Below are 57418 nucleotides of genomic sequence, written 5' to 3' on the forward strand. Positions count from 1 at the left end.
CTCCTTTGCCAAGATAGTCCATGCACCTGACAGGTGTGGCATATCAAGAAGCTGATTAAACAGCATGATCATTACTCAGGTGCACCTTGTGCTGGGGTTAATAAAAGGCCACTCTAAAATGTGCAGTTTTGTCACACAACACAATACCACAGATGCCTCAAGTTTTGAGGGAGCTTGCAATTGGCATGCTTACTGCAGGGATGTCTACCAGAGCTGTTGCCAGATAATTTAATGTTCATTTCTCTAGAATGAGCCTCCTCCAATGTAGTTTTAGAGAATTTGGCAGTAGGTCCAACCGGCCTCACAACCACAGACCACGTGTAACCACGCCAGCCCAGGACCTCCACATCCGGCTTCTTCACCTGAGGGATCGTCTGAGACCAGCCACCTGGACAGCTGGTGAATTTCTGCACAAACTGTTAGAAACCATCTCAGGGAAGCCCTGCATGCTCATTGTCCTCACCAGGGTCTCTACCTGATTGCAGTTCAGCTTCGTAACTGACTTCAGTGAGCAAATGCTCACCTTCGATGGCCACTGGCACGCTGGAGAAGTATGCTCTTCACGGATGAATCCCGGTTTCAACTGTACCAAGCAGACGGCGTTGTGTGGGCGAGCGGTTTGCTAATGTCAATGTTGTAAACAGAGTGCCCCATGGTGGCGGTGGGGTTATGGTATGGGAAGGCATAAGCTATGGACAACAAACACAATTGCATTTTTTCAATGGCAATTTGAATGCACAGGGAAACTGTGAAGAGATCCTGAGGCCCATTGTTGTGCCATTCATCTGCCTCCATCACCTCATGCTTCAGCATGATAATGCACAGGCCCATGTTGCAAGGATCTGAACACAATTCCTGGAAGCTGAAAATGACCCAGTTCTTCCATGGCCTGCATACTCACCAGACATGTCACCCATTGAGCATGTTTGGGATGCTCTGGATCGACGTGTACGACAGTGTGTTCCAGTTCCCGCCAATATCCAGCAACTTCACACAGCCATTGAAGAGAAGTGGGACAATATTCCACGGGCCACAATCAACAGCCTGATCAACTCTATGCGGAGATATGTCGCGCTGCATGAGGCAAATGGTGGTCACACCAGATACTGACTGGTTTTCTGATCCACGCCCCTATCTTTTTTTTAAGGTATCTGTGACCAACCGATGCATATATGTATTCCCAGTCATGTGAAATTCCTAGATTACGGCATAATGCATTTATTTCAATTGAACGATTTCCTTATATGAAATGTAACAGGAAAATTTTGTGTTTTATATTTTTGTTCAGTGTAATAACCCACTATGGTTACAAGGGCAGGGTGGGCACCTCGGGTCCAAGAGGGGCTGCAGTGTGTGCACAGTTTTGTTCCAGCCCAGCACTAACACTCAGACAATGTCAAGTAATCAACTGATAATGTTCTTCAATTCAGACCACGTCTCGTTGAATCGTGTGTTACAGCTGAGCTGGAACTAAATCCAGGAGCCCAAGACATTGCCCATCCTTGCCCCAGTACTACCTGTGGTACCACAGCAGCCTACTGTACTAAGGGAAATCCTGGCTGACCATACGAAGAAGTGTGATCTCATCCCAGCCTCCCTTCCTTCCTTCCTTCCTCCTGATGATTTATGCCCCCTGAGCAGATGGCTTGTCAATATCAATATATTAATCTTACAGGCAGCATGGCGATGCAGACAGCTCAATGGAAGAGCGGAGGGGTTACGAGCCAGAGGGGTGGAGGTATGGAGGGGGGAGAAGGAGGAGGCACAAGACAAGGACAGAGAAAGGGAAGAAGGCTGAAAGAGAAATGAGAGGAGGACGAGAGATGAAAGGAAATGGAGGGAACAAAATGAGAGAGAGAGAGAGAGAGAGAGAGAGAGAGAGAGAGAGAGAGAGAGAGAGAGAGAGCAGAGCAGAATTAGGCCGATACCCGCTAATGATCAAAATCCAGAAAAGAGCCATTAAATTCTGCAACCACCTAAAAGGAAGCGATTCCCAAACCTTCCATAACAAAGCCATCACCTACAGAGAGATTATTCTGTAGAAGAGTCCCCTAAGCAAGCTGGTCCTGGGGCTCTGTTCCCAAACACAAACAGACCCCACAGAGCCCCAGGACAGCAACACAATTAGACCCAACCAAATCATGAGAAAACAACAAGATAATTACTTGACACATTGGAAATAATTAACAAAAAAACAGAGCAAACTAGAATGCTATTATGCACTAAACAGAGAGTACACAGTGGCAGAATACCTGACCACTGTGACTGACCCAAACTTAAGGAAAGCTTTGACTATGTACAGACTCAGTGAGCATAGCCTTGCTATTGAGAAAGGCCACCGTAGGCAGACCTGGCTCTCAAGAGAAGACAGGCTAAGTGCACACTGCCCACAAAATGAGGTGGAAACTGAGCTGCACTTCCTAACCTCCTGCTAAATGTATGACCATATTAGAGACACATAAACTCAACAAAAAAAGAAATGTCCCTTTTTCAGGACCCCGTCTTTCAAAGATAATTCGTAGAAATCCAAATATCTTCACAGATCTTCATTGTAAAGGGTTTAAACACTGTTTCCCATGCTTGTTCAATGAACCATAAACAATTAATGAACATGCACCTGTGGAACGGTCGTTAAGACACTAACAGCTTACAGACGGTAGGCAATTAAGGTCACAGTTATGAAAACTTAGGACACTAAAGAGGCCTTTCTACTGACTCTGAAAAACACCAAAAGAAAGATGCCCAGGGTCCCTGCTCATCTGTGTGCACGTGCCTTAGGCATGCTGCTAGGAGGCATGAGGACTGCAGATGTGGCCAGGGCAATATATTGCAATATCCGTACTGTGAGACGCTTAAGACAGCGCTACAGGGAGACAGGACGGACAGCTGATCGTCCTCGCAGTGGCAGACCACGTGTAACAACACCTTCACAGGATCGGTACATCCGAACATCACACCTGCGGGACAGGTACAGGATGGCAACAACAACTACCCAAGTTACACCAGGAATGCACAATCCCTCCATCAGTGCTCAGAGTGTCCGCAATAGGCTGAGAGAGGCTGGACTGAGGGCGTGTAGGCCTGTTGTAAGGCAGGTCCTCACCAGACATCACTGGCAACAACGCCGCCTATGGGCACAAACCCACCGTCGCTTGACCATACAGGACTGGCAAAAAGTGCTCTTCACTGAAGAGTCGCGGTTTTGTCTCACCAGGGGTGATGGTCGGATTCGCGTTTATCGTCGAAGGAATGAGCGTTACACTGAGGCCTGAACTCTGGAGCGGGATCGATTTGGAGGTGGAGAGTCCGTCATGGTCTGGGGCGGTGTGTCACAGCATCATCGGACTGAGCTTGTTGTCATTGCAGGCAACCTCAACGCTGTGCGTTACAGGGAAGACATCCTCCTCCCTCATGTGGTACCCTTCCTGCAGGCTCATCCTAATATGACCCTCCAGCATGACAATGCCATCAGCCATACTGCTCGTTCTGTGTGTGATTTCCTGCAAGACAGGAATGTCAGTGTTCTGCCATGGCCAGCGAAGAGCCCGGATCTCAATCCCATTGAGCACGTCTGGGACCTGTTGGATCGGAGGGTGAGGGCTAGGGCCATTCCCCCCAGAAATGTCTGGGAACTTGCAGGTGCCTTGGTGGAAGAGAGGGGTAACATCTCACAGCAAGAACAGGCAAATATGGTGCAGTCCATGAGGAGGAGATGCACTGCAGTACTTAATGCAGCTGGTGGCCACACCAGATACTGACTGTTACTTTTGATTTTGACCCCCCCTTTGTTCAGGGACACATTATTCAATTTCTGTTAGTCACATGTCTGTGGAACTTGTTCGGTTTATGTCTCAGTTGTTGAATCTTGTTATGTTCGTACAAATATTTACACACGTTAAGTTTACTGAAAATAAACGCAGTTGACAGTGAGAGTTTGTTTACCTCAGATTACACAGATCCACAAAGAATTCGAAAACAACTCAATTTTGATAAACTCCCATATCTATTGGGTGAAATACCACAGTGTGCCATCACAGCAGCAAGATTTGTGACCTGTTGCCACAAGAAAAGGGCAATCAGTGAAGAACAAACACCATTGTAAATACAACCAATACAGTTGAAGTCGGAAGTTTACATACACTTTAGCCAAATACATTTAAACTCAGTTTTTCACAATTCCTGACATTTAATCCTAGTAAAGATTCCCTGCCTTAGGTCAGTTAGGATCACCACTTTATTTTAAGAATGTGAAATGTCAGAATAATAGTAGAGAGAATTATTTATTTCAGCTTTCATTTCTTTCATCACATTCCCAGTGGGTCAGAAGTTTACATACACTCAATTAGTATTTGGTAGCATTGCCTTTAAATTGTTTAACTTGGGTCAAACGTTTCAGGTAGCCTTCCACAAGCTTCCCACAATAAGTTGGGTGAATTTTGGCCCATTCCTCCTGACAGAGCTGGTTAACTGAGTCAGGTTTGTAGGCCTCCTTGCTCGCACACACTTTTTCAGTTCTGCCCACACATTTTCTATAGGATTGAGGTCAGGGCTTTGTGATGGCCACTCCAATACCTTGACTTTGTTGTCCTTAAGCCATTTTGCCACAACTTTGGAAGTATGCTTGGGGTCATTGTACATTTGGAAGACCCATTTGCGACCAAGCTGTAACTTCCTGACTGATGTCTTGAGATGTTGCTTCAATATATACACATAATTTTCCTTCCTCATGATGCCATCTATTTTGTGAAGTGCACCAGTCCCTCCTGCAGCAAAGCACCCCCACAGCATGATGCTGCCACCCCTGTGCTTCACGGTTGGGATGGTGTTCTTCGGCTTGCAAGCCACCACCTTTTTCCTCCAAACATAACGATGGTCATTATGGCCAAACAGTTCTATTTTCGTTTCATCAGACCAGAGGACATTTCTCCAAAAAGTATGATCTTTGTCCCCATGTGCAGTTGTAAACTGTACTCTGGCTTTTTTATGGCGGTTTTGGAGCAGTGGCTTCTTCCTTGCTGAGCGGCCTTTCAGGTTATGTCGATATAGGACTCGTTTTACTGTGGATATAGATACTTTTGTACCTGTTTCCCCCAGCATCTTCACAAGGTCCTTTGCTGTTGTTCTGGGATTGATTTGCACTTTTCGCACCAAAGTACGTTCATCTCTAGGAGACAGAACGCATCTCCTTCCTAAGCGGTATGACGGCTGCGTGGTCCCATGGTTTTTATACTTGCGTACTATTGTTTGTACAGATGAACGTGGTACCTTCAGGTATTTGGAAATTGCTCCCAAGGATGAACCAGACTTGTGGAGGTCTACATTTTCTTTTCTGAGGTCTTGGCTGATTTCTTTAGATTTTCCCATGATGTCAAGCAAAGAGGCACTGAGTTTGAAAGTAGGCCTTGAAATACATCCACAGGTACACCTCCAATTGACTCAAATGATGTCAATTAGCCTATCAGAAGCTTCTAAAGCCATGACATCATTTTCTGGAATTTTCCAAGCTGTTTAAAGGCACACTCAACTTAGTGTATGTAAACTTCCGACCCACTGGAATTGTGATACAGTGAATTATAAGTGAAATAATCTGTCTGTAAACAATTGTTGGAAAAATGACTTGTGTCATGCACAAAGTAGATGGCCTAACGGACTTGCCAAAACTATAGTTTGTTAACAAGACATTTGTGGAGTGGTTGAAAAACGAGTTTTAATGACTCCAACCTAAGTATATGTAAACCTCCGACTTCAACTATATTTATGTTTATTTATTTTCCCTTTTGTACTGTAACTATTTGCACATAATATGACATTTGAAATGTCTTTATTCTTTTGGAACTTTTGTGAGTGTAATGTTCACTGTAAATGTGTATTGTTTATTTCACTTTTGTTTATTATCTACTTCACTTGCTTTGGCAATGTTAACATATGTTTCCCATGCCAATAAATGAAATTGAAATTGAGAGAGAGAGAGAGAGAGAGATTACAACACTGGATTCTGGATAGAGGAAACACTGCAGGCTATATCATCTTCATTAACAGTGAAGATGAAGAGGACTTTCCTCTATTCTCTCTTCAATCCCATTCGTTAAGTATCAAATGGATGGTCTGTGAAACACGCTCTCATTGTGTGAGAAGGGCCTGAACACAACAGAATCCCCAACGATAATGGCTGGCCAAGTGAACACTGGGCTAAAATGCATGTAGAATCCATCATTCTCAGCCATCAAATATCTAGGCTTCTTCAGGGACAGCATGTCGGAGAACAGTGATTTATTGGGGAGAAGTGCCATCTTATTTTAGTACAGGAATACAACCCTGTCCTCCACTGAACCCTCTTTGGGCACCAGGCTAGTAAAAACACTTCCGGTCCGGAGGGCCTGACAATAAACATGATGGGCTACTCAATAACCATCCCCTCCCCTACCCATAACCTCAACATTAATCTATAGGGCTCTGAAGTATTTTTACAAGACCCGCTGACCCCCTGACCCCTGACCCCTCAACTCTGACCCCAACCGCATGGTCCAGATTACACTTGGGAGCGACAAACCTTTGACCCCCACGTCCTCTCTCTCTCTCCGCCCCTCTGGCGTGGTGTCATCTTTGCTTCTCTGGGTTGATTGCTCATTTCATTAGCTCTCCTATTGGGTGGTTATTAATAGTTTTGCCTGATCTCCCTATATATCTGTTTAGAATACTAAGAGACCTACTCTGGGCTGTCAGGGGAGGGGCTGAGGGAGGGGGATAGGACCATTGGCTTCAGGGGCGGGGCTTTGGTTTCCTATATCTTTCATTCTGATATTCAATCAATCTTTCAATACCTCAGGTGATGTACTCTAAAATACAGGGGTACTTGACCAGGTATTTGACCAGGTTTGGTCAAGTGAACATTGGGGTCTACAGGATTTGCTGTTGTGCTGTTAAGGACCTGCACTGCATATAATTCAATAGCTTCCCTCTTTCCCTCTTCACGACAGGAATTATTTCAGTTGCCGGATCTGCAAAGAGGCCAAAACACATGAGGCACCAACTAACCATATTTTCCTCTTCAACAAAAAAAGGTCTCTCCTCTCTCTCTCTCTCTCTCTCTCTCTCCCTCCCAGTCTAAAATTATTTTATTCATAATAATCTGGAAATCACATGATGTGTGTGTGTGAGCACCTGCTGTGTCCATGCATGTGTGTGTGCCTTTATACGTGATTCCAGACAGAGCAGCAATATCAGCGTTTCCCCTTTCCCTTTCAATTCAGAGTGTTATTTGTAATCGCAGAGTAAAGGATTTTTAAAAGTCAACCCAGGGCCCACTCCCTATCCCCCTCTCTCGCCCTCCCTATCCCCCTCTCTCTCCCTACCCCCCCCCTTTATCTCCCTCCCAATCTCCCTCTCTCTCCCACTATCCCCCTCTCTCGCCCTCCCTATCCCCCTCTCTCGCCCTCTCTATCCCCTCTCTCTCCCTACCCCCCTTTATCTCCCTCCCAATCTCCCTCTCTCCCACTATCCCCCTCTCTCGCCCTCCCTATCCCCCTCTCTCGCCCTCCCTATCCCCCTCTCTCACCCTCTCTATCCCCCTCTCTCTCCCTACCCCCCCTTTATCTCCCTCCCAATCGCCCTCTCTCTCCCACTATCCCCCTCTCTCTCCCACTATCCCCCTCTCTCTCCCTCTATCTCCCTATCCCACTCTCTCCCTCTCTATCCCCCTCTCTCTTCCTCCCTATCCCCCTCTCTCTCCCTATCCCCTCTCTCTCCATCCCTATCCCTCTCTCTTTATCTCCCTATCCTCCCATCTCTCCCTCCCTATCCCCCTCTCTCTCCCTCCCTATCCCCCATCCCCCTCTCTCCCTCTCTATCCCCCTCTCTCTCCCAATATCCCCTATCCCCCTCTCTCTCTCCCTCCCTATCGCATCTCTCTCCCTCCCTATCCCCCTCTCTCTCTCTCTCTCTCCCTCCCTATCCCTCTCTCTCTCCCTCCCTATCCTCTCTCTCTCTCTCTCTCCCCCTCCCTATCCCTCCCTCTCTCTCTCCCTCTCTATCCCTCTCTCTCTCCCTACCTATCCCCCTCTCTCCCTCCCTATCCCCCTCTCTCTCCCTCCCTATCCCCCTCTCTCTCCCTCTTTCCCCCACTCTCTCCCTCCCTATCCCACTCTCTCTCCCTCCCTCACTATCCCCCTCGCTCTCCCTCTCTATCCCCCTCTCTCTCCTCCCTATCCCCCTCTCTCTCTCCCTCACTATCCCCCTCTCTCTCCCTCTCTATCCCTCTCTCTCTCCCAATATCCCCTATCTCCCTCTCCAACTCTCTCTCCCTCCCTATCCCTCTCTCTTTCTCCCTCACTATCCCTCTCTCTCTCCCTCCCTATCCCCCTCTCTCCATCCCTATCCCCCTCTCTCTCCCTCCCTATCCCCTATCTCTCTCTCCCTCACTATCCCCCTCTCTCTCTCTCACTCCCTATCCCACTCTCTCTCCCTCCCTCACTATCCCCCTCTTTCTCCCTCTCTATCCCCCTCTCTCTCCCTCCCTATCCCCCTCTCTCTCCCTCTTTCCCCCACTCTCTCCCTCCCTATCCCACTCTCTCTCCCTCCCTCACTATCCCCCTCTCTCTCCCTCTCTATCCCCCTCTCTCTCCCTCCCTATCCCCCTCTCTCTCTCTCCCTCACTATCCCCCTCTCTCTCCCTCTCTATCCCTCTCTCTCCCTCCATATCCCCCTCTCTCTCCCTCCCTATCCCCCTATCTCTCTCTCCCTCTCTATCCCCCTCTCTCTCCCAATATCCCCTATCTCCCTCTCCCTCTCTCTCTCCCTCCCTATCCCTCTCTCTTTCTCCCTCACTATCCCTCTCTCTCTCCCTCCCTAACCCCCTCTCTCCATCCCTATCCCCCTCTCTCTCCCTCCCTATCCCCTATCTCTCTCTCCCTCACTATCCCCCTCTCTCTCTCTCACTCCCTATCCCACTCTCTCTCCCTCCCTCACTATCCCCCTCTTTCTCCCTCTCTATCCCCCTCTCTCTCTCTCCCCTATCCCCCTCTCTCTCCCTCCCTATCTCCCACTCTCTCCTGCTCTATCCCCTCTCTCTCCCACTATCACCTTCTCTCTCCCTCTGTATCCCTCTCTCTCTCTCTCCCTCTCTCTCCACCTCTCTCTCCCTCTCTATCCACCTCTCTCTCCCTCCCTATCCCCATTTCTCTCCCTCTCCCTATCCCTCTCTCTCCCTCCCTATCCCTCTCTCTCTCCCTCCCTATCCCCCCCCTCTCTCTCTCTCTCTCTCTCCCTCCCTATCCCTCTCTCTCTCCCTCCCTATCCCCCCTCTCTCTCTCTCTCTCTCTCTCTCTCTCTCTCTCTCCCTCCCTATCCCTCTCCTCCTCCCTCCCTATCCCTTCTCTCTCCCTCCCTATCCCCCTCTCTACCCCCCTCTCTCTCTCTCTCTCTCTCTCTCTCTCTCTATCCCTCTCTCCTCCTCCCTCCCTATCCCCCTCTCTCTCCCTCCCTATCCCCCTCTCTCTCCCTCTCTATCTCCCTCTCTCTCCCTCCCGATCCCTCTCTCTCTCCCTCCCTATCCCTCTCCCTCCTTATACCCCTCTCTCTCCCTCTCTGTCATTCTCTCTCTCCCTCCCTATCCCCCTCTCTCTCCCTCTTAAGCCCCCTCTCCATCTCCCACTATCCCCCTCTCTCTCCTTCCCTATCTCCCTCTCTCTCCCTCCCTATCCCTCTCTCTATCCCTCCCTATCCCCCTCTCTCTCCCTCTTTAGCCCCCTCTCCATCTCCCACTATCCCCCTCTCTCTCCTTCCCTATCTCCCTCTCTCTCCCACCCTATCCCTCTCTCTATCCCTCCCTATCCCCCTCTCTCTCCCTCCCTCTCCCCTCTCTCTCCCTCCCTATCCCCCTCTCTCTCACTCACTCCCTCCCTATCCCCCTCTCTCTCCCTTCCTATCCCCCTCTCTCTCCCTCTCTATCCCCTTCTCTCTCCCTCTCTCTCCCCCCTCTCTCCCTCTCTATCCCCTTCTATCTACCCCTCTATCCCCCTCTCTCTCCCTCTCTATCCCCCTCTCGCTCCCACTATCCCCCTGACACTCGCCAGCAGAGATCGATAGGTTATTGATCAACCCTCTCTATCTCCAGCCCACCAGACTAATCACCTTAACACCAGCCCAACTCTCTCTCTTTCTCCATCTCTCTTTCTCCATCTATCTCTCCCTCTCTCCCCATCTCTCTGTCTATGTCCATCGCTCTCTTTCGCTCTACCTCCCTCTCCTTCTCCATCTCTCTCTCTCTATCACACACAGTCAGAAATATTAACAAAACCCTGTCAATTGTTTTATGCTCACAGAGCAAATGCTGAGTGATTTTTGTGCATTGATATATGCTAAACTTCAACACCAACCTCATACTGAAAGTAAGGCAGTATCTATATAATATACTGTATATCCCTTTATAAGACTTACAGGACAGGTATTGCATATGCCCAACAAACATCTGTGGCCAACTGGCCATGCATTATCTAAAAAAAAGGCAATGGCAAGCATTCCTCATCTCTCGCCCTCTCACCCCCTCCTTCGTCCCTCCCTCCGTCCCTCCCTCCCTTCCAACCTCCCTCCCTCCCTTTCTCTCAGTCTGTCTTTGTTGGCCAAATCGATAGGTGTATGAAGCAGGCATATTTCTCTGCCTCTCGCTGTAGCCGACCAGAGGGGAAATGGGTGGTGGAGGAGCAGACATGTTGGATTAGGGTGAGGAATTGGGTGAAAAAGCAAAAAACTAAAGACATTTTGTTTGTTTACATAATGTTATCAATTTACCCTCTTTATAAAGGTTCTAAAGGTTGTATAGGTTTCTGCACATGCATGTTTTTTTAAATATTCAACACTTCATGGTAATCCTTCTACTGTTTTTTTATGACCTACATGTATTTGTAGTCATTTCGAAAATATGCAGCCCCTGATATTAGCACGGGGTAGTTCATATAGTCATCCTGTTCCATCTTACTAGCTGGAAGCGTCCTCTAAAGTCTAAGCTCTCAGTAGCCAAAATGGCTTCCTCTCTTCTCCTTCACCTGCACTAATGTGACAGAATGGTTCAAGCAAATTCCTGCCACAGAAAGCATCCACAACATTGTTTTCACCTTCCCTGTGACTATTGGGATGCACTCAATTTGACTCAACATATGTTCTCATTGTGTCAACACTCCCCTCTCCTATTGGCCAGGGACGTTTCAATTATCTAATGATAGGACTTTCTATTGGTCCGTGAGGCTCAAGGGTATGAGGGGTGTTGTATTTTCAGGTGGTGTTAGAGAATCGATGTATCCCCGTTGGGCGTTGCGGTGCTGTGAGTGTATAGGTAGATCTGCCTGTTTAGGCCATGCCTCTGTATGGAGAAGATAAGATATTCCCATATTCCCTTAACTAGACACAGCCAATCAAACCGATAAGCCTCTGGAGAGATGGAGGTGACCTGTGACCTATAGAAATACAAGGTCTAGAGTGTATTTCTCCTTCAAGATAAAGGAATTGAATTGGTTGGGCATTTGAATGGGAATTTTGTGATCTACACAGTACATATATCTATCTGTCTTGGAACAATATGGATGAAAGAATGTAAGCTCCTCCTTTTCTCACACCGTACACCCGCGCCACTCTTTACTGTATATTCATATACACATGCACATGTGAAAGAATGTGCGTATAAGCACATTCACACCAGCACACACACACACATGCATGCGCACACAAGCATGCACACATAATCATGCACACACAAGCATAATCCCTGCAGAATTGATTGACTATTCTGTCTCAATCCATCTCTCCTTCTGTTACTTAGCAACCAGTGCCCCTAAAGGTTGTGGGAGTTTTATTCCAGTGTATTTTCAGTAAATAAAGTAGATATTATTCATATTTACGCAAGACCCACATAATATATGCAGTGGGCCATATTTTAAGTGGGTTTATATCTTCATTGATGCATTGTTTGTGTGGAGTGTTACAGAAAGTGATCTGGAAGCCATTATCTAAGCTATAACAAAGGAGCAACATATTGGATCAGCAACCGATGACATAAAATGGAAACAGTTCCTCTCTTTTTCTTATTGATCATACTACAGCAGAATAAATTTATATATATATATATATATATATATATATATATATATATATATATATATATATATATATATATATATATATATATATAGAATATACAATCTATATTTTATATTTAAATCTAATTCTAGCAAGGAATTATAATTGTGCCCAGAAAAATCTACCCTAATGGTTGGGTTTCTGTCGTAGCACAACCAATCGATCAGTCAATAAATCAATCAGCCAATCATCCGTTCAACAGATCAATAAATCAGTTAATACAAAGATGGATGAATGAAGGACAAAAAACATTATTTTGTTCAATTTATTGGAGACAACAAAAAATTATGATCATGATATACAAGCAATACTGAAGTGCTGGTTCAAAGATATGAAGCCTCTCTTCTCATATACATGATGATGATGGTGATGATGGCGATGGTGATGATTAGATGATGATGATGATGGTGATGGTGATGGTTATGGTGATGCTGATGGTGATGGTGATGATGGTGATGGTGATGATGGTGTTGGTGATGGTGATGATGGTAATAGTGATGATGTAATAATAATGGTGATGATGATGACGATGACGATGACGATGACGATGATGATGATGATGATGATGATGATGATGATTACTTTATTCTTGACAATGGATTAAGGTCTTTTTTTGTTATAAATAATACCAAATCTTTATTTATTATTATTTGTTAAAATTGTTTTACATGATATTGATATATTTTACTGATATATTTATTAAACATTTTATATAATGTATATGTTACTAATTTCAACAACTTTAAGAAAGCTCTAATGAACTAAGTATTATTATTGTTGTTATTATTTTAAACCCATCTGATTTAGTTCTGCAGTGCATAGATTCAAAGGCCTATGGCCTACAAAACCCACGGATCCCATAAAGAACAAATATAGAAAACTATATCGACTCTGCAATATAGAAATAGGACTACACTATTTTTGAAAAACTTCCATGTTTAGGCTACTTCATTTCATCTACTTATTACAACACGAAAAGCCATTTTGATACTCCTGAAATATCAAATTCAAAGCCGTTTGAACAAATTATTCGATAAAAAACGTTAAACTTTGTCGAGTTGGTTTATTGGGATAAGTAGCCTATAAAATAACGTTTTTTGGTTCATTATGTGAACGGTACAGGCTTCTTCTCACATTCACATACATATATCAACGAATACTGAGACCTTTTGTGTTTTTAATAGCTGTAGACCCATTTAACCGGAAGTGGGTTAAATATTTCAGTTAAAGTTAGATAAACAATTAGCCTGTGGGTTACATAAAAAGCATCAATTACATCAAACAAATGAAACACAATTCATGTAATCAGTATTTTGAATAATTAACCAAAAATGATGTTGTCAATTAAATTGTCACACAGCCTATCTTAGCCTATAGTAAAGAACATTGCATTGTTTTAAAGGTAGACAACATATCTTTCAACGAATCTAGCAACTTCAAATGAATCATTAGTTGTTTACCTAAAACAGATACATTGAACAACCTTTGGATATTGATTACCAATCGTATCGATAGGACCAAGATTTTCATTAATCTGTCAGTCGTTGCACTCCAAGAGCAATCCTCTGTTTTGATGAAAAGCATGAACGTTAGCCTTACCATGTGAAAGTCCGTTTATTATACTTCAAACACCAGACCCAGGGAGCATTTATTGTTTATTTATTGTGTTATAAATATAATGTGTTAGAGTCAATATCTCCATGTCATATGGATGTAGGCCTATTTTTATTTATCAAAGGAAATCGAGCAACCAACATACACAGCTATAGACACGTATTTTTTTTCCCGTTTCTGCAAAATAGGACTAAACTATGAACAGAAAATTGATTTCATTAGATGAGGGATTACTTGCTGTTTTTAGGAAATAACCATGACGAAGATTGAGAAGTGTGTAGAGTGGTCAATAAATCGAATGAGTAAATCAATTCTAAAACTTGGTAAAATAATTAAGTACCAGTACTACCCATAAGAAGGAGGATTTGTGTGCTCCAAAAAACAACGGTTATTCAGTCTTCTTTATTAACAACTTGACTCTCTTATTACAAAACTTAGAAAAGAGCAACCTCAAATTATGCTTGAAAATTAATATGATTCATATAATTTTTTTAACAATGTAACTTTTTTACCTTTCAAAATAACAGGTTGATTCTTGTTGTTTTTTAAAGCAATGTTGTATTCTAAAAGCAGTGTGTTATTCGCTGCAAGACTAAAAATATACAGTAACACAATCTATACTAAATATATTCTACTAAAGCTGAAAAAACTTTAATCTGAAGATCTTTATCTTTCATCAAAAGGATATTCATCAAAAGGAATTCAAATGTCTTCCAAACATGTATTATAACTTATATCAACAGTTATAGCCTAACTCAGAAGCTCAACATATTTTTCCCGGCTATTTTACACACACAAAGGTGAAGTGTTATTTGCCTGACACAAAATATTGTTGAGTTCCATCTTACCAGTCCAGACAACAATGATAACAGGTGCGCGTAAAACTCACAGTTAGGGAATCTGATGTCGTGATCTCTGGAAATATTCGGTCACCGGCTACCAGTTGTTGATATCCAAATGGGTGCGCTGTTCAATTGTATAACGGAAGAAAAGTATATACATACGAATTAGTCATTACTTTGTCCAAATATTTCGTTACACTTTTGGCCATAAACTTGGAGTGTTTCTAACCAATTTATTTGATCATATGGACACGAGGCCTGTTGATTTACTGTTCAATTTAAACTTTATTTTATCCCATTAAATCAAAGACTGAATATATTTTCAAAAGAAGGGCCATGGTCACTAGAGAGACTGAAGTGTGCAGCCATCATGCAATCAAACTGATATAATTCATGAACAGGATTATTAAAGAAAAGTCCTTATTGTTGTCAAAGAGACTGCACGTAGTTGCATTCTATGGGCGTATCATTCCTCAAAAGTCTGCACAGTTAAGAAACGTTTTTGTGCCGTAGCCATATGCATTTTGAGATAGTCATTTGTAGGCTTACTAAGGCCTACGTAGTTCGTGCCACAATCATAAAATCAAATCCATACAAAATAGCCGAAGTAAAATCAATTGGATCTGATAGGCCAATGTGTTACCTGTATTTGGTTCAGTGTCTACAGGTCAAATCACCCATCACATTTTACCATACTTATTCAACATATAAGAATTTAATGACAGGTAGGTGTTTGTTGCAATACTGCGAATATCAAAATAAACACATGATTGGAAAGGCCTCCCAGAGTAACAAAGGCTTATCTTGGTGGACATGCAAGAAACATCCCCTCAGAACATCACTGAACCGCTGCAGAAAACCGGGCCAGAAAACAACTACTCCAAAAGTGCAAACGAGCATGGTCATAGCTAATGGTCTATGGTTTAAAGCTGACTTACAACTTCCACAAAGGACACACACACAGAGTGGTGAATGTGTGTGACTTGGGTCAGACGGGCAGTAGCTAACATCCATCACTATAGCGCCTCAGAGCCAATACCCAGGGTGAAGAGACGCTGTGGATGCGGAACTAACCGATTCTCTGGCGCTCCAACAGTCATTTATTTCCGATAGCGGCGGGTGGGTCATCGATAGAGGGAGAGTCGGCTAAGCGAAAGGTTACACGCGGCATGCTTTTCAGAGGTTACAACAGTGTGACCAGTGAAACCTCTAGTAGGCTACCCATTTTTATTCAATAGTGGTGAAGGGGATACCTAGTCAATTGCACAACTGAATTCATTCAACCGAAATGTGTCTTCCGCATTTAACCCAACCCCTCTGAATCAGAGAAGTGCGTGGGGCTGCTTTGATCTACGTCCACGTCACCATGCCTTGCGCAAAGGCAGAACCGCAGATTTTTCCACTTTGCCAGCTCCGGGATTCAAACCAGCGACCTTTCGGTTACTGACCCAACGCTTTCAACTTCTACCTGCCGGCTAAGTTGTGCTTTTAAGTACTTTGGAAATGGAAATGATATAATATTTACATAATAACTATGTTGTTTATTTCAGATTCAAGAAACAACGACTGCACTGAATTATCTAAGCGTTGTTATCACACAATTTCTTTGTTTATCATTAAAATACCATCTGTGAAATAAAGTTAATAAATACAAGCAATTGTAAAGCAATTGTTATATTATAGCAAATTATGATTCTTATTAGGCCTAGTAGTAGTAGTAGCCTATTTATATTATTATTAGGCCAAGTATTATTATTGTCATTATTATAATAATAATAATAATTATTATTATTATTAATAATATTATATACATTAGGTTATTGTCCAATCTGTCCTGAAAAAAAAGGTAATAAGATGGAATCTTATGGTCATATCTGAAGACAATATAAACATGGCTGTTGTGCGAGATCAGAACTATAAAATAGCATTCAGCGCAAGTGGCAAATTACATTTTATTTTATTTTATTTTGATTTAGAAGAAAGAACGTGGTTAATAAGTCTACAAGTTCACATGTCCATGCTGTCTTTTGGGCCAAACAAATTGCTCTACATACCAGCCGAGTGAACTTCAGCACGCTGGACCTCAGAACTTCAGCACGCTGGACCTCAGAACTTCAGAACGCTGGCTGGAGTTTAGAATGAAACGCTTCAGAAGAGGAGAGGATTTGCCCTTTTCCCTCACCATCATCATGCACGGCGTTAGGATTCTATCTGTGTGACCTCTCCACCCCCTAACAGGGTCAGGCCACATCATTAATCTCTGTCAATCAATACATTGATCAGGTTTATCACTAAGCGCATAAATGCCAAACCATTCACTCCGTGGGAAAACAACGTTTATCTGTAGAAGGGGCACTTGTGTGCAGAGTGAATAAAATCAAATTGTGCGCATACTGTGATGAAGTATCCTCGGAGAGATAGATTGGAGTTTGTTACTTTTAAAACATTTGACTTTTGCATTTAAATCTCTAACGCAGGCACGCGCGCGCGCACACACATACAAGTGCATGACTTGAAGCCAGACCCACTGGGCACAGACGTCAGTTCAACGTCTATTCCACGTTGGTTCAACGTATATTCATTGAAATTACATGGAAGCAACGTTTATTCAACCAGTGTGTGCCCAGTGCATACTCTTCACACATATACAGTGCATGCTCTACACACATATACAGTGCATACTCTACACACATATACAGTGTGTTCTGTCTGTGAATCCCACACGACTATAATGCGCGTAACCGCCCACGTTTTAAATACACAGGGGCGCGCCCACATACATCTTGACACGCGGCTCAGCCAATTTTCAGTGGAAGCGCTGTTGGACAAGGGATGAGATATAGCCAACGAGCGCCTATAACACAGGACAACAACACAGCCAAACGTGGACGAGGACTTTACGCGATATTTACCTACCTTGGATCAAGATAGATTATTTACAAAAAAAATGTTGGATTGACTGGAGAAAAAATCTAATCAATGGATTGGTTTTAAGATCGTTTGGTAATATTATCGCTCCAGGAGTCTGAGAGAGAGGGAGAGTGAGCGCGCCTCTGTCTGTGTGTGTGAGTGTGAGTGAAAGGACCGAGAAGGAGCGGGAGAGAGAGGGAGGGGAGGGAGGTGGGATCAAGAAAGATATATTCTTTCAGTGATGGAACTCACAATGGAAAACCTTGGAAACCTCCACGGCGTCTCGCACTCACAGGCTGAGGAACTGATGAGCTCCTCGCACGCCCGGCAGTCCTCCCTCCCTTCACACCGGAACCTGGTTTCTCACGCACACGGCCGATCGGCCATGGTGTCCAGTATGGCCTCGATCCTGGATGGTACCGGGGACTACCGGACAGACCCCTCTGCGCTCTCTGGCCACCTCCACCCGGCAATGAGCATGTGCGAGTCCGGGATGAGCCTGAGCAACACCTACACCACCCTGACCCCTCTCCAGCACCTACCTTCCATATCCACGGTCTCCGACAAGTTCCACCACCCACACCCACACTCACACCACCACGCAGCCGCCCACCAGCGACTCTCCGCGGGGAACGTCAGCGGGAGCTTTACGTTGATGAGGGATGACCACCGGGGGCTGGCGTCTATGGGAAACTTGTACGGCCACTACCCTAAAGATATGTCCGGCATGGTCCATGGGTCACTCTCCCCGCTGTCCAACGGCCTCGGCTCTTTGCACAACTCCCAGCAGACGCTCTCAGCCTACGGTCCAAGTGCTCACCTTTCAAACGATGCCAAGATGCTCTCCCCTGTGACAGGCTTCGAGTCCCACGCTGCAATGCTGTCCCGGAGCGAGGAGCACCTTGCCAGGAGTTTAGGCGGCCATGGGCATGGCATGATGTCCAACCTCAACGGGATGCACCATCCGCACAGCCACCTCCACTCCCAGGCCAATGGGGCAGCGATGCTGGCCGAGCGAGAGAGGCACGGGGCTGGGTCCGGCCAGGGAGGAGGGTCGGGAGGGCAGACGGAGGAGATCAACACGAAAGAGGTGGCTCAGCGGATAACAGCGGAGCTGAAGCGCTACTCCATTCCCCAGGCGATTTTCGCCCAGAGGATCCTATGTCGGTCCCAAGGAACCCTCTCGGATCTTCTGCGGAACCCCAAGCCGTGGAGTAAACTCAAGTCCGGCCGGGAGACGTTTAGGAGAATGTGGAAGTGGCTCCAGGAGCCAGAGTTTCAGCGGATGTCTGCCCTTCGGTTGGCGGGTAAGATGCTTCTGGTCTCACGGCCTTTCTCGTGTGGGCTGTGTATTGAACAGTCGATCGTAACTATTGACGTTTTGCGCATAAAAGCGTAGTATGTTCACTCTTTTGTCAAACCCTCTCAATTTAATGCTACGATAAATAACTCGCTGTATAGGCTACTATAATGAATCTGATATGCTATATATCACTTATTTTTGGCTAAAGATGTCCAGCGTTGTAGGAAAAATCACAGTAAAACGAACGTTATACACATCAGACAAACCACAACTTCCAAACGATTCAGCACGATAGTCAGTGCAAAACGCCTTAAACTTCACAGCAGACTTTGTGAGAGAATCTTTCTCTCTTTTTATATCACCGTTTTTAGAGAGATACAGTATCTGCGGTACAGTGAAAGTGATTGCATGATATCCCTGTCACCATTTGTTGGTGTGACACATTGCAAGAGAAACTGCATGCACACTGTTACACCTCAGCCCAACGTTAACAGGGTTTCTGTTGGCTACCCATTTAGCCTGATATAACCACTGAGAGGACCTGTACATTTCATAGTCATATAAGGTTAATATGAGACTCTGGGTGTATTATGGGGATGGGGAGATGTGTGCTCTGTAAAGCGCCAGGCCGGATGTGTGTATGTGTAATAATATATTGCATTTGTATAGCACTTTTTATTTACATTGTATGCAACCATTAAAATAAAAAACCTTTAATAATAGGGGAAAAACATTAGGCGAGAATTAAAAGATAGCTAGAGCTATAAGATACGCATAATAATAAGGGAGGCGACAGAGACTAAAAACACAAAACTTGGTGTCTAAAACATGTCGCCCTGTCCATCGTGGGTCTCTCTAGTGAATCCCATATGTTCCAAACATGTCACTCACACAGTCACTCTCTCTCATGGGTCCCACTTGCCCCGCCAGCTTGAGCATGGAGGCTTAAACCAGTCGCAGGTTGGCATTTATTGTCATGAGTATTGTTCTGGAGGTAGCTCTGCAGAGTGGTCCCTAGCTGGCACATCCACAAAGTCAAACAAACTGATTTTAAACCTAACTCTAACCTTAACCCTAACCTTAACCACACTGCTAACCCTAATGTTTAACCCTAACATTCAATTAATTTTTGTTTTCATGAATTTTTACGATACAGCCAATTTTGACTTTGCAGCTGGCCCATCTAACGGATATCGCTCAGTTTTGCCTCCAGGGCAAGATTCATGACAATAAACGTCAACCTACAAACTAGAGGCGAGGGTGGAGAGCGCGTCAGAGGGGCGCGTGACCTCTGGCTGCACGATCAATACGCGAGCTCCCACTCTCCCCTTTTAAATGTGGCACATGGATCAATATTCGAATCCAGACCTGAAAGACAGCTAACCACATGGCCGCGCCGGCTTTTCATTTCGGCAGCTTTTGTAGTTTAAGGTCTAAAATTAGACTAGATAGGCCTATGGGTTGTCCTGTCTATCTACCACTGGCTTCCTTCTGTTTTGGTGACGCAGGATTTTAGTTGCCTGGTCGAATACCTGTTCAGTTTATGTCGATATCCCTTGGCCATAGAAAAACATCTACTACTCAAATAAAATATAAACTTTTATCGTGCAAAGGACATTTCTTGCCTTGGACCCATTTTCACCACAGTAGGCCCTAAGTAACCAAATAAAGGCCACAAACACCTTCGTCATGCTTTAATTAGATTTTTTCTCTCTGCATTTGATTTGTTTGATTAATTTTATCACGTTTATGTTTTACATTTAAATCGTTGTCCAATCAATAATTTCAAAACAAGAGACATTCGAAATGATTGCAATAGAAAAAATACAATAAACGCCAATGAACAAGTTATAGTGAGAGTTGTTTTTCCAATTGGTTATGAAATTTCTGAGAAAATGTATAGTTTTAGTGTAAAACAGGAGGGAATGGTTTGAGACAATTTCAGACAAAACCTTCATGTTAGGTCCACACCAACGAATAACCTATGGGCCTAAAAAAGATTTCTTACATTTGGTAAAAACGTTCTCACCCTCTATAATAGCTGAATATTCTTTATACATATAATTTCCGTTCATATGCTTTAATATTTTAATTTACCCATAAAAAATTTACTCATAAACAAACTGTAGAAACAACTAGGCTAAATCACACAAAGCGTATATGTGATCCCATTACATGCATGGCTTTTCTCCGTTCTAATCTGTCAAACGAAAGATCATTCTGAACACCGTATAATCGTGCAACTCTGAACACGGTGTAGTGGTGTGCTTTCCCTTGTGATTAGTGCCCAGAGGGGTGGATTTTAGTACCCCTCCCCACAAGTTTCAATTAAATCACGTACATCTGAATGGCTGATGAGTTATTGACTCATTATAAGTGTGTGTGTGTGTGTGTTTGTGTGTCAGCAAGCACGTGTTGAGTTGAAATGCTGATCTCACCAAATCACAACCAAGTTTCCTGTGTGTATGTGTTCAAGAGTAGCATGATCCCAATCCTTCTATCTCGTTGTCATACCATACATATTTGGCAAGGCATTGAACCAACACAAAAAGGAGTTGTTTAAATCACAAACAGACTGGATCAGCAGGCTAGTTCAGGGGTCCATAAGGACGCAGACTGTTGGAGCTGCTAGCAGTTTGTTGGAGATGGTGTTCTTGTAGTACATCATTTTCACAGGTGTTACAGTCAATACCACTGATTCCTCTGCACTGTCACACAGTCTACAGGGGGTTACAGTCAATACCACGGATTCCTCTGCACTGTCACGGTCTACAGGGTGTTGTGATCACAAGCTGCAGGTCAGACAGTGCAAGAGTTGTTTGAAGTTGTATAGCTACAGGCCGGATACTGGTGCAACCTTTTCCTTGTAGGAAGCGTATCTAATAAATACAGTGAAAAAGCAAGATAGATAGCAAGATAGAACCATATAGCTGTGGTAGTGTGGATTGTCATTAATAGTGTAGCTCTGTCCTTTCCCTATTTGCCTGGCTTTGCACATAGGAGATCAATAAAGCTGCTTCCCATTCCCAACCCCCACTCTCGCTCTTTTCTCTCTCTCTCTCTCTCTCTCTCTCTCTCTCTCTCTCTCTCTCTCTCTCTCTCTCTCTCTCTCTCTCGCTCTCTGTCTCTCTCTCTCTCTCTCTCTCTCTCTCTCTCTCTCTCTCTCTCTCTCTCTCTCTCTCTCTCTCTCTCTCTCTCTCTCTCTCTCTCTCTCTCTCTCTCTCTCTCTCTCTCTCTCTCTCTCTCTCTCTCTCTCTCTCTCTCTCTCTCTCTCGCTCTCTGTCTGTCTGTCTTTCTCTCTCTCTCTCTGTCTGTCTTTCTCTCTCTCTCTCTCTCTCTATCTTTCTCTCTCTGTCTCTCTCTCATTTTGTCTCTACCATCTTCTCTGCAGTACATCACAAAAACATAACCTATCATCCATTATGATTGCCACTACCACCGACTAGCTGCTTCAGTGGATTGGAAACCCACACACTCCAGGAAAAATAGTTGAGGGATAAAGCTGGAGGATAGAAGGAAATCCATCTGATATAATGTGACAAAATGGGCAAATAATTGCGAGGAGGAAAGCTGCAAATCTATCTTGCAATATTCTGTCTGTGCCAGTGTTATCAAAATAAGAGTATTTGCATGAAAAGTGGAGCACTGATGTTGAAGGCCCAGTGCAGTCAAAAACATGATTTTCCTGTGTTTTATATATATTTACACACTATGAGGTTGGAATAATATTGTGAAATTGTGAAAATGATGATAATGCCATTTTAGTGTAAGAGCTGTTTGAAAAGACTACCTGAAATTTCAGTCAGTTTAGCTGGGATGGAATTTTGCAATGCCTGGTGACATCGGCAGTGGCTAGTAAGCCGGTGACGACGAACGCCGAAGCCTGCCCGAACAAGGAGGGGAGGCAGCCTCGGCGGAAGTAGTGACAGTATCCCCCCCCTTGACGTGCAGCTCCAGCAGCGCGCTGACCCCGGCCTTGGGGACGGCCAGGAGGACGCGGAGCAGGGCGAGCCGGATGGCGACGGTGGAAATCCCGCAACAGGGAGGGATCGAGGATATCCCTCACCGGGACCCAGCACCGTTCCTCCGGACCGTACCCCTCCCACTCCACTAGGGACTGAAGGCCCCCCACACGACGCCTCGAAACCAGGATGGAACGGACAGAGTACGCCGGGGCCCACTCAATGTCCAGAGTAGGTGGAGGAACCTCCCGCACCTCAGACTCCTGGAGCGGACCAACCACCACTGGCCTGAGGAGAGACACATGAAACGAGGGGTTACAGTTTTTCTCGATTGCTAAGACACATTTCTTGAAAGCTGCTCTCCTTTTCTCTTAACTGTGAACACAAAACCCAATTTTCAAGCTACATTCACAAAACCTCAGACTCTTCTTGCAAAACCAAACTTTCACCTCAAAACAGTTCAATCTGTGCTCAAAACTGAACTATGTTGTCAAATCGTGCCCCGAGTCAATCAAAATAAAAAACACTACTGAACAGTCACTAAACACTACGTAGAAAAATAGAAAACACAATGCTCAGGACATGAAGCTGGAGAAATAAATGTTTGTTTGTTCACTGTAGGCTAAATGCATGTTGCAAAACAAAAAAAACCTGTGCATTTAGCACTTGTACAAAAACACAAAACAGAAATCTTGTGCATTTACATGTAGCACTTGTAAAAACAAACAGAAATCTTATGCGTTTGCCACTTGTGTACAGTAAGCCCATGTAAAAATAAAGTACAGAAATATACAAATAAGTGCATTACTCAGCCACAGCATCATGTCTCCGTACTGGGTCAGGCCACAGGACTTCATCCACATCACAGGCCACATTTTGTCTGGCCAGGCAACGGGGAAAAAAAACCTGGCATGCCGTATCCAGGCTTGGCATGCCTCCACACCTATGTCACCACAGGCAAGTCCCATGGCTTGCAGGAGATTTACCCTGGTGTAAGGTTGGCGTTCATATACCTTCCACCGCCATGAGGAGAAGAATTCCTCAATGGGGTTTAGGAAAGGGGAGTACGGTGGAAGGCAAAGATTGATAAAACCTTGGTTCATATTGTACCACTCTCTAACCTGGAGGGCTCTGTGAAAACTCACATTGTCCCAAACAACAACATAGATGGGATGCTCATCCTGCTGCCCTAACAAAGCATCTCGCATGTGATTGAGGAAAATGAGGAGCTGGTGAGTGTTGTAGGGCCCCAGGTTGGCATGATGGTGGACAACCCCATGATTGCTGATGGCAGCACATAATGTGACATTGCCACCACGCTGCCCAGGAACACCAACAATGGCCCGATGGCCAATCACATTACGGCCTCTCCTTCTCCTTTTGGTGAGATTAAACCCAGCTTCATCCATGTAGATGTATTGATGGGGGTCTTTCCATTGCATCCAGTTGAAAAACCCTCTGTAGAAATAGATATAGTTTTGTAAGTGATACGGAAAAAGTGATTTAGGCCACTACAGTAAATCACTACTTAGAGTAATCAACATTGAATGTGGGAATCTTTGCTCTTTGACTCTGTCTGAGTTGCGATCAAAGGGCACTCTGTATAGCTGTTTCATGCGCAGTCTGTTGCGCTTGAGGACACGATCAACAGTAGAGAGGCTGACACTGTTGATACCCTCAAAATGTAAATGGTCCTCAATGATCTTCTGCTGAATTTCGCTCAGTTTAATGGCATTTTTCTTACGGACCATATCAACAATTAGGGTCTCTTGGTGTGGGGAGAACATACCTGTCCTCCCACCCCCATGTGGCAGTCTTTCAATTCTACAAAAAGAGAACATGGAGTTACAAAAAATATACATGGAATACTAGGCCTACAAACAGTTAGACCAACCCTCCATTACAATACTACAGTACATTGGTACAGTGATGTACTGAAACATATATTCACTTACAGTATACTGTGGTACAGTATATAGTATGTCATACAGTAATTGCTGTCAACATTTACATACTGTACTATAATGTCAAAAAAAAGGTAATTACCTGTTCTCTTCTCTAAATCTTCGGATTATGGTGGACACAGTGAATCTACTGATGTTTGGTTGTACCCTTTGTCCAGCCTCCCTCATGCTCATACCATGGACAAGAACATGGTCAATCACAGTAGCTCTGATTTCATCAGATATTACTGTTCTTTGTCTTCGCTGACCACCTCGACCACCTCTCACACGAACTCTTCCTCTCAGATTTCTATCAATTGTAGGGCCTCACAAACCAGTGCTCTCTAAACTGGCTTACTGTATATGTTCCCTCACATCATTAGCCACAAGTGTGATCAATTTTGAGTTGTTGTGTTCAAGTGGTGATACCTGTGCTCTAATTGTGTTTGACTTTTGTCACATGTGCTCACCATTATGCAGCACGGGTGCATCACAATGAAAATGTGTTGGCAAGTTGTGTCTAAACAGGTGAAAAGTGCTTATGGTTTTGCCAAAAGAGTGATTGATTCAATCAGTGGGTTCAGGCAACTGAGCATTTGGTTCAGACAATAGGGTTTAGTGTTTTAGCAATTGAGAAAAACTGTAATACAGTAATCAGGGGGAAGTAATAACCTATAAGTGACCTCGTTGATTCTCCTCAGGACTTTGAACGGCCCCACAAACCGCGGGCTCAGCTTCCGGCAGGGCAGGCGGAGGGGCAGATTCCGGGTCGAGAGCCAGACCCGATCCCCCGGTACGAAGACCGGGGCCTCACTGCGGTGGCGGTCAGCGTTGGCCTTCTGACGACGCACGGCGCGCTGGAGGTGAACGTAGGCAGCCTCCCACGTCTCCTCCGCGCGCCGAAACCAGTCATCCACCGCAGGAGCCTCGGACTGCCTCTGGTGCCACAGTGCCAGAACCGGTTGGTAACCTAAAACACATTGGAATGGCGTTAGGTTAGTAGTAGAGAGTTCTGGGCATATTCTGCCCATGGTAAGAACACAGACCACTCCACCAGCCGGTCCTGGCAGTAGGACTGCAGGAACCTACCCATATCCTGATTTACCCATTCCACCTGCCCATTTGACTCGGGGTGGAACCCAGAGGTCAGGCTGACCGAGACCCCAGACGTTCCATGAACGCCTTCCAGACCTTGGACGTCAACTGGGGACACTATATCCTCTGGTACCCCGACGTGAGTAAACAGGGCCTCCGCAGTTTGCAGGGCCGTGGGGAGACCGGGCAGAGGAAGGAGGCGGCAGGACTTGGAAAAGTGGTCCACAACGACCAGGATGGTGGTGTTACCTTGGGAGAGGGGAAGATCAGTCAAAAAATCAACACTTAGGTGAGACCATGGTCGTGGTGGAACTGGTAAAGTTTGTAACTTACCCACTGGGAGATGCCTAGGTGCCTTACTCTGGGCGCACACCGAGCAGGAGGAGACGTACACCCTCACGTCCTTAGCCAAGGTAGGCCACCACTACTTTCCGGTCAGGCACTGCACTGTACGACCGATACCTGGGTGACCAGCGGAGGGTGACGTGTGTGCCCAGTAGATCAGACGATCACTGAAAAGAGCAGGCACGTACCGCAGCCCAGCTGGACACTGAGGTGGCGATGGATCTGTGCGTAATGCCTGCTCTATATCCACGTTCATCGCCCATACTACCAGCGCCACAATGCAGTAGGCCGGGATTATGGGGGTGTTGTCTCTGGGCCTCTCCTCTGTGTCATACAGCCGGGACAGTGCGTCTGCTTTCACGTTCTTCGTACCCGGAATGTATGACAGTGTAAAATCAAACCGGGTGAAAAATAGGGCCCACCTGGCCTGGCGAGGATTCAGCCTCCTCGCTGCCTGGATGTACTCCAGGTTACGGTGGTCCGTCCAGCCCCTTCGAGCCAATGCCTCCACACGGTCAAAGCTCGGACAACAGCCAACAGCTCCAGATCACAAACGTTGTAGGTCTGCTTCGCCGGGCTGAGCTTCTTAGAGAAGAAGGCACAGGGGCGGAGCTTGGGTGGTGTGCCCAAGCGTTGAGATAGGACAGCACCTATCCTTACCTCGGATGCATCCACCTCCACTACGAACGGTAGTGATGGATTTTGGGTGGGCTAGTACCAGGGCTGAGGTGAACAGACCCCATAGTCTACTGAAGGCCAGGTCAGCCTCAGCAGACCAGCGGAGCCGTGACGGGCCACCCTTCAACAGAGATATAATGGGAGCTGCGACCTTGCCAAAGCCCCAGATAAACCTTCGATAGTAGTTGGCGAAGCCAAGGAAGCGCTGCACCTCCTTAACCGTGGTTGGAGTCGGCCAATTACGCACGGCTGATATGCGATCTCCCTCCATCTCCACTCCTGAGGTTGTAATGCGGTATCCGAGGAAGGAGACGGACTGCTGGAAAAACACACACTTCTCTGCCTTGGCATAAAGGTCATTTTCCAACAGTTGGGCCAGCACTTTGTGAACCAGGGACACATGCTCGGCGCGCGTGACGGAATACACCAGGATATCATCGATGTAGACCACCATACCGTGACCAAGCATGTCCCGAAACACCTCGTTCACAAAGGACTGGACGACGGATGGAGCATTCATCAAACCGTAGGGCATCACCAGGTATTCATAATGCCCCATGGTTGTGCTGAATGCTGTCTTCCACTCATCCCCCTCCCGAACACTCACCAAGTTGTATGCCCTCCTGAGATCTAATTTGGTGAAGAAGTGCGCCCCATGCATTGACTCAATCACTGAAGGAATGAGGGGGAGAGGACAACTAAATCTTATCATCTCCTTGTTCAGTGATCAATAATCAATGCACGGGCGCATACCGCCGTCTTTCTTCTTCACAAAGAAGAAACTTGAGGAGGCGGGTGAAGTGGAGGGACGTATATATACCCCTGGCCCAGGGACTCGGTGACGTGTGTTTCCCTAGCCACCATTTCAGCCTACGACAGGGGGTACACATGACTCCTGGGAGGTACAGCGTCTACCCGAAGGTTTATCGTGCAATCCTCCACCCGATGAGGTGGTAATTTTGTCGACTGCGTCTTAGAAAATGTGTGTGCCAGATTTAGGTATTCGGGGGGAATGCCCACGGTGGAGGTACCGTCTGGACTTTCCACCGTGGTTGCACCAACGGAAACACCTAGACACCTACCCTGACACTCTCGCGACCACCCCGTGAGAACCCTCTGCGGCCATGAGAAGGTGGGGTTGTGGAGTGCTAGCCAAGGGGAATACCACAGGGAAAGCAGGAGACTCAATAATAGAAAAAGTAACCTGCTCACAATGAGTCTCCTGGGTGATCATGGTGACTGGTACAGTAACTTCCTTAACAAACCCGGACCCTAATGGTCGACTATCAAGTGCTCTGATGGGGAGTGGAATGGATAGGGGAACCAATGAAATGCCTTGACGGCGTGAGAATGCCCTGCCCATAAAGCTCCCAGCTGCGCCTGAATCGACTAGCGCCTTACACTGGGGAACTACCATGTGATCGGGAAAGTAGATAGGTAGGGTACAGTGCGCAGCAGAGGGCTCTGAACGAGTGTGGGTGTTCGATACCTGGGGTAATGCGAGAGTGCCCTGCCTGCCACCTCCAGACCCAAAAGAGCGTTGACGACTACGTGTGGTGTACTGTCCCTTCGTGCCACCAGAGTGGCACTGTCGCTGTCGTCCTCCGGTCTCTCGGACGGCGGCTCCACCCAGCTCCATCAGCTCTGGATCCGAGTCAAACGGGCAGACTCCAACCAGGACATCCTCTGGCTGCCAGCAGGTTGTCCAAATGGATGGCCATGACCACCAGTTGTGTGAAAGATAACATCCCGGCAGGCTAGCTTCCGTCGGACGTCCTCCCGCAGATGGCACCGGAAATGGTCAAACAGGGCCCGCTCGTTCCACCCGGACCCCGCTGCAAGCGTCCGAAACTCCAACGCGAAGTCCTGCACGGTCCTCGTCCCCTGCCTTAGGTGGACCAGCCGCTCACCCGCCTCTCGACCCTTGGGCGGGTGATCGAAGACCGCCCGAAAGAGCAGAGCGAACTCCCCGTAGTTCTCCAACGCGGCTCCTCCTTCATTCCAAACCGTGTTGGCCCACTCCAGGGCTTTCCCCGAGAGGCAGGAAACGAGGACGGACACCTTCTCCCGCTCCGATGGGGCCGGCCTGATGCTGGAAATGTAGAGCTCCAGTTGGAGGAGGAGTCCTTGGCAGAGCGCCGCCGTCCCGTCGAATGCCAGTGGTGGGGATATCTGGATCCCTCCGGGTGCTGGGGTGTAGGTGGCTGGATCCAGTTGGCCAGCTGGTCTCGACAGATCGGGTCCTCTCCTCTCCAGGAGTTGGATGACCTGAAGAACCCGATCCATCGCTTCCCCCAAGCTGGCCAGCATCGTGGAATGCTCCTGGACCCGTGGCACGACTCCATGCATGCGCTCCTCTCCCGCTGACTCCATAGCGGGTGGGTGATTCTGTGCTGAGTGTGATAGAAGGAGTCAGGTGCAGGAGGGTAAATCACTGAATACAGAGTTTATTCCATCGTACACAATTGCGCTAGATAGCGACACACGAAAACAGACACAGGGGAAACTACAGTGAGGGAAAAAAGTATTTGATCCCCTGCTGATTTTGTACGTTTGCCAACTGACAAAGACATGATCAGTCTATAGTTTTAATGGTAGGTTTATTTGAACAGTGAGAGACAGAATAACAACAAAAAAATCCAGAAAAAACGCATGTCAAAGATGTTATAAATTGATTTGCATTTTAATGAGGGAAATAAGTATTTGACCCCTCTGCAAAACATGACTTAGTACTTGGTGGCAAAACCCTTGTTGGCAATCACAGAGGTCAGACGTTTCTTGTAGTTGGCCACCAAGTTTTCACACATCTCAGGAGGGATTTTGTCCCACTCCTCTTTGCAGATCTTCTCCAAGTCATTAAGGTTTTGAGGCTGACGTTTGGCAACTCGAACCTTCAGCTCCGTCCACAGATTTTGGGATTAAGGTCTGGAGACTGGCTAGGCCACTCCAGGACCTTAATGTGCTTCTTCTTGAGCCACTCCTTTGTTTCCTTGGCCGTGTGTTTTGGGTCATTGTCATGCTGGAATACCCAACCACAACCCATTTTCAATGCCCTGGCTGAGGGAAGGAGGTTCTCACCCAAGATTTGACGGCCCCGTCCATCGTCCCTTTGATGCAGTGAAGTTGTCCTGTCCCCTTAGCAGAAAAACACCCCCAAAGCATAATGTTTCCACCTCCATGTTTGACGGTGGGGATGGTGTTCTTGGGGTCATAGGCAGCATTCCTCCTCCTCCAAACACGGTGAGTTGAGTTGATGCCAAATAGCTCGATTTTGGTCTCATCTGACCACAACACTTTCACCCAGTTCTCCTCTGAATCATTCAGATGTTAATTGGCAAACTTCAGACGGGCCTGTATATGTGCTTTCTTGAGCAGGGGGACCTTGCGGGCACTGCAGGATTTCAGTCCTTCACGGCGTAGTGTGTTACCAATTGTTTTCTTGGTGACTATGGTCCCAGCTGCCTTGAGATCATTGACAAGATCCTCCCGTGTAGTTCTGGGCTGATTCCTCACTGTTCTCATGATCATTGCAACTCCACGAGGTGAGATCTATTATATATTATTATAGATCTTGCATGGAGCCCCAGGCCGAGGGAGATTGACAGGTCTTTTGTGTTTCTTCCATTTGCGAATAATCGCACCAACTGTTGTCACCTTCTCACCAAGCTGCTTGGCGATGGTCTTGTAGCTCATTCCAGCCTTGGGTAGGTCTACAATCTTGTCCCTGACATCCTTGGAGAGCTCTTTGGTCTTGGCCATGGTGGAGAGTTTGGAATCAGATTGATTGATTGCATCTGTGGACAGGTGTCTTTTATACAGGTAACAAGCTGAGATGTTAGAGTGTGCTCCTAATATCAGCTCGTTACCTGTATAAAAGACACCTGGGAGCCAGAAATCTTTCTGATTGAGAGGGGGTTAAATACTTATTTCCCTCATTAATATGCAAATCAATTTATAACATTTTTGACATGCATTTTTCTGGATTTTGTTGTTGTTATTCTGTCTCTCACTTTTCAAATAAACCTACCATTAAAATTATAGACTGATAATTTCTTCGTCAGTGGGCAAACGTACAAAATCAGCAGGGGATCAAATACTTTTTTCCCTCACTGTATCTACCCTGGCAATACACGGTATGGGATACTCCAACAATATACAGGCACAGGGGATATATCTACCCTGGCAATACAACGTGCGAGTAGCTCCACCGAGTTACACTACTCTCACAATAAACAATCATCCACAATGACAAGGGGGGCAGAGGGAACACTTATACACTGACTAATGAGGGGATAAGAACCAGGTGTGTGTAATTGACAAGACAAGACAAATGGAATGATGATATATGGAGGGGCAGTGGCTAGAAGGCAGGTGACGACGAACGCCGAAGCATGCCCGAACAAGGAGGGGAGGCAGCATTGGCGGAAGTCGTGACAAGGCAGTAAATTAGTTAACAGACCAATAAGAAAGAGAGTTCCAAACCTCTCTGCGAATAACAGCTAGTTTTCAGTTTTCCTCCTCACTAAGACCACTCCCAGATATTCCAAGCAAAATTCTTGCTTGAGAAATTGCTCTTTGCTAATAAGCAATTTTTTCTTATTTTTGACAATTTTAATTGAAAACCCAGAAATGAGTTGATATTGATATAAAAACGGCTGCATTGGACCATTAAACTGTCCTTTGTAGCTCAGTTGGTAGAGCATGGCGCTTGTAACGCCAAGGTAGTGGGTTTGTTTCTCAAGACCACTCATATGTTAAATATATGCTTACATGACTGTAAATCGCTTCGGATTAAAGTGCCTGCTAAACACATATTAGTAAATTAGGATTTGGCCTATGGTGTACAGCAGTTGTTTTTGTGGTTCATTCTTTCTCTACGACTGTGTCAGTTGGTGGTCACCAACCATGGTCTTAGAGAGCTACAAGGTAGGCATGCTTTCGCTCCAGCCCAGCACTAACATATGTGATTCAGCTACAGTTGAAGTCGGAAGTTTACACACACCTTAGCCAAATACATTTAAACTCAGTTTTTCACAATTCCTGACATTTAATCTTTAAAAAAATTCCCTGTCTTAGGTCAGTTAGGATCACCACTTTATTTTAAGAATGTGAAATGTCAGAATAATAGTAGAGAGAATGATTTATTTCAGCTTTTATTTATTTCATCACATTCCCAGTGGGTCAGAAGTTTACATACACTCAATTAGTATTTGGTAGCATTGCCTTTAAATTGTTTAACTTGGGTCAAACGTTTCGGGTAGCCTTCCACAAGCTTCCCACAATAAGTTGGGTGAATTTTGGCCCATTCCTCCTGACAGAGATGGTATAACTGAGTCAGGTTTGTAGGACTCCTTGCTTGCACATGTTTTTTCAGTTCTGCCCACAGATTTTCTATAGGATTGAGGTCAGAGCTTTGTGATGGCCACTCCAATACCTTGACTTTGTTGTCCTTAAGCCATTTTGCCACAACTTTGGAAGTATGCTTGGGGTCATTGTCCATTTGGAAGACCCACTTGCGACCAAGCTTTAACTTCCTGACTTTTGTCTTGAGATGTTGCTTCAATATATACACATAATTTTCCTTCCTCATGATGCCATCTATTTTGTGAAGTGCACCAGTCCCTCCTGCAGCAAAGCACCCCCACAGAATGATGCTGCCACCCCCGTGCTTCACGGTTGGGATTATGTTCTTCGGCTTGCAAGCCACACCCTTTTTCCTCCAAACATAACGATGGTCATTATGGCCAAACAGTTCTATTTTTGTTTCTTCAGACCAGAGGACATTTCTCCAGAAAGTACGATCTTTGTCCCCATGTGCAGTTGCAAACCGTAGTCTGGCTTTTTTATGGCGGTTTTGGAGCAGTGGCTTCTTCCTTGCTGAGCGGCCTTTCAGGTTATGTCCATATAGGACTCGTTTTACTGTGGATATATATACTTTTGTACCTGTTTCCTCCAGCATCTTCACAAGGTCCTTTGCTGTTGTTCTGGGATTGATTTGCACTTTTCGCACCAAAGTACATTCATCTCTAGGAGACAGAACGCGTCTCCTTCCTGAGCGATATGACGGCTGCGTGGTCCCATGGTGTTTATACTTGCGTACTATTGTTTGTACAGATGAACGTGGTACCTTCAGGCTTTTGGAAATTGCTCCCAAGGATGAATCAAACTTGTGAATTTTTTTTCTGAGGTCTTGGCTGATTTCTTTTGATTTTCCCATGATGTCAAGCAAAGAGGCACTGAGTTTGAAGGTAGGCCTTGAAATACATCCACAGGGACACCTCCAATTGACTCAAATGATGTCAATTAGCCTATCAGAAGCTTCTAAAGCCATGACATCATTTTCTGGAATTTTCCAAGCTGTTTAAAGGCACAGTCAATTTGGTGTATGTAAACTTCTGACCCACTGGAATTGTGATACAGTGAATTATAAGTGAAATAATCTGTCTGTAAACAATTGTTGGAAAAATTACTTGTGTCATGCACAAAGTAGATGTCCTAACCGACTTGCCAAAACTATAGTTTGTTAACAAGACATTTGTGGAGTGGTTGAAAAACGAGTTTTAATGACTCCAACCTAAGTGTATGTAAACTTCCGACTTCAACTGTAAACAAGCTGAGCTGTGTGAGGTATATGGCGCCAGGTGGGGAGACTGCATTGTGGTTCTGAATGGACAGCTGGTCCCAGGTGTGTTATTCATGATAGTGGAGGTAGAACTGGGACAGAGCGAACAATCTGATCATAAGTCAGATGTTGCTTGATCATCTTCATTGGGGTTCAATGCTCAGAATATTGTTGTTATTATTATATGTTATTATTAGAAATGTGATCTATAGAATGGAGTAACACTTTTTATAAACTGGGTGGTTCGATCGGCTGACAGTTGTGGTATATCAGACCGTACACCACAGGTATGACAAAACATTTATTTTTACTGCTCTAATTACATTGGTAACCAGTTTATAATAGTATTAAGGCACCCCAGGGGTTTGTGATGTATGGCCAATATACCATGGCTAAGGGCTGTGTCCAGGCACTCTGTGTTGCGTCGTGCATAAGAACAGCACTTAGCCGTGGTATATTGGCCATATACAACACCCCCTCGTGCCTTATTGCTTAAGTATACCCTTATCTCTCTGTTGCCCTTTCCCCAACACTGCCAGTGCCATTCATATATACTGTAGACCAATGTCTTTAATGCCGTCTATGAAAGATTAATGCCAATCTGTAGTATAGCCCCATGTTCTTGGTTCATGCAATTAAATGCAAACGTTCAGATCGGTGCAAGTAAACAAACTCAATCAAAACGTAAACAAACAAACAGAGTGTTATGTGAAAAAATCGAGCTGAGAGCTGGGGATTGATTCAGGGTTGGGGAGTTTGGGCTTTGTGTGAACAGGCTGATAGAGGTAGGGTTGTGAAAGGATCGATAGAGACTTTAATAATTGATAAGCATGAGGGAGAGGGAGATGGAGCAGAGTGGAAGGAAGAGAGAAGTGGTGTAGCCCTTGTAAGAGACTCGCTTCTGGGTAAGCCAAATGTGTGGTTAACACACAGCGTCAACCACAACCCCAACATACGTGTGGTAGCTACAAACAGAATTGTGTATAACATGCTATTTAAACCTGTAGGAAAACACCAACATCACACCTCAGACACTCAAGTAACTGGGTTACTAAGAATGCACAGGTTGAATCTGTGGATAACACCAACTGCATATCCTAACACTTTTGAATGTAACCTTTATTGAAACCTGAAAGTAATTTTATGATAAAGAATCTGTTGTAGAAAGGAGAAAGATTTACATAGAATAGCCCTCGCAAGACAAAGGCAGTGTTCTTTAACAGGAGAATTCTACTGTATGTAGTAATGATCAGTTTCTGCTTATGTCAGCAAAACCACCTTAATGCAATCCAGGATTGTGATGTCATTTCATTTTTAAAGGTTGCAATGGTTTATGGGGTATGTAATGCATCTTCATGGAGGCCTGCAAGCACATTCTACTGTGCGTGTGCGTGTGTGTTTGTGTTTGCATGTGGTGTGTACATGTGTGATTGGGTTATAGAGTGTGTCTGCACTATACATTGTTCAGGCTTATCTGACTCGCTCTGAATCGGTATCGATTTCCTCTCCTCTCCTCTGCTCTCTCTCTCTCTCTCTCTCTCTCTCTCTCTCTCTCTCAGTCTCCCTCCATCTCTGGCACTGCACCAGCAGAAGCTAGCTGAGCAGATCCATCCTCCCCTGTCCTCCCCCACCTCCCCCCTCTGCATGACCATCAATGGTCCTCCCTGCTACTACAGAACAAACATCCATGTTTACAGCTACCAGCTCTCACAGTCTCAGAATTAGACCTTCATCCATGTTTACTGCTACCAGCTCTCACAGTCTCAGAATTAGACCTTCATCCATGTTTACTGCTACCAGCTCTCACAGTCTCAGAATTAGACCTTCATCCATGTTTACAGCTACCAGCTCTCACAGTCTCAGAATTAGACCTTCATCCATGTTTACTGCTACCAGCTCTCACAGTCTCAGAATTAGACCTTCATCCATGTTTACTGCTACCAGCTCTCACAGTCTCAGAATTAGACCTTCATCCATGTTTACTGCTACCAGCTCTCACAGTCTCAGAATTAGACCTTCATCCATGTTTACTGCTACCAGCTCTCACAGTCTCAGAATTAGACCTTCATCCATGTTTACTGCTACCAGCTCTCACAGTCTCAGAATTAGACTTTCATCCATGTTTACTGCTACCAGCTCTCACAGTCTCAGAATTAGACCTTCATCCATGTTTACTGCTACCAGCTCTCACAGTCTCAGAATTAGACCTTCATCCATGTTTACTGCTACCAGCTCTCACAGTCTCAGAATTAGACCTTCATCCATGTTTACTGCTACCAGCTCTCACAGTCTCAGAATTAGACCTTCATCCATGTTTACTGCTACCAGCTCTCACAGTCTCAGAATTAGACCTTCATCCATGTTTACTGCTACCAGCTCTCACAGTCTCAGAATTAGACCTTCATCCATGTTTACTGCTACCAGCTCTCACAGTCTCAGAATTAGACCTTCATCCATGTTTACTGCTACCAGCTCTCACAGTCTCAGAATTAGACCTTCATCCATGTTTACTGCTACCAGCTCTCACAGTCTCAGAATTAGACCTTCATCCATGTTTACTGCTACCAGCTCTCACAGTCTCAGAATTAGACCTTCATCCATGTTTACTGCTACCAGCTCTCACAGTCTCAGAATTAGACTTTCATCCATGTTTACTGCTACCAGCTCTCACAGTCTCAGAATTAGACCTTCATCCATGTTTACTGCTACCAGCTCTCACAGTCTCAGAATTAGACCTTCATCCATGTTTACTGCTACCAGCTCTCACAGTCTCAGAATTAGACCTTCATCCATGTTTACTGCTACCAGCTCTCACAGTCTCAGAATTAGACCTTCATCCATGTTTACTGCTACCAGCTCTCACAGTCTCAGAATTAGACCTTCATCCATGTTTACTGCTACCAGCTCTCACAGTCTCAGAATTAGACCTTCATCCATGTTTACTGCTACCAGCTCTCACAGTCTCAGAATTAGACCTTCATCCATGTTTCTCAAATGTCCAATTTCGAAGTTGCAATCCAAGTTCAGGCATTAACTCCAAATTCTTAAGGTTAGACATTAACTCCGAATGGTTAAGGTAAGGGTTTAGGTTTGGGATAGGCATAAAACAAAAATAACTTTCTATCACTGGATTCGACCTTGCAACATTTGGAATCAGAGGCAATTGCTTACAAAAATCCGCCATCCCCTGTCCACAACGCCCAAACAAAACCAAAACCTACTTGAAGGTAACAGTGCTTACTGTTGTCACTAGTGGCCGGTTTCAACGTCATCTCCCAACGTCCTCAGACATGGATGGACATCGGGTAGCGCTATATAAAATCCATTATTATTATCTTTATTATTATTGTTATGAAGCCTATCAAATGACAATCGGTCAATATTTACATGACATATACAATCTTCATTCTCTCATCTGGGCTGTAATGGAGGAATGAATTTTAAAACATAAAAAAAATTCAAGATTGTCCAATTATGTATAGCCTTATGAAAGGTCATGAAAGACTGGGGATCAGATCTCTGCAAGAAAATTCATGGGCAAACACTGAATATAAAGAGCTTGAGAAGTAAAGTAAACACAAGCAGATTAGGTCAATGTTTTGATGGAGCCCGGCGGACACGCTCAGCTGTGAGGGTTCGGCTGGAGATGTGCTATTTGTGGTTCTGAACATAGTTCTCTCGGTATAGGCGCTGTCCGTGGCTCTGACCATTCATTCTCTCGGTATAGGCGCTGTCCGTGGCTCTGACCATTCATTCTCTCGGTATAGGCGCTGTCCGTGGCTCTGACCATTCATTCTCTCGGTATAGGCGCTGTCCGTGGCTCTGACCATTCATTCTCTCGGTATAGGCGCTGTCCGTGGCTCTGACCATTCATTCTCTCGGTATAGGCGCTGTCCGTGGCTCTGACCATTCATTCTCTCGGTATAGGCGCTGTCCGTGGCTCTGACCATTCATTCTCTCAGCATAGGCGCTGTCCGTGGACTAAACAAAATTGGCAAATTACAACAGCATTCGTATTTGCATTCTGACTGGAATATATAACGTTTTGTGGCAACATTGTGCCCCTTAAAAAGATGGCAAGCTGACTTAGCCAGTCCCTATTCCCAAAACGTCCAATTTCTACTTGAAACCTGTGTGTGTGTGTGTGTGTGTTGATATTTTCTGTAGAATTGACACCTATTCTCAGGTTTAGAATGTACAATAATAACACTACATTTACACAACTTCAATTCAATTAAATGGAAAACGGAAACATGCGCATAACATAAAGAACGGTTACCGTTTTTATTTTATTTATATTTTGTAATAATAAGACACATTTAGTTTACTTCTATGCATATGTCACCTGATGAAATTATTTGACTAAAATTAACCAAAAGAAATAGAGCAACTAATGATCTAAATAGGCCTACTTTAAAGATAAATATATTTTTCTCTTTTCTCACAGCCAAATAGCGGAAAAGTAAAAAAAAATGGCTTGCAGAAATAGTCAAGTCGTGCATGATCTAAATGTACACGAATCATACGGACATCAGTTACTTTGACCTATTTTCATAAACAATTGTAAATATGCAAAAATAAATACGATAAATACGCATAACTTATTTCTCTGTTTCCTTAGTTTTATTTATTAATTAAATGTTCTCCTATAAATTATTATTTTAATGTTATCCATAATTTGGAGGAAAAACGAAATCATGTTTTGAGCTCTAAAACCCCTTATTTTAACCATGTAGCCAAATGAATTTAGCCTTAAGAGCCTGTGACATTTAAGCTATACATTTAGGCATAGCCTTTTCAACCGCATACCAGTGCTTGACTTGGCAGCAGCTAACCGGCACCTGAAATGTTCTACTGCTTGAACTCCTGTTTCTCTTATAGAATATTATCTCAAAAGTATTGTGGAGCTCCTACGCTTCAATATGAACAGTACAGGCACCGAAATGAGTACCGGAAACTATTTCAGTCCAGGTCAAGCACTGCCCCATACTATAAACACCATACGAATAAACTGTTTTGAACAAATCTCGTGTGCACAATAGGATAGCTTTTAAGAATACATTGCATAACAAACTTTTCTGAAACCTTATTGTCCTATCGAATAAACAGCAGAGTTGTCTCCTTTCACTTTAAAGGCTATGCCACGAATAATAATAGGTATATACCAAATGGCCAGGAAGAATCTCTACATGTCGGTAACATTTAGGTTCACAATATTGTGAATTATTTTCCTAAACATTAATTGTTACAGTTTGCTAAAATAATAGCTGCAGTGAATATATATTGTTAATGCATGTTGAAAGGTGTAGTAGCAACGGCAATATAATTCAACTGAATTGCTTGCTTGGCTTAGGCTACATTAGAAAGCAAAGGATTTCATCAAAAAATGAACGAAATGTTTCAGCAAAATCAATCAATTTTCAATGAATTACAGCAGCTTCTGATGTAGTGACGGCTGTTGCTTGGTATGTCTTTGTGGGAACCCAACCGTTTACTTTATTGAATGCATTGGCTCTAATCAATACAATCAATGAGCGTAGATCTCGAAGGTGTGACCGACAGTGATTGATTGACATAAACTGTTTCTCGCCTGCAGTAGTCCGGCCGGTAAGGGAGATGGCTCGTCTCACCGCACGCAAAACGCGATCACGTCATTCCGCCCCAGCCTCGGTCCCAGGCACACCGCTATAGCAGCAACGTGCGGTCAGTTATGAAACACACATGCACACACACACACACACACACACACACACACACACACACACACACACACACACACACACACACACACACACACACACACACACACACACACACACACACACACACACACACACACACACACACACACACACTTAAAGCTGGGAGGGCAAAATAAGGCACCTATAAGGATTCATTGAAAAGTGGACAAACAGTCATTTTAATCAAATACAATTTTCATCATCAAACGTAAGATAATACATATACATTGGCGTGTTTATACATAATCCCCTGCTTGCCAATGTTTGGGTCAGGATTTTTGCAGTGTTTGATGTTTGCACATGCCTTTTTGCATATTCTTTCAGGCCTATTATGCAAATGTTTCAGATAAGCTTTTGCTATTGCATAAACCTATAATAATCTAGTTACTCTCACCTAAACTGTGCTCGGAACATTTGATTTATTTATTAACAAACACACCGATATTTACGTCAGTTGGAAGTCATCAGCAGCTTTATGTAGGCTACCCTGGCGCCTTCTCCAGCCTAAATCAAATCAAATCAACTTTTATTTGTCAAATGCGCCGAGTACAGGTGTAGACCTTACAGTGAAATGCTTACTTACAAGCCCTTAACCAACAATGCAGTTTTAAGAAAGAATACCCAAAAAAAATCACACAAAAAATACAATATAAAATAATACGAAATAAAAGTAACAAATAATTAAAGAGCAGCAGTAAAATAACAGTAGCAAGGATATACACAGTACAGAGTCAATGTGCTGGGGCACCGGTTAGTCAAGGTAATTGATGTAATATGTACATGTAGGTAGAGTTATTAAAGTGACTATGCACAGATAATAAACAGAGTAGCAGAAGCATAAACGAGGGGGTGCAGAGGGGGGGCAATGCAAAAATTCTGGGTAGCCATTTGATTAGATGTTCAGGAGTCTTATGGCTTGGGGGTAGAAGCTGTTTAGAAGCCTCTTGGACCTAGACATGACGCTCCGGTACTGCTTGCCGTGCGGTAGCAGAGAGAACAGTCTATGACTAGGGTGGCTGGAGTCTTGGTGTGCTTGGACCATGTTAGTTTGTTGGGGATGTGGATACTATGGAACTTGAAGCTCTCAACCTGCTCCACTACAGCCCCGTCGATGAGAATGGGGGCGTGCTCGGTCCTCTTCTTTTTCCTGTAGTCCACAATCATCTCCTTTGTCTTGATCACCTTGAGGGAGAGGTTGTTGTCCTGGCACCACACGGCCAGGTCTCTGACGTCCTCCCTATAGGCTGTCTCGTCGTTTTCGGTGATCAGGCCTACCACTGTTGTGTCATCGGCAAACTTAATTACATTTACATTTTACATTTTAGTCATTTAGCAGACGCTCTTATCCAGAGCGACTTACAGTTAGTGCTTCCTTTTTTTCTTTTTCTTTCATACTGGCCCCCCATGGGAATCGAACCCACAACCCTGGCGTTGCAAACGCCATGCTCTACCAACTGAGCTACATCCCTGCCGGCCATTCCCTCCCCTACCGTGGACGACGCTGGGCCAATTGTGCGCCGCCCCATGGGTCTCCCGGTCGCGGCCGGCTACGACAGAGCCTGGATTCGAACCAGGATCTCTAGTGGCACAGCTAGCACTGCGATGCAGTGCCTTAGACCACTGCGCCACTCGGGAGACGAATGATGGTGTTGGAGTCATGAGTGAATAGGGAGTACAGGAGGGGACTGAGCACGCACCCCTGAGGGGCCCCCGTGTTGAGTATCAGCGTGGCGGATGTGTTGTTACCTACCCTTACCACCTGGGGGCGGCCCATCAGGAAGTCCAGAATCCAGTTGCAGAGGGAGGTTTTTAGTCCCAGGGTCCTTAACTTAGTGATGAGCTTTGAGGGCACTATGGTGTTGAACGCTGAGCTGTAGTCAATGATTAGCATTCTCACATAGGTGTTCCTTTTGTCCAGGTGTGAAAGGGCAGTATGGAGTGCAATAGCGATTGCATCATCTGTGGATCTGTTGGGGCGGTATGCAAGTTGGAGTGGGTCTAGGGTTTCTGGGATAATGGTGTTGATGTGAGCCATGACCAGCCTTTCAAAGCACTTCATGGCTATAGACGTGAGTGCTACGGGTCGGTAGTCATTTACACAGGTTACCTTAGTGTTCTTAGGCACAGGGACAATGGTGGTCTGCTTGAAACATGTTGGTATTACAGACTCAGACAGGGAGAGGTTGAAAATGTCAGTGAAGACACTTGCCAGTTGGTCAGCGCATGCTCGGAGAACAAGTCCTGGTAATCCGTCTGGCCCTGCGGCCTTGTAAATGTTGACCTGTTTAAAGGTCTTACTCACATCGGCTACGGAGAGCGTGATCACACAGTCGTCCGGAACAGCTGATGCTCTCATGCATGTTTCAGTGTTACTTGCCTCGAAGCGAGCATAGAAGTAATTTAGCTCGTTTGGTAGGCTCGTGTCACTGAGCAGCTCGCGGCTGTGCTTCCATTTGTAGTCTGTAATAGTTTGCAAGCCCTGCCACATCTGACGAGCATCGGAGCTGGGGTAGTACGATTCGATCTTAGTCCTGTATTGACGCTTTGCCTGTTTGATGGTTCATCAGAGGGCATAGCGAGATTTCTTATAAGCTTCTGGGTTAGAGTCCCGCTCCTTGAAAGCAGCAGCTCTACCCTTTAGCTCAGTGCGGATGTTGCCTGTAATCCAAGGTTTCTGGTTGGGGTATGTACGTACAGTCACTGTGGGGACGATGTCATCTATGCACTTATTGATGAAGCCAGTGACTGATGTGGTGTACTCCTCAATGCCATCGGAAGAATCCCGGAATATATTCCAGTCTGTGCTAGCAAAACAGTCCTTTAACTTAGCATCTGCTTCATCTGACCACTTTTTTATTGACCGAGTCACTGGTGCTTTCTGCTTTAGTTTTTGCTTGTAAGCAGGAATCAGGAGGATAGAATTATGGTCAGATTTGCCAAATGGAAGGCGAGGGAGAGCTTTGTACGGGTCTCTGTGTGTAAGGTAAAGGTGTCCATCCTGTGATCCTGACCTGAGTCCAAGGTATCTCCTAATACCCTAATCCCTAGATTAGGCCTACTATATCCTTACACTCTAAATCCATGGGTAACTAGGCCCTATCTAGGCTATCTCTCATGTCTGCTCCATGTCCTCCACGCTGTCAAGTGGCAGAGCTCACAGTAAGGAAGTATAGTTCTACCAACCACCTGCTACCCTTCTCATCTTTAAGTGTGACGTCACGCGTACATGAAGTTGTAACGGTGGGAGTGGATCATTATGATGAGGAGGGAAGGGAGGCTAAACTTTCATTCTTTTGCTATTTAACCTTTCAAAAAGGAAAGAGACTGCATGGGAAGGAGAGAGTAGGTCTACAGTGTAGGGTCCTTCTTGGTAAATAACTGTAAATACATTATTTGAATGCTGTGGTAACTGCGCAAAACAAACCTGGAGTTGAGTTTTGGGGTTGGTTACTACAGATCCTAACAACTCAGTGGCAGTCACGTCATGTACCAAAACGTTAAGTATAAACTGGGTCCTGAATGCTGATTGGCTGAAAGCCGTGGTTCACAGGTATACCCGGGGTCTGACAAAACATTTATTTGTACTGTTCTAATTACGTTGGTAACCAGTTTATAATAGCGATTGTGCGTAAGAACAGCCCTTAGCCGTGGTATATTGGCCATATACCACACCCTCTTGTGCATTATTGTTTAAGTATAGAGGAAGCTTCTTTGACCTTTCACCTTTTAAATTGAAAGTTACTTGAATGGTGCTTGATGCAGCTGGTTTGATTAGAATTAGACAATATTATGTAAAAAATATATAGCAAAAATACACTGCCGGTCAAAAGTTTTAGAACACCTACTCATTCAAGGGTTTTTCTTATTTTTTTGTACTATTTTCTACATTGTAGAAAAATAGTGAAGACATCAAAACTATGAAATAACACATATGGAATCATGTAGTAACCAAAAAAGTGTTTTATATTTGAGATTCTTCAAATAGCCACCCTTTGCCTTGATGACACCAATAATAAGAAGAGACTTGCTTGGGCCAAGAAACACAAGCAATGGACATTAGACCGGTGGAAATCTGTCCTTTGGTCTGGAGTCCCAATTTTGTTTCCAACCGCTGTGTCTTTGTGAGACACGGTGTGGGTGAACGGATGATCTCCGCATGTGTATTTCCCACCGTAAAGCATGGAGGAGGAGGTGTTATGGTGTGGGGGTGCTTTGCTGGTGACACTGTCTGTGATTTATTTAGAATTCAAGGCACACTTAACCAGCATGGCTACCACAGCATTCTGCAGCGATACGCCATCCCATCTGATTTGGGCTTAGTGGGACTATCATTAGTTTTTCAACAGGACAATGATCCAACACACCTCCAGGCTGTGTAAGGGCTATTTTACGAAGAAGGAGAGTGATGGAATGCTGCATCAGATGACCTGGCCTCCACAATCCCCCGACCTCAACCAAATTGGGATGGTTTGGGATGAGTCGGACCGTAGAGTGAAGGAAAAGTAGCCAACAAGTGCTCAGCATATTTGGGAACTCCTTCAAGAGTTGGAAAAAGCATTCCAGGTGAAGCTGGTTGAGAGAATGCCAAGAGTGTGCAAAGCTGCAATCAAGGCAAAGGGTGGCTATTTGAAGAATCTCAAATATAAAATATATTTTGATTTGTTTAACCCTTTTTTGGTTACTACATGATTCCATATGTGTTATTTCATAGTTTTAATGTCTTCATTATTATTCTACAATGTAGAAAATAGTAAAAAATAAAGAAAACCCTTGAATAAGTAGGTGTTCTAAAACATTTGACCGGTAGTGTATATTGACCATTCTAAGTAGGGTCCTAAGGGGTAACTAGCCTCCCCTAAGAACAATGTCTAATTGCTGACACAAAAAAGCAACGTTTGGAAAAAAATTGGTATGTGGATTAAGGTCATACTTAGGCGAATAAACTATAAAGGGAAATAAATGGCTACAGTTTACACTTTTTTAGTTTTTAAAGTACTGGGGTAACTTCCCAGTATGGCATAGAGTTTCACACAAGTGTGTTAAAATCCATTTAATCAGTTTTATTTAGAAATTCTTTGATACGTAATACTTAAAAGTTATGTCTAGTTGTCTTATTTAAATTATTTAAATAAAATATGGGGGGGAAATGGTGGTGCACATGTCACTATTAATATCCGCACTATGAGGAGATTTGATGTAAAGTCCCTCTTTTTAACTCACCTACACATACATTTTCTTTGTTCTTTCTTTGTTGTTCCTTTTCCATACATCCATAATGTACAATTGCACTAAATATTATTTGAATAATGCAAGATTTTAAATCCCAGCAGTCTTTAAAATGACATTCAGGAGCAAAAGGTTTTCAATAGTTGTTTTTAATTAATAAAAAAATATATTCATTGGAATATAATATTGGAATGGAATTTTAACTAATAATATTAAATAACATTGGAACATAACATTTAATAACAATAACTTAACTAATTAATTCAGTGTAACATTGATGTGGCAACTCTCTTATGCTCTGCTATTGCACCATTCTAATTTGTACATAGGTCACAAATAAAGCTCCAGTAAAATTGGAGCACAACTCATGAGTCCACCTCCTGCACTGCTCACACCTAATCCAGTCCCCACCTGTGACTGAAAACGGGGAGAGATGCCAATTGAAAAGCTCTCTCTTAAAAACTTGGCTAGCTATCTAGCTATATGACATAAAATGCTGTATATGACATAAAATGCTGTGTAAAATAGCTAAAAGGCTATAAAGTAACATTAACTGTAAAGCTATCAGTCACTAGTGGTAACATTTACAACTACAGTTTAGTTACGTTGTCTTCTTAATGTGTTTTATCTCAGATGATCTGGTAGTAAGGTTGCTAGCTAGCACTCCTAGCAGCTTATGCTAAATAGCTAGTTAGCTGGCATTTACTGATAGTGAAGTTGCTAGCTAGCAAGTTAGGGGCCAGTTACCCCCTAGTGTGGGGGGGTTGCTCTCAACACACTCATCCAATATATTACTACTTTATGTCATTTTTCTCTCTAAACAAGTGGATTATTTATTTTAAGGCTTTCCTGCTTGTATATTTAAAAAACAATTATAGATCTAACTTCACTGGAATATATCTACAACTTTTTCAAAATTACAAAAAAATGAGATGAACTTACCACAAAGAAGACATTTTTAGTTGAACAAGAGCAGTGGCAGCCAAGAAAAGTGTTTGGTGAAATCTTGTGGTTTTATTGTGAATAACAGGTGTGTGTGTGTGTGTGTGTGGGGGGGGGGCAGTTACCCCCTAGTACCCTATGTGTTAACTTCTTGTACAGTCGATTTTCCATGTAGACTATGCTGTAGGCCTACCGTGGGGGTCTGCCTCCCAAGTGTTTGCAACGCTATTGGTTGAGCTAATGGGAGAGAAACTGAGGGGACAGTGGTGTTGGCATTGTAAAATGACCGGTAGCAGCAGTTGTTCGAAACAGGCATTACGTATTAAATTATCAGTATATTAGCACTAGCATTCAGTCATTACATTAGCCAGTATTGAGTTGAGTTGAAACGTCACTTAGAAAGCCAGGGGAGAGCTTGGCAAGGCCGAGCCTGAATGAATTGAATAAACGTTCCTTGAAATGGGTTTGAAGCGCAGATCAATCGATATGGGGACTATCAATCTGAGGGCAAATTAAAACAACTGAGAAAAATAAGGGGAGCAACAGACGAAGCAGACTGGAGTGGATGGACTGAATTTGGAGGAAAGTGGAACACTCTCAAATGAAATCAAATGAAATCAAATTTTATTTGTCGCATACACGTGTTTAGAAGACGTTATTGCAGGTGTACCGAAATGCTTGTGCTTCTAGCTCCGACAGTGCAGTAATATCTAACAAGAAATATCTAACAATTTCACATCATATACTCAATACACACAAATCTAAGTAAGGAATGGAATTTAAGAATACATACAGTTGAAGTCGGAAGTTTACATACACATTAGCCAAATACATTTAAACTCAGTTTTTCACAATTTTTCCTGACATTTAATCCTAGTTAAATTCCCTGTCTTAGGCCAGTTAGGATCACCACTTTATTTTAAGAATGTGAAATGTCAGAATAATAGTAGAGAGAATGATTTATTTCAGCTTTTATTTATTTCATCACATTCCCAGTGGGTCAGAAGTTTACATACACTCAATTAGTATTTGGTAGCATTGCCTTTAAATTGTTTAACTTGGGTCAAATGTTTCGGGTAGCCTCCCACAAGCTTCCCACAATAAGTTGGGTGAATTTTGGCCCATTCCTCCTGACAGAGCTGGTTAACTGAGTCAGGTTTGTAGGCCTCCTTGCTCGCACACACTTTTTCAGTTCTGCCCACACATTTTCTATAGGATTGAGGTCAGGGCTTTGTGATGGCCACTCCAATACCTTGACTTTGTTGTTCTTAAGCCATTTTGCCACAATTTTGGAAGTATGCTTGGGGTCATTGTCCATTTGGAAGACCTATTTGTGACCAAGCTTTAACTTCCTGACTGATGTCTTGAGATGTTGCTTCAATATATCCACATAATTTTCCTTCCTCATGATGCCATCTATTTTGTGAAGTGCACCAGTCCCTCCTGCAGCAAATCACCCGCACAGCATGATGCTGCCACCCCCGTGCTTCACGGTTGGGATGGTGTTCTTCGTCTTGCAAGACCCCCTTTTTCCCCCAAACATCACGATGGTCATTATGGCCAAACAGTTCTATATTTCTTTCATCAGACCAGAGAACATTTCTCCAAAAAGTACGATATTTGTCCCCATGTGCAGTTGCAAACCGTAGTCTGGCTTTTTTATGGCTGTTTTGGAGCAGTGGCTTCTTCCTTGCTGAGCGGCCTTTCAGGTTATGTCGATATAGGACTCGTTTTACTGTGGATATAGATACTTTTGTACCTGTTTCCTCCAGCATCTTCACAAGGTCCTTTGCTGTTGTTCTGGGATTGATTTGCACTTTTCGCACCAAAGTACGTTCGTCTCTAGGAGACAGAACGCGTCTCCTTCCTGAGTGGTATTAATTTTTTTTCTGAGGTCTTGGCTGATTTCTTTTGATTTTCCCATGATGTCAAGCAAAGAGGCACTGAGTTTGAATGTAGGCCTTGAAATACATCCACAGGTACACCTCCAATTGACTCAAATGATGTCAATTAGCCTATCAGAAGCTTCTAAAGCCATGACATCATTTTCTGGAATTTTCCAAGCTGTTTAAAGGCACAGTGAATTTAGTGTATGTAAACTTCTGACCCACTGGAATTGTGATACAGTGAATTATAAGTGAAATAATCTGTCTGTAAACAATTGTTGGAAAAATTACTTGTGTCATGCACAAAGTAGATGTCCTAACCAACTTGCCAAAACTATAGTTTGTTAACAAGAAATTTGTGGAGTGGTTGAAAAACGAGTTTTAATGACTCCAACCTAAGTGTATGTAAACTTACGACTTCAACTGTACATATGTGGACAAGCAATGACAGAGCGTCATGGACTAAGATACAGTAGAATATTATAGAATACAGTATATACATATGAGATGAGTAGTGCAAGATATGGAAACATTATTAAAGTGACTAGTGTTCCATTGGCAGCAGCAGCCTCTAATGTGCTAGTGATGGCTATTTAACAGTCTGATGGCCTTGAGATAGAAGCTGTTTTTCATTCTCTCGGTCTCAGCTTTGATGCACCTGTACTGACCTCGCCTTCTGGATGATAGCTGGGTGAACAGGCAGTGGCTCGGGTGGTTGATGTCCTTAACTATAGAGTTAGTGTGAAGTGTGGTATGTGTGCGTGTGTGTTTCAGTCTGCAGTTGTTAATGCCAGACTGAAGACTTCGGGAGAGACAATTAGTTGAGTAATTACTAACCTATAGGACTGAAGGACAAACAAACCCGAGATATATCATATGAGATGGAATGGGAGAATAAATGTCAGAAAATAACTGGTCAGACATTTGGAGTAATGGGGATGTATGAAGGTCAGCATGCTTTGCTTTCAGAGACAAAAAAACAGACCACACACAATCACATTGCTCCCCCACACACACATTGCCTACAGTATATTGGCCTATATAGAGTATACACACATAGCTTACAGTATATTGACTTATACACACACATCAACCTCACTGCCAAATCAGTCACACACACACACACACACACACACACACACACACACACACACACACACACACACACACACACACACACACACACACACACACACACACACACACACACATATTGTAAGAGGAGGAAAGACATTCCTTTGTGTTTTTCCATAGCTTCAATACCAGGGGTCTGACAGTCTGACCACGGCTCTTTGTTCCTCCCGAGATAAACAATTTATTCTCTGGCTGTCTGTCACATGCTCGCTCCCGCTCTCTCCCCTGCCGTCAGTGGACTCGCGCGCATGCTCAAGCATGCACACGGGTGTACACACACACACACACACACCGCAGGCTCGTGGATCAATACGGATCGATTGGGTGGGGAAGGGAGCCCTGATTACTGGACCAAGTGTTCAGGAGAAAACCGCGGAAAATCAATCATTGCAGCTTTTAGGGCAACAGTACAGAACGGCTCAGAAACGCTAGGCCTACTATTGCAGCCGACAAAGCAAGAAAATACTCTCCACTCCACCACTCCACTAGCTACCAATGCAGCGCAGAGAGACACAAGGCAGATCACTGTCAAGGCAACAGTATGGTCCACTTCTAACTCATGATGTAAGCAATATTAAAGTGATTTCCAATAAAAACTAATCCATCTCAGAGTGGAATTAACACACACACACACACACACACACAGACACAAACACACACACGTAAAGTGAATAAGAATTAGTTTAGTAAAGCTGAACTAACTCCCATCTCACTCCTGTTTCTCTCAAAATCACATCATGTCTACATTGGGTAACTACACCTCTCCTCCCATCCCCCCATTTCTTTACATCTGTTTGTCCTCCCACTCTGTCACTCTCACCTCGCCATCACCCAGATGCCCTGTCCATTCACTATATCATTCCTTCATTTTATCCCTCCATCCCTCTATCCCTCCACCATTCCATCTGACAATTAATCTGTATTTTCATCCATCCATCATCTCCCACCTACACCTGTTTACTTTAACTGTCCATCCACCCCTCCTCCACCCCTCCTCCACCCTGCCTGCATCCAGGAATGGGCAAAAATGTCAAAACATGGTACAAAATATAATTACATAATACCATAAAAATCTTTATATCAAAATCAACAATTTAATTAAAATACATTATTTTGTATTTTAAAATACAAAAATACATTTACAAGTAGCCGGCCGAACAGCAACAACATTCTCAGTAACAGTTTACGTAAACTTTTCACTTGCTATGACTGTGATATGTTGTTGTTCATCTACCTTAGTTGAATGCACTGACTGTAAGTCACTCTGGAAAAGAGTGTATGCTAAATGACCAAAATGTAAATGTATACTGTATGTGAAAATTAACATACCTAAATGAACTGCAAAGCACACTGGGTATTGCTATTGGCCTTGTTTCAGGGCGGAGCGTATTAGAATAATACTCAAATGTTCATTTTTACATTTATATTTAGTTCATTTAGCAGACACTCTTATCACACTACAGTGCCATCAGAATTATGATACCAATGCAGGCTGAACTGCTATAAAAAATGGTATAGAAAAGTATTTTGTATTTTGAAAATACAAATTACAGCTCTCGAAAGTATCTTGTTACAACATACACTACCGGTCAAAAGTTTTAGAACACCTACTCATTCAAGGGTTTTTCTTTATTTTTACTATTTTCTACATTGTAGAATAATAGTGAAGACATCAAAACTATGAAAAAACACATATGCAATCATGTAGTAACCAAAAAACTGTTAAACAAATCAAAATATATTTTATATTTGAGAATCTTCAAATAGCCACCCTTTGCCTTGATGACAGCTTTGCACACTATTGGCATTCTCTCAACCAGCTTCACCTGGAATGCTTTTCCAGCACTTGTTGGCTACTTTTCCTTCACTCTGCGGTTCGACTCATCCAATACCATCTCAATTTGGTTGAGGTCGGGGGATTGTGGAGGCCAGGTCATCTAATGCAGCACTCCGTCATGCTCCTTCTTGGTCAAATAGCCATTACACAGCCTGGAGGTGTGTTGGATCATTGTCCTGTTGAAAACAAATTATAGTCCCACTAAGCCCAAATCAGATGGGATGGCGTATTGCTGCAGAATGCTGTGGAAGCCATGCTGGTTAAGTGTGACTTTAATTCTAATTAAATCACAGACAGTGTGACCAGCAAAGCACCCCCACACCATAACACCTCCTCCTCCATGCTTTACGGAGGGAAATACACATGTGGAGATCATCCATTCATCCACACCGCGTCTCAAAAAGACACAGCGGTTGGAACCAAAAATCTCAAATTTGGACTCCAGACCAAAGGACACATTTCCACCGGTCTAATTCCATTGCTTGTGTTTCTTGGCCCAAGCAAGTCTCTTCTTCTTATTGGTGTCCTTTAGTAGTGGTTTCTTTGCAGCAATTCGACCATGAAGGCCTGATTCACACAGTCTCCTCTGAACAGTTGATGTTGAGATGTGTCTATTACTTGAACTCTGTGAAGCATTTATTTGGGCTGCAATTTCTGAGGCTGGTAACTCTAACGAACTTATCCTCTGCAGCAAAGGTAACTCTGGTTCTTCCATTCCTGTGGCGGTGCTCATGAGAGCCAGTTTCATAATAGCGCTTGATGGTTTTTGCGACTGCACTTGAAGAAACTTTAAAAGTTCTTGAAATGTTCCGTATTGACTGACCTTAATGTCTTAAAGTAATGATGGACTGTCATTTCTCTTTGCTTATTTGAGCTGTTCTTGCCATAATATGGACTTGGTCCTTTACCAAATAGGGCTATCTTCTGTATACCCCCCTACCTTGTCACAACACAACTGATTGGCTCAAACGCATTAAGAAGGAAAGAAATTCCATAAATTAACTTTTAAGAAGGCACACCTGTTAATTGAAATGCATTCCAGGTGACTACTTCATGAAGCTGGTTGAGAGAATGCCAAGAGTGTGTAAAGCTGTCATCAAGGCAAAGGGTGGCTATTGAAGAATCTTAAATATTAAAAACATTTTGATTTGTATAACACTTTTTGGGTTACTACATGATTCCATATGTGTTATTTCATAGTTTTGATGTCTTCACTATTATTCTACAATGTAGAAAATAGTAAAAATAAAGAAAAACCCTTGAATGAGTAGGTGTTCTAAAACTTTTGACCGGTAGTTTACATTGGATTGTAGTTCAGCCCAGTGTAATTCAAATGGCCAAATACTCAGAAGTAATTGAAATACATATTTCAAATACATGGAACAGAAATTCTGCCCATCTCTGCCTGCATCCCTCCTTTAATTATCTCCCCCCACTTATTCTTTCCCTCCCCCTCTTCACCCCCTTTCTATTTCATGTCGTAGGTTCCTGTTTGAAATAGACTTTTGTATACTATCAATATTTCCAGTAAAATGAGGGCCAAATTCAACAATATGGGCAAATACTCTTGGAAAGCGCTTGGAAGACAGGAGGAAACTAAACTCTCCCCCTCTCTTCTCCCCGTCTTCCCCCTGTTCAGCCTGTAAGCGGAAGGAGCAGGACCAGGGTCGTGAGAGGAGCCTGGTCCCCAAGAAGCAGCGGCTGGTGTTCACGGACCTGCAGCGCCGCACGCTGGCGGCCATCTTTAGGGAGAACCGCCGTCCATCCAAGGAGATGCAGATCACCATCAGCCATCAGTTAGGCCTGGAGCTCTCCACCGTCTCCAACTTCTTCATGAACGCACGCCGACGCTGCCACGCTGACCGCTGGGGGTCCACTGGAGGTGCAGAGGGGAACGAGCACGCGGGTGTGCACGGGAACATGCACGGGCACGGTCACATGCACGTTCACGGGAACAACAACAACAACGCTGATTCGTCCCCGGCACAACCGAGCACCTCCTCTGCTACCCCCTTCTCCAAGGCCTGAGAGGGAGGGGAAGAGGGTAGGAGAGGATGGAGGGTGGTTGGATCTAAAGCATGGGTCACTGACCCTGGTGGTCCAGGAGGGCCATAATCTGTGTATGCTTTTGTTCCAGCCCAGCACTAACCCACCTGATTCAACTACTGAGTTGAATCAGGTGGTGTATGACCGTTGGTCTGAAGGAGTTCTCTTTTTGTGCTGAATCCTTTACTCCTTTTAGTTTTGTCCGTCAGAAACCAAAGAGAAACCAATGGGTCTGGGGAGGGTGTATTGGTGTCCCAAATTATCCTCAGACCCTTTAGTTTTAGCAAATCTGTCAGTAAACCAAAGAAAAAAACGGTCCAGAGAAATTCTGAGGGTCGGTTCACCGTGAAATAGCTAAGATCAATTAGGCCCACAGAATAGCTTTGTCTCTCTTTTGGGATTGATCGGTCCACAAGCTCAAGTTTTTGACTAATGGGCCAAGCAAATACACCAAAGCCAAGCCCATGGCAATAGACCTGACTGCACAGCACCAGTGGCCATGTGTGTGAAACAGGCAAGGATAAACAGGCAGACATGTCCTCTTGTCCTCTGCTCAGTCAGAAAAACACACCTTTCATTGTGTGTGTGTGTATGTTCTGTACATGCTTGTATGCTTGCGTGTGTGTGCGTCTATATGTGTACAATACCATTTAAGGGGTGTGATTTCTGTGAAACTATCTGGTTTCTGCAGTGCAAGTGTAACAGTGCCACCTGCTGGTCATTACAGCACACTGTTGAGTGTTTCTGTAGGACAGGAGTAGGCAAATACTGTATTTTTATCAGAGCGGATGGTCGGGGGGCCGGAACACAATTATAATAATTTGTACACTGCAAATCAACCACAACTAAGCCCAAAAAGAGATTGTATTTGAAAATAACAATACTTTCATACCTTGATTACATTGAGACATGCACGATCACGTCTCATTTTTTATTAGTTGGAATACTTTGGAACAGACTTCCTAAATTAAACTAATTTTAGCTGAATTCCTGGCGATTTGACAGTCTTTTTGACCCAAAACAAACCCCCCCCCCCCCTTTTAAAAAAAACTAAAAACTTTGTGGGGGGCAACATAAATCACTTGCGGCCCAGTTTTGGCCCGTGGGCCGCCTGTTGCTGACCCCTGCTTTAGGAGGTGTCTGACACCATGCACACATCTCAAAACTCTACCCGTCACCATTCCTTCATCTGCACTGATATAAGACCTAGACAGGTGGAAGCCAAACGCCAGAAGGACAATCATTACACTGCTTTCACCTATCCTGCACTTTCAGATCAGAGGAGATGAAGGAGCGGTTTGAGACATACACACACACACACACACACACACACACACACACGCACACACACGCACACACACGCACTCACACACACACACACACACACACACACACACACACACACACACACACACACACACACACACACACACACACACACACACACACACACACACACACACACACACACACACACACACACACACACACACACACACACACACACACACACACACACACATACACACACACAGCCTGAGCTGCTTTGTTTTGAGAACAGAGGACATGTCTTAGGACTATCATCCATAATCATCTATTGATTGTTGATTTGATTTGACTAAGTATCCATCTTATGTATGGCTGTTAACTATGTTGCTACTGGAGGGTATGTTCAGGTACCAAAGAGTAACATTCAAATGGGAATCATCTGGACCTTATTGAGTGTCCTATCAAGGTAATGGGAGGGGACTGCCCTGCTCTAGCGGCCAAACCCAAGGGTCAAACTTCACAATATGATTTGAGTGCCAATGACGTTTACCCTTTTATGATAATCAGAGAGAGCAGGTGCAGCTCCCTCGCTTACCACGGCCCCTAGTGGGCGGCCAGTGCCATAGCAACCAACACATAATTCTAGATCCCCCTACAGAGAGGAGGTCGACAGGGAGATGTGGCCATTCAATACCTCAGAACAATGGATTCATGGATATGATCAATACTAACCAGAACATACTGAAAATGAACTGTAAATAAACTGTTTCTTTCAAGCTTTAGCTCTCTCTCCTCCCTCCCTCACTCCCTCCCCTCTCTCCTCTCTTTCTTATTTCTCTCTATAATATTGATGCGGGTAAAATAAGTTGTAGTACTATAGTCACAAAGTTTCTCTCTCGTGACTATTGTGCTCTGTCGTGCTGGAACTGGAAGCAAGCACCTTGTTGACAAAACAGAAAACAGAAAAGGCAAAAAAATTATAATCAACATGGAAAAAGACTGATCATTCTCAAGGGAAGCAAACAAATACAAAATAATGACTGTGCATATTTGTGAATACTTGTGTGATGAAGTAGATGGACTCCTAGCTGGACTTCCTGAAGGACTTCTTTATGACCTCTGAACTTTCATCCCTGAACTGGACCGCCCCCTGAATTCCTCTCTGCTGAAAGCTCCAATGAGGGGGCACCACATTGGGTGGAGGAAGGGGTGATGATGTCACTTCCTCTTTAACCTTTGACCTCTCATTTCCTGTTGGAGAGGTTTCATGGGGGACATACTGTAAAAGGCAGGAACCAGGAAGATAACTATTTTTTGGGGGTTACTGTGGAAACTGACCTTGGAAATCCTTTTCCTTCCACTTGTGTAGCATCTTCTAGCGGGCGATAATCCTATTTAAGGTAGAGATGCGGACAGGGACCATGGGGGATGTAGAGGGGGTCTCACTCAGAGACAGAGAAGAGACAGGTGACTAAAGAGAGATTTGTAGGTTTGTAGCGAGGATGTTAAAAGCGTTGTGTTCAAATCCAAAGTGAAGCTGAGACATTATAAAGTCACAGTGTGGCTACCTCACACAATAGAGTGGACTGTGACACAGCCACGGATACCAAAGATACTCCAGCTTCCAGTCTGACGCTAGACCCAGGACTCAATCCCAACACACACACACACACACACACACACACACACACACACACACACACACACACACACACACACACACACACACACACACACACACACACACACACACACACCCTAAATCATAATCCCGCACACAGAGCAGTTGCACTGCGCACTGACCACAGGGAGGTGGTAGCTATATGCAGACAGAGTTGAGTGCCTTTCTCCTTCAACTCTGAACACACACATGCCCAAACAGTCATGCACAGAAGTACAAACGTGCACACACACTCTCACACACAAACACCTCATTATTCGCATGCCAAGGTTAAGGGGGGCACATACAGGGTGGAAAGGGGGGAGGGGGGGGCAACAATTCACATTGAAATTCAAAAAGCACTTTTGTTTTGTATATTTTACTGGACCTACTTCTATTGTTTATGAATACTAAACCAAATGATCACATGGGTCATTGAATGAGATACATTTTACATGGGTGGTGTTGGTTTGATCAACATAGACCCTGTGTTTGTGCGCGTGTGTGTGTGCCTGTGCTTGCAAGGGTGTGTGTGTGTGTGTGTGTGTGTGCATGCAGTGGGGTGTTAATGTGCAGAAGGCCCCAGGTATGTAATAGAGGTGATAGAGCTGTGTCTATATTCTGTCCCACACACACTCCTACCAGAGATATTTTTATGTAATTTATAACAGGAGTGTGTGTGTGCGCTGAGTGATGTGTCTGCCCCCAAAATCACACCCTCAGATCCCTCTCTCTCATTGGCTAGCATTGGGGTAAATCAATGGCCAATCAGCTACTCCCCAAAACACAGTGTTCCACCCTACTCCACTATAACCCTTCATTTATCCCCTGTCCCGGCTGGCGTCACGACTAGGCAAGCACGTGTAGACAATTAATCCTGATATACCTCAAATCTTTAACGTAAAGGTTACGTAGTGAAACAATAACAACAATGTTATTAGCAATGAGAGTCATGAGTCACTGCTCAAACAAGTGTTTTTCTTTATGGACAGTGTGTTCTAGAAGCCTTTCTACTGTTTGTTTGCTTAATGGACAGTGTGTTCTAGAAGCCTTTCTACTGTTTGTTTTCTTTATGGACAGTGTGTTCTAGAAGCCTTTTGACTGTTTGTTTTCTTTATGGACAGTGTGTTCTAGAAGCCTTTTGACTGTTTGTTTTCTTTAAGGACAGTGTGTACTAGAAACCTTTTGACTGTTTGATATGGTTTGTCGATTTATTTATTCTCAGTCGCATGAATTCCTCTGTATGCTGTCATGAGGGAAACACTTCCTGACTCTGACTAATGGGATGGGTAAAGGAGAATGTGGGAAAGACAGAAAAAAAACGCTGGGAGGGTGTGTATAGAAGTGTAGTAGGGCTAAGGGAAAAGGGAGGTAGTGTGGTAGGGCAGTAGGGCAGAGGAAACAGGAGGTAATGTGGTAGGGCTGAGGGGAAAGGAGGTCATGTGGTAGGGCTGAGGGGACAGGGAGGTAGTGTGTTAGGGCTGTAGGGCAGAGGAAACAGGAGGTGGTGTGGTAGGGCTGAGGTAAAGGGAGGTAGTGTGGTAGGGCTGAGGTAAAGGGTGGTAGTGTGGTAGGGCTGAGTTAAAGGGAGGTAGTGTGGTAGGGCTGAGGTAAAGGGAGGTAGTGTGGTAGGGCTGAGGTAAAGGGAGGTAGTGTGGTAGGGCTGAGGTAAAGGGAGGTAGTGTGGTAGGGCTGAGGTAAAGGGAGGTAGTGTGGTAGGGCTGAGGTAAAGGGAGGTAGTGTGGTAGGGCTGAGGTAAAGGGAGGTAGTGTGGTAGGGCTGAGGTAAAGGGAGGTAGTGTGGTAGGGCTGAGGTAAAGGGAGGTAGTGTGGTAGGGCTGAGGTAAAGGGAGGTAGTGTGGTAGGGCTGAGGTAAAGGGAGGTAGTGTGGTAGGGTGTAAGAGTTGTAGGGTTGATTATAAGGGAGGTAGAGTGAGTTTTAGGCCAGAGGGGAAGGGTGATGAAAGGGTTCTAGGGCATAAGGTAGAGTGTGTGGGGAAGGGTGGTAGGGTATAAGAAATCTAGGGCATAGGTGTGTAGGTAATGTTTGGAGGGAAACGTCAGGGTATAGGACTAAAGAAAGGAAAACAATACAGGATAGTAAAAAAAACATTTATTTAAAAACCAAAGATGACATGACACATTGTGGGACAAATAATGTTCCTTTTTGTCTTTTTCTTATTGTTTCTTAAAAACAAAGTCCTGCTGTGTGTGTTCAAGTGATACCCATATTAAAAA

The 57418-nt window shown here is 44.3% G+C and overlaps 1 protein-coding gene across 1 annotated transcript; it reads left to right on the forward strand.

Annotated features, from left to right (window-relative positions):
- Window positions 1-17430: 17430 nt before the first annotated feature.
- onecut3b (one cut homeobox 3b) lies at window positions 17431-53100 on the forward strand. The gene is made up of 2 exons (XM_041842642.1): window positions 17431-18799; window positions 51846-53100. The coding sequence occupies exons 1-2, from the start codon at window positions 17734-17736 to the stop codon at window positions 52232-52234; spliced, it is 1455 nt and encodes a 484-aa protein (XP_041698576.1). The 5' UTR covers window positions 17431-17733; the 3' UTR covers window positions 52235-53100.
- Window positions 53101-57418: the final 4318 nt, after the last annotated feature.

Source organism: Coregonus clupeaformis, chromosome 21 (assembly GCF_020615455.1).
Source record: "Coregonus clupeaformis isolate EN_2021a chromosome 21, ASM2061545v1, whole genome shotgun sequence".
Lineage (NCBI taxonomy): Eukaryota > Metazoa > Chordata > Actinopteri > Salmoniformes > Salmonidae > Coregonus > Coregonus clupeaformis.

What these genes read in the sequence shown, in the direction of transcription:
- onecut3b (XM_041842642.1), top strand. Translation starts at nt 17,734, where the DNA reads ATGGAACTCACAATGGAAAACCTTGGAAACCTCCACGGCGTCTCGCAC. An exon ending in GTCTGCCCTTCGGTTGGCGG is followed by an intron (nt 18,800 to 51,845) that starts GTAAGATGCTTC and finishes CCCCCTGTTCAG; the next exon opens with CCTGTAAGCGGAAGGAGCAG.